General features: G+C 42.5%; 6 protein-coding genes, 1 non-coding gene and 1 pseudogene across 8 annotated transcripts; 2 read left to right on the top strand and 6 right to left on the bottom strand.

Moving 5' to 3' along the window:
* Nucleotides 1-12,949: 12,949 nt before the first annotated feature.
* LOC123445734 (ABC transporter G family member 45-like) lies at nucleotides 12,950-24,862 on the top strand. Its single transcript, XM_045122765.1, has 22 exons — nucleotides 12,950-13,173; nucleotides 13,331-13,451; nucleotides 16,980-17,068; nucleotides 17,236-17,320; nucleotides 17,411-17,570; nucleotides 17,776-17,852; nucleotides 17,926-17,976; nucleotides 18,045-18,135; nucleotides 19,586-19,887; nucleotides 20,117-20,706; nucleotides 20,805-20,965; nucleotides 21,075-21,178; nucleotides 21,269-21,428; nucleotides 21,513-21,676; nucleotides 21,763-22,095; nucleotides 22,176-22,466; nucleotides 22,875-22,958; nucleotides 23,028-23,161; nucleotides 23,257-23,484; nucleotides 23,605-23,776; nucleotides 23,874-24,128; nucleotides 24,399-24,862. Exons 1-22 carry the CDS (start codon nucleotides 13,046-13,048, stop codon nucleotides 24,666-24,668), a joined length of 4,050 nt encoding a protein of 1,349 aa, XP_044978700.1. The 5' UTR covers nucleotides 12,950-13,045; the 3' UTR covers nucleotides 24,669-24,862.
* A 4,563-nt stretch (nucleotides 24,863-29,425) lies between these two features.
* On the bottom strand, nucleotides 29,426-34,875 carry LOC123442307 (annotated as a pseudogene).
* A 5,258-nt stretch (nucleotides 34,876-40,133) lies between these two features.
* LOC123445733 (F-box/kelch-repeat protein At1g55270-like) lies at nucleotides 40,134-43,741 on the bottom strand. Its single transcript, XM_045122764.1, has 2 exons — nucleotides 43,503-43,741; nucleotides 40,134-41,842 (listed from the first exon to the last, which is right to left on the bottom strand). Exons 1-2 carry the CDS (start codon nucleotides 43,530-43,532, stop codon nucleotides 40,589-40,591), a joined length of 1,284 nt encoding a protein of 427 aa, XP_044978699.1. The 5' UTR covers nucleotides 43,533-43,741; the 3' UTR covers nucleotides 40,134-40,588.
* Nucleotides 43,742-45,904: 2,163 nt separating this feature from the next.
* On the bottom strand, nucleotides 45,905-47,463 carry LOC123441201 (soluble inorganic pyrophosphatase 4-like). Its single transcript, XM_045117702.1, has 4 exons — nucleotides 47,371-47,463; nucleotides 46,604-47,223; nucleotides 46,413-46,494; nucleotides 45,905-46,293 (listed from the first exon to the last, which is right to left on the bottom strand). Exons 2-4 carry the CDS (start codon nucleotides 47,169-47,171, stop codon nucleotides 46,251-46,253), a joined length of 693 nt encoding a protein of 230 aa, XP_044973637.1. The 5' UTR covers nucleotides 47,172-47,223; nucleotides 47,371-47,463; the 3' UTR covers nucleotides 45,905-46,250.
* Nucleotides 47,464-50,576: 3,113 nt separating this feature from the next.
* Nucleotides 50,577-50,650, top strand: TRNAI-AAU. Its single transcript has one exon. It is a non-coding gene; the product is annotated as a tRNA-Ile (tRNA).
* Nucleotides 50,651-53,285: 2,635 nt separating this feature from the next.
* On the bottom strand, nucleotides 53,286-54,527 carry LOC123445731. Its single transcript, XM_045122763.1, has 2 exons — nucleotides 54,376-54,527; nucleotides 53,286-54,273 (listed from the first exon to the last, which is right to left on the bottom strand). The coding sequence occupies exons 1-2, from the start codon at nucleotides 54,460-54,462 to the stop codon at nucleotides 54,136-54,138; spliced, it is 225 nt and encodes a 74-aa protein (XP_044978698.1). The 5' UTR covers nucleotides 54,463-54,527; the 3' UTR covers nucleotides 53,286-54,135.
* Nucleotides 54,528-62,629: 8,102 nt separating this feature from the next.
* Nucleotides 62,630-66,013, bottom strand: LOC123445730 (28 kDa ribonucleoprotein, chloroplastic-like). Its single transcript, XM_045122762.1, has 5 exons — nucleotides 65,683-66,013; nucleotides 65,064-65,132; nucleotides 64,884-64,990; nucleotides 64,665-64,716; nucleotides 62,630-62,849 (listed from the first exon to the last, which is right to left on the bottom strand). Exons 1-5 carry the CDS (start codon nucleotides 65,786-65,788, stop codon nucleotides 62,836-62,838), a joined length of 348 nt encoding a protein of 115 aa, XP_044978697.1. The 5' UTR covers nucleotides 65,789-66,013; the 3' UTR covers nucleotides 62,630-62,835.
* A 97-nt stretch (nucleotides 66,014-66,110) lies between these two features.
* On the bottom strand, nucleotides 66,111-68,441 carry LOC123445729 (histone H2A.1-like). Of its 2 annotated transcripts, XM_045122761.1 has the most exons (5): nucleotides 68,165-68,441; nucleotides 67,864-68,075; nucleotides 66,652-66,728; nucleotides 66,463-66,569; nucleotides 66,111-66,330 (listed from the first exon to the last, which is right to left on the bottom strand). In XM_045122761.1, the coding sequence occupies exons 1-5, from the start codon at nucleotides 68,339-68,341 to the stop codon at nucleotides 66,244-66,246; spliced, it is 660 nt and encodes a 219-aa protein (XP_044978696.1). In that variant the 5' UTR covers nucleotides 68,342-68,441; the 3' UTR covers nucleotides 66,111-66,243. The 2 variants fall into 2 exon arrangements, with proteins under 2 accessions (XP_044978696.1, XP_044978695.1); XM_045122760.1 differs by lacking the exons at nucleotides 66,111-66,330; nucleotides 66,463-66,569; nucleotides 66,652-66,728 and having other exon boundaries at nucleotides 67,504-68,075; nucleotides 68,165-68,437.
* Nucleotides 68,442-70,367: the final 1,926 nt, after the last annotated feature.

Genomic DNA, 70,367 nt, shown 5'->3' with positions numbered 1-70,367 from the left:
CTGTGATGGAAGGGTCGTGAAGTATTTTGCAAATGCTATTTGCTTCTCGGTGTATTCCGGGCGGGGCTCGGGTTCCTTCTTTTTCATCTGCGCATCATGATGTTCCTTTGCTATCCTGGCGTTTTCCTCGGGGGTACGATCATAAGGTCTGATAGGAAGATTAGCATGAGGTACCTTTGGGAGGGGCGACCGTTTGCGCTTTGGGGGGCTCCGTCGCTTAGAAATCGTCGGCGGAGCGTTCTTGCTGGCACGCTTTCGCTTAGTATCCGGAGCGGGCCGCGGCGGAGACGGACGACCCAAGTTCGGCGGCGGTGATCGAGATGGACTCGTGTTGTGCTGGCCGACGTCATGTGGAGGGCTTGGAGGTAATGGAGGTGTAGGTGACCTGCGACGACTCGGAGGCGGTGTTGTCCTTGGGGCCGAGCCTCGAAGCTTGATGTAGTTCTTGTCCCATAGGATGACTCCACCTAGTACTTCTCCGAGTGTCCTCTCATCTTCGGGCCACCTATGTCGAGCTCCATATCATGAAACCCCGCCATGATTTCATCCACCCCGACTTTAGCAAAGCCAGTTGGAATCTCACGGCCATGCCAGCGTGCATCAGGGCCAGAAGGTAAAGCTTGTCCGACGGCCACCTTCATGGATATGTTCTTGAATTTCTGATGGAGTTCACATGATGTTGGCTCCTTGATTCCATCCACGGGGTAGCCGGGACCGCCCTCTATCATTCTTCGTTCATCGTCGGGCGGGGCCTCAGATTCAGCCACGCTGCTTTTCCGCTTAGATGGGGCGCCGGTAATATCAAATGCAGGATCTTCCTGGCGCGCTACTCCTCTAAGCTCATCAATCTGCTTCTGTTGCTCGTTAATCCTGGCAAGCAACTGGTTGAACTTGTCATTCTCCTCATCCTGCTGCCGCTTCTTTGCTCTCTCTCGGCTTCTGTAAGTGTCTTGGTCTCTGGCAAACCCAAGCCACCACGGGTAAGAAGGACCGAAGCCTCGCGTTCGTCCTCCATGTTCGTCATTGCCGAGGACTAGTGTGAGCAAATCTTTCTCTCTATCTGTAGTGAACTTTCTTTTCCCTCCTTAATCTCTTTCACTATCCTTTTCCAATTCTCCCTGGATATCCTAAGACCGTCACTGCAGATGAGGTCCCCTGTTTCTTCGTCGTACGAACCACCATGCGCAAGGAACCAATTTCTTGCTCTCAATTCCCACTCATCACGGAGTGGTTCAGGTACGATGCCTTTAGCTAGCAGATCTTGCTCTTTCTTATCCCACTTTGGGATGGCAGTCTCATAGCCCCCTGGCCCCAGCTTGTGGTGATATTTTTCTTGTCGGCATTTATCTTGTTCTTTTCTGATAATGCCTGGGCATCTTCTGACTCCTTGTACTCTTGAAATGCCTTCCAGTGATTCGCCTGCTTGGCTAGATACCCCTCGAATACTGGCACTTTCTTTGTCTTCAGATAGTTTTTCCATAGCTTCTTCTTCCAGCTACGGAACAGTTCGACCATCTTCTTTAGAGTCCACTGCTTGACTTTGGCCCTCAGTTTTTCTGCGGCGTCTTCATTCTCACATTCTGGCAGGTTGAAATGTGACATGAGATCATTCCAAAGATTATCTTTGTACCTTTCGGTGACATAGTCACTATCGGCTGCCCCTTTGCGCTTGTTCCACTCCCGAACGCTGATCGGGGCGTGATCCCTAACGAGAACTCCGCATTGCTTCTTGAATGTGTCAGCAGCTTGGGTTCGCCCGTAGGCAATATCACCTCAAAGGTGTAATGCGTCCGTGCATCCAACTTTCTAGTCGGGCCTCGTTTCGTAGCTTTGCTCGATGTGGAGGCCTAAGAGGGAGAAACATTCGTCAAAGGAATGTATATGTATACAATATAGAGCTATCTCCAATATTTTTCACATATTACAAGTGATTGTCGAACTTCATATGTATACCTCGCCGGACTTTATTATTTCTTCACCGGCTTCTCCATCAGTGGAGCTATCACCTTCTCCATCATTGAACCTGTCTCCTGCCCCATCGGCTTCATCTTCGTGTCGGTCGACCTCCATTCCATATCCGGAGGGGTTTAGATATGACGACGGAGATTCAGCTGGTTCAACGTCGGGGCCGTCTTTGATTATATCTTCGAGAAGTTCTTCCTCTTCGAGGTTCCTGATATGTGGATCCATAGTTCTGCAAAAAACGGACATTTGATTAACTAATAAACTAGATTTCTGCATAGTATTCAAAGTAGGAGTACTTTTCCAATTTGAGCATTCAATAAGCAAAACCAAATCGTAAAATAAAGTAGTATTCAAATTAGCATGCATTCAATTATAAGCAAATACATCATCTCTTTTGTCCGTACATCGTCGAATATTATCACTAATACTCCTCGAATACTATCATACATATAGCATCACTGATACATCTAGAACCGTAGCGCCCGACGGGTTTCGGCGCGGGCGGTGGACACCCAAAGAGAAGGAACCATCACAGGATCATAGCTCCAGTGAGATCTCCGAAGAACCTGCCAGGTATGCTCGAACCTGCCCTCCAACGCAACCATGTAGCGACGGACGTGCTCATCCTCCTCGCTGACACGGTGACGTACCACCTCCGCGGTGTCCAGAAGCCTCGGCACCCTCACTGGCCCACGCGACCACCACCAAACAAGGATCGGGTCAACGACGGACTGGCTCCTCACCAACCTACGCCCCCCGAAAGGTAGCACCTCCCAATACCAGCCGGGCGGAGCCCAGTCCCGGACAGGGCCCCTCTGATCAAGTAGGTGTCCTCCGCCGAGTCGATGACGAGGATGCGGGATAGGCATCATAAAATGAACTAAAAAAATAAACTATTTGTATTAATTTTCTTGCTAAAAATAAACTATTAACACTTAAGCATATACAATAGCAAAATTAAACTATTAACACTTAAGCAAATACAATAGCAAAATTAAGCAATAATCTAAGAAACACTATTAACCCTTAAGCATATACACTATACAATAGAAAAATTAAATGACAAAAAAATATATTTCTTCTTCTTGTAACCCTAAACTATTTTTTCCTCTTCTTCTATTTCTCCTCTTCTTCTACTTCTTCTTCTACTTCTACTTCTCCTCTTCTTCTACTACTTCTCCTCTTCTCTTCTTCTACTTCTCCTCTCCTCCTCTTCTAATTTTTTCTCTTCTTCTACTTCTCCTCTTCTTCTATTTTTCCTCTTCTTCTCCTCTCCTCCTCTTCTTATTCTCCTTTTTCTTCTTTTCTTCTCCTCCTCTTCTTATTTTCCTTTTCCTAATCTTATTTTCTTATTTTTGTTCATATTTCTTCTTCTTGTAACCCTAACCTAATTCTAAATATTACTAACCCTAATAATCTAGCACAAACCTAATAACAATAGGAATTAAATGACAAAAAAATCTTTTTCTTTTTCTTCTTTTCTTCCCTTTTTCTTCTTTTCTTCTTTTCTTCTCCTTTTTCTTCCTTTCTTCTCCTTTTTCTTCTTTTCTTCTCTTTTTTCTTCCTTTCTTCTCCTTTTTCTTCCTTTCTTCCCTTTTTCTTCTTTTCTTCTCCTTTTTCTTCTTTTCTTCTCCTTTTTCTTCTTTTCTTCTCCTTTTTCTTCCTTTCTTCTTCTTTTTCTTCTTTTCTTTTACTGGCCGGAGTGTTGGGGAGGAGGGGGCGGGGGGCTTACCGGCCGGAGGTGTCGACGGCGTGCGGGGAGGAGGACGGCGGCGCGCGGCGAGGAGGGCGGCGCGCGGCGAGGAGGATGACGGCGACGGCAGGCGGCGGCGAGGAGGACGGCGGCAGCCTAACGACGTCGTCGAGGTCGTCGGTGTGCCGCGCGGGGCAGGAGAACGAGAGGAAGAAGAAGATAAATGGATGATTTGGGTTGGAATTTTTCTAAGTCCCGCTTATATAGGTGGATCTTTAGTCCCGGGTCGTGGCTCCAGCCGGGACTAAAGACCCCCTTTAGTCCCGGTTGGGGCCACGACCCGGGACTAAAGGCCCTTTTTCGGGCAGATTAGAAGGCGGGAAGCAGGGGCCTTTAGTCCCGGTTGGAGCCACGCACCGGGACTAAAGCCCCTCCTCTGCAGGCGGCAGGCGAGGGGCTTTAGTCCCGGGTCGTGGCTCCACCCGGGACTAAAGCCCCTCCTCGCCTGCACGATAAGTTTAGTCCCACCTCGCCCAGCGAGGGGGACTAACACTTGTTTATAAGCCCCGTCGCAGCTACTCCATCGAGCTCCTCTCTAAAGCAAGCTTACGAGCCTAAATTGACTTTAAAAATTGAAACTATATTTAAAATTGTGGAGAAACTTAAATTCTCATATAGTTTCAATTTTTTTCTATTTTCAATTAAAAACTATGTTTTATTAAAATTCTTTTTGCATATTTGAGAATTTGACAAAACTATGATAATGAAAAGTGTTTGAAATTGAATAAATAATTCAAAACTATTTTCTATTTTCAAAACTAATTATTTTGACTATCCAAACTATTAACTATTTTGTTATTTTCAATTAAAAACTATGTTTACTAAAAAAATTTTAGCATATTTGAGAATTTGACAAAATTATGATAATGAAAAGTGTTTGAAATTGAATAAATAATGCAAAACTATTTTTTATTTTCAAAAGTAATTATTTTGACTATCCAAACTATTAACTTTTTTTTTGAGCTAGTTGACCCTGAAATTGAAAAGCACTACAAATGAACTCTGAAAATGTTGAAAGTTGGCATGCTATCATCATTTCACCCACATAGCATGTGTTAAAAAGTTGAGAGGGCTACGACAAAAACTGGATGCACTTCGTGTACAAAACGGACAATCTCTCTCGAAGTATGAGGGTTTCGAACGAGAACTCATCTCTTACAAAGGGATTTCATTTTTTTGAACTTATTTGAACTCCATACTTTTTGTGTGTTCAAAATGCACCATTCAAAGGCACATCACAAAATTTCAACAATTTCTGACTTCATTTGGTATTCTTCGTGCATTTACTTTTTTTTTTGAGCTAGTTGACCCTGAAATTGAAAAGCACTACAAATGAACTCTGAAAATGTTGAAAGTTGGAATGCTATCATCATTTCACCCACATAGCATGTGTTAAAAAGTTGAGAGGGCTACGACAAAAACTGGATGCACTTCGTGTACAAAACGGACAATCTCTCTCGAAGTATCAGGGTTTCGAACGAGAACTCATCTCTTACAAAGGGATTTCATTTTTTTGAACTTATTTGAACTCCATACTTTTTGTGTGTTCGAAATGCACCATTCAAAGGCACATTACAAAATTTCAACAATTTCTGACTTCATTTGGTATTCTTCGTGCATTTACTTATTTTTTTTGAGCTAGTTGACCCTGAAATTGAAAAGCACTCTACCTGTCCATGGGGTTGGAAAAGCGACTCTGCGTGTGTGAAAGTGACTCTGCGTGTGTGAAAATTTTGGGGTGATGGTTGAGCCGGTTGTGGTAGAGACGTCTCTACATGTCCATGAGGCGGATTTTGTGCAACGCATGGCGTGTGTGGACTGGCAAACAAACGAGTCAGCGTTAGGTTTTGCGGCAACCGAGACAGATGCCTCCTATGGTGAACTGCCTCATGAGTGTTCTATTGAAGCCCTAGCCGCCAGGCGTCCGTCCTGAAACGATCCAACTCATCTTGGATTTGAGCCTCTAACTCTGCCATCCTAGTGTTCTCGGCATCAATCTTCCGCTGAAACTTGAGCATCTACGCGTGAAGTTTTTCTAGTTCCACGTTATGCTCCTCCTAGTTTTCCACACTGACGGGGCCCTCAAAAAGTTTGGCCATCTCAGCCACGAGATCACTCATGCCCTGAGTTTCCCAACCCGCCGGCGCCGTTGGTGGCTCCTTGTGCAGATGGACCTGGAGCCGACGCGACTCTAGCCATGTAGATCGTGACTTGACGAGGCGGTTCATCCGACTCCCTAGCTTGTCCTTCTTTCAGAAGGTCCCTAGGTCCATCACTAAGAGGCAAGATAGATCCAGTGTCTCTAATGAATGACTCACCATCATGGTTGTTGAGGATACCCTTGCTGCCTACCAACTCATCCGGAAGGCTTAGCCCCTGGGTGAATTCGATGAAAACGTGTCGACGACCGGCTTAACATCGATTGTTTTGCGCACATCGAGCCGGCTCGACGATGGTAGTGTAGATGTCCGACTCGGGCGCCAACGTGTAGATCTGGCTAAAGGGGACCTGTTGGCTAGACTTGGCTAATACGGACTCAAAGTCCCGGTCTGGATTGTTGGTGTAGCCATAGCTACAATGATTATTGATCATCATAGCAACCACATACCTCCCAAACCCTGTGCGGGTTCCCTCTGAGGACTCAATTCAACCTTGTGATAACCCCGTGGTGGGCGCCAATTATCGTGGTTTTGTCACGGCACATGTCGTCGTGAACGGACTTAGTGATGAGGCCATCGTCGCGGTGTGGCGACTCAAAGAGGTTAATCGGGAGCGAGAGGTGGATTTACCCAGGTCGTGGCTCCACCCGGGACTAAAGCCCCTCCTCGCCTGCACGATAAGTTTAGTCCCACCTCGCCCAGCGAGGGGGACTAACACTTGTTTATAAGCCCCGTCGCAGCTACTCCATCGAGCTCCTCTCTAAAGCAAGCTTACGAGCCTAAATTGACTTTAAAAATTGAAACTATATTTAAAATTGTGGAGAAACTTAAATTCTCATATAGTTTCAATTTTTTTCTATTTTCAATTAAAAACTATGTTTTATTAAAATTCTTTTTGCATATTTGAGAATTTGACAAAACTATGATAATGAAAAGTGTTTGAAATTGAATAAATAATTCAAAACTATTTTCTATTTTCAAAACTAATTATTTTGACTATCCAAACTATTAACTATTTTGTTATTTTCAATTAAAAACTATGTTTACTAAAATTTTTTTTGCATATTTGAGAATTTGACAAAATTATGATAATGAAAAGTGTTTGAAATTGAATAAATAATGCAAAACTATTTTCTATTTTCAAAAGTAATTATTTTGACTATCCAAACTATTAACTTTTTTTTTGAGCTAGTTGACCCTGAAATTGAAAAGCACTACAAATGAACTCTGAAAATGTTGAAAGTTGGCATGCTATCATCATTTCACCCACATAGCATGTGTTAAAAAGTTGAGAGGGCTACGACAAAAACTGGATGCACTTCGTGTACAAAACGGACAATTTCTCTCGAAGTATCAGGGTTTCGAACGAGAACTCATCTCTTACAAAGGGATTTCATTTTTTTGAACTTATTTGAACTTCATACTTTTTGTGTGATCAAAATGCACCATTCAAAGGCACATCACAAAATTTCAACAATTTCTGACTTCATTTGGTATTCTTCGTGCATTTACTTATTTTTTTTGAGCTAGTTGACCCTGAAATTGAAAAGCACTACAAATGAACTCTGAAAATGTTGAAAGTTGGCATGCTATCATCATTTCACCCACATAACATGTGTTAAAAAGTTGAGAGGGCTACGACAAAAACTGGATGCACTTCGTGTACAAAACGGACAATTTCTCTCGAAGTATGAGGGTTTCGAACGAGAACTCATCTCTTACAAAGGAATTTCATTTTTTTGAACTTATTTGAACTCCATACTTTTTGTGTGTTCAAAATGCACCATTCAAAGGCACATCATAAAATTTCAACAATTTCTGACTTCATTTGGTATTCTTCGTGCATTTACTTTTTTTTTTGAGCTAGTTGACCCTGAAATTGAAAAGCACTACAAATGAACTCTGAAAATGTTGAAAGTTGGCATGCTATCATCATTTCACCCACATAGCATGTGTTAAAAAGTTGAGAGGGCTACGACAAAAACTGGATGCACTTCGTGTACAAAACGGACAATCTCTCTCGAAGTATCAGGGTTTCGAACAAGAACTCATCTCTTACAAAGGTTTATTAAAATTCTTTTTGCGTATTTGAGAATTTGACAAAACTATGAAAATGAAAAGTGTTTGAAATTTAGTACATTCCATACATGCATTACATAAAAGGTTTAATACATTATTACATTATTCCTATCTATTATTTCTGTTTTCTTCTGGGTCGTAGCCATGGAGAATATTCATCATTCAGTAGGATGCTTGGGTCAGTTTTCACTTTGAAGGGCGGAATTTCATGAAACTTATTATAATCTTCTGACATGTATGTCTTGTCAACTACTCCCACAATGTTTCTTTTCCCTGAAAGAACTATGCGGCGTTTTGGCTCATCGGACGATATCTTCTTTTGCTGATTTCTTTTTCTCGTTTTTGTAGACATGTCCTTCACATAGAAAACCTGAGCGACATCATTGGCTAGGACAAATGGTTCGTCCATGTACGCAAGATTGTTGAGATCCACTGTTGTCATGTCGTACTTTTGGTCTACAACTACCCCGCCTCCTGTCAGCTTCACCCATTTGCACCGAAACAAATGGATCTTAAAAGTAGGTCCATAGTCAAGTTCTCATATCTCCTCTATGTACCCGTAATATGTTTCCAAACAGTGCTCATTCTCGTCTGTTGCATCAAAGCGGACACCACTATTTTGGTTGGTGCTCTTTTTATCTTGGGAAACCGTGTAAAATGTATTCCCATTTATCTCATACCCTTGGAAAGTACATATAGTCGAAGATGGTGGCCTGGCCAAACAGTACAGCTGATCTCCAACGGTGTTGTCATTCATGAGATGTGTTTGCAACCAACTGCCGAAAGTCTTCTCGTGTTCCCCTTTAATCCAAGAGTCAGCCTTCCCAGGATTTTCGGAGCATAGAATATTCTTGTTTCTCACGATATACGGAGCCACCACGGTGGAATTGTGTAGAACTGTGTAGTGTGCTTGAGAGAAAGAATGCCCGTCCATACATACTTTTGCTTTCCTTCCTAGTGTGCCTTTTCCTGTGAGCCTACCCTCATACCGAGATTCAGGAACACCAATCGGCTTAAGGTCAGGAAGAAAGTCCACACAAAACTCAATGACCTCCTCTGTTCCATAGCCCTTGGAGATGCTTCCTTCTAGCCTAGCGCGGTTACGAACATATTTCTTTAAGACTCCCATGAACCTCTCGAAGGGGAACATATTGTGTAGAAACACAGGACCGAGAATTATAATCTCTTCGACTAGGTGAACTAGGAGGTGTGTCATTATATTGAAGAAGGATGGCGGGAACAACAACTCAAAGCTGACCAGACATTGGACCACATCAATCTGTAACCCTGATAGACTTTCTCGATCGATTACCTTCTGAGAAATTGCATTGAGGAATGCACATACCTTCACAATTGCCAGGCGAACATTTTCCGGTAGAATTCCCCTCAATGCAACCGGAAGCAATTGCGTCATAAGCACGTGGCAGTCATGAGACTTTAGGTTTTGGAATTTTTTGTCTTTCATATTTATGATTCCCTTTATATTCGACGAGAAGCCAGTCGGGACCTTGATACTGAAAAGGACTTCAAAGAAGATTTCCTTCTCTTCCTTAGTAAGAGCGTAGCTGGCACGCCCTTGAAACTGTCATGGATGCATGCCATCTCTTCCTTTATGACGTTCCTGGTCCTCCCGTGCTTTCGGTGTATCTTTTGACTTCCCATACAAGCCCAGGAAGCCTAGAATATTCACGCAGAGATTCTTCGTCAGGTGCATCACGTCGATTGCCGAGCGGACCTCATGGACTTCCCAGTAGGGTAGCTCCCAAAATATAGATTTCTTCTTCCACATGGGTAAGCGCTTATCAGGGCCGTTAGGAACAGGTTGGCTGCCAGGACCCTTTACGAAGATTACTTTTAAATCTTTGACCATATCAAATACTTCAGCACCAGTACGGATGACAGGCTTCCCCCGGAGTTCTGCCTTGCCATTGAAATGCTTGCCTTTTTCCTTTAAGGGATGCTTGGGCGGAAGAAAACAACGATTGTACGGGTACACATTCTTCCTACATTTGTCCAGATATATACTTTCTGTCTGATCCAAACAGTGCGTGCATGCATTGTGTCCCTTGTTTGACTGTCCTGAAATGTTACTAAGAGCAGGCCAATCATTGATGGTTACGAAAAGCAACGCTCGAATGTCAAATTCCTCTTGTTTGTGCTCGTCCCACACACGTACGCCTGGTTCGGCCCACAGCTGTAAAAGTTCATCAACTAATGGCCTTAGGTACACATCAATATCGTTGCCGGGTTGCTTTGGACCTTGGATAAGCACTGGCATCATAATGAACTTCCGCTTCATGCACAACCAAGGAGGAAGGTTGTAGATACATAGAGTAACGGGTCAGGTGATGTGACTGCAACTCTGCTCCCCAAAAGGATTCATGCCATCTGTACTCAGACCTAACCATAAGTTCCTTGCGTCAGCTGCAAATCTCGGGAACTCTCTCTCGATTTTTCTCCACTGCCGACCATCAGCAGTGTGCCTCAACTTATCGTCTTTCATACGATCTTCCATGTGCCATCGCAACAACTTCGCATGATCTTTATTTCTGAACAGACGTTTCAACCGTGGTATTATAGGAGCATACCACATCACCTTGGCAGGAACCCTCTTCCTGGGTGGCTCGCCCTCAATATCACCAGGGTCATCTTTTCTGATCTTATACCGCAATGCAGTGCATACCGGGCATTTATTCATATTCTCGTACTTCTCACCGCGGTAGAGGATGCAGTCATTAGGGCATGCATGTATCTTCTGCACGTCTAATCCTAGAGGGCAAACAAGCTTCTTTGCTTCGTACGTGTTGGCGGGCAATTCGTTCTTTTTTGGAAGCATCTTCTTCATCAGTACCAACAACTTTTCGAATGACGAGTCAGTCACACCGGTCTGTGCCTTCCACTTCAGCAATTCCAGTGTGCTACCCAGCTTCTTCTGGCCATCTTCACAAGTTGGGTACAACAATTTGTTGTGGTCCTGTAACATCTGCTCGAACTGCAACCTCTCCTTTTCTGTGTCGCAACCTCGTCGTGCATCAGAAATGACCCGGCCAAGATCATCAGCGGGCTCATCTGGTTCCCTTTCTTCATCCTGATCTTCTTCTTCATTGTCTTCCATTGCGGTATCAGCATACTCAGGGAACATAGATCGGTAGTTGTCATCATCGTTCTCTTCTTCTTCTTCATCGTCGTCTTCCATCATAACCCCTCTTTCTCCGTGCTTGGTCCAAACATTATAGCCCGACATAAAACCGGACCGAAGCAAGTGGCTCTGAATGACTCTTGAGGAAGTGTAATCCTTCTCATTCCGACATTCAACACATGGACAAAACATAAAGCCACCACCATGCTTGTTCGCATCGGCTGCATCTCGAAAAGAATGCACGCCTTCTCTGTAAGCGGCTGTGCGTCGATCACCGTACATCCATGGATGGCTCATCTGTGTTATACGACAGTATATCAAATACAATCACGATCCTAAAAATTAGTACCGCACGGTCTAAACGAGGAAATATAGTTGCTAACCTTTTAGAATAAGTAGAAATAAAGAGGAAGAGGTTTAAGCGTGGCTCAGGCATCTCATATCGTAGTTGTGTTCGGTGAACTGAAGCGGCATCGCTCTAACACACATTTCAACAAACACCTCTAGTGCATCAAAAAAAAGTGGAGAGCTAGCACACACCCACAATCCTCCATCCAAGAAAAATGCAAGGAAGAGGGGAGAGGGGGGCTGTGCTATATATAGGCAGAGGACTTTAGTCCCGGTTTGAGACACAAACCGGGACTAAAGATGGCGCACATGCGGGCTGCCCACCGCGTAGCCCTTTAGTCCCGGTTTGGGACACGAATCGCGACTAAAGGCTCCTTACGGGCCGGGACTAAAGCCTCGAGGAAGGCATTGAGAATTGGGGCGACGTGGCCGGGCCTTTAGTCCCGGTCCAGAGGCACGCCGGGACTAAAGGGTCCCGGCCAAAGGCCCGTTTTCCACTAGTGACCTATAGCTGGAGATGCTCTAATTAAAATCGCCCCCAATAGAGACCATGTGATTTGGCCAAGCGCGAACCTTGCCCTAGCTAGCATCGAAAGTAGCACATAGCTTACCTGTCGCATGCGTGATGATCCGATCCGATTTATCTTTTTCTACGGTTGACTTGAAATATTTGTTAACAAAAATGGTGTGGTATGTGTGTGACATAGTTAATACCACAACTTGTCTAGGTTCAAGTTTTGAAATGATGATTTGTATACAAGTTGCCATGTTCCGTTCCGTTTGACTTAAAATATTCGTTATCCAATATGAGCGTGGAATGGGCGGATCCGGAGGAGGTTGATGGTAGAGACACCGGATTGAGAATTAAGTAGACAGCTAGGAACTTAGTTGCGTAGTACCTAAGTGGAGCAGATCCTCGATCCCGTTCCTGCTGCTGGAGATGATCATGTGCTTCGGCCAAGCGTGAACCTTGGCCTAGCTCGATCGGGTTAACACAATTACTCAATGAGAGTACGTAGTGAAGCAACCAAATCAGATACCGTCCTTGTCAATTACGTACTTAACTAGCTTGGGTCAAAGTTTGATCATACACTCCTACTTAACTTAGTAAAATATTAATGCATCTATAAAAATAATAATTAATAATATTGTTGGATTTGTATGTAAGTAAAGGACGTACTAGTAAATCAGGACGTACTACCTGTTACCTCTTCGGATGGCCTATCTATATCTATATCTAATTAAGGACGTAGCTAGGAGTACTAGCCAAGGATGAAAACCAAACCATGCAATGCATGTGCATGGGTTAACCATATGCTGGATCGATATATATGATCCTACTTGGTGTTGGTGATGGCATCGCATCGCGTGCGGCGTGGCACGATCGTGTGGAGAAATAAAGAAAGAAACCACATGATCAGGGACGTGTTAACGTTGCCCCAACCCAAGACTTGTATAATTAATCCAGACGCGTGCGTTTCGCTGATCCCATGGCGATACGCCAGTGAGGTTCTCGTTTGACTCCATGTACAATTAATCCAGGCGAGGACATACAAGAACACACCAAGCGCACCGATCGAAAATTAAGCAAGCTCGCCGGAAATGCCGACTACTCCTACCCCTACCGAGCACAGCTGTGAGGCTCAACCCGGGCTGCGGCCGCCGCCGCCGCCGCTGAGCCATGAGGACAACCGCCGCTTCCTGCAGATGCTCCGCCAGAACAAGGAAAGGTATATGCATATCTCTTGACTTGAGCAATGAGCATATCAATATATACTACTAGCAACTCAAAAAAAAACTCTCTATACTATGAGCATATACTTGTGTTTTACTAGCTAGCTAGTGTACTTACTTACTATAGTTGTGCTCTCGATGGCATGCATGCAGTCTTGGAGTCGCCGGGCCCAAGGTGGAGGTGCGATTCCAGGACCTTGCCGTGGAGGCCCAGGTGCGCATCGGCCGCCGGGAGCTGCCGACGCTGCTCAACTGCGCTGTCAACGCCGTCCAGGTACGTACGCTGGATACTACTCCCTCCCTCCAGACGTCTCTTAATTAGAAGATCGGATACATACGGATGTACTCCTATCTAGTAAGTAACACATAAGACAACTAATGAATTTGAGACGCGGATAATATCTTGTTTCGCTTGTATCACCGCCATGCATCTATCGCCTTGCTTGCCCTGCTACCGCGTCTTCTCAAACTGTAGACATGACCGGCCTGTTAAGATCTGAATTGCCAATCACGATCTTCAAAGTGGTGCATTGTTGGCGGGTAAGGGCGAATAGAATCAGGGGGAGCTTCTCTCCCATCTCTTTCTTTCAGGCTTCTTTGAAAATTTACAAGAAATGGTTGTTTCCAAGGAATCCTGCACAAAAAAGTTGGTTTTGACTAATATATATACTCACCTACTGTAGAAGTTTCTTGTAGAGATATATGCTTATTACTAGCAATGAGCGCGACTGGTTGGGTGTAAGCACCACGGACGTCTCCAGAAATTTGACGTCCCCGGCAAAAATCAAAATAGGCCCCTAAATGTCATAAAGTTTATTTAAATGAAGAACTAATATAACTAATGTATACTCTTGCTCAACTATATATATAACTGAAGATATGTGTTATTCGGCACGATATTTAGGAAATATATCAAATACTAATGCTAAAATGGTAATCATACTCATAAACCAATAAACGAACCTCGTGTTCTACCGAAAAGAAACATTTGTATAATATTTATTGAAATTAAATCTTTCATCATTTCTTCATAATTAAACTTCTCAAAGACATCATTTTCAAGTTCTATTGTCGTCAAACCATAAATTATAATGTTAAATTTTTGGTACAATAATTGGCTAGCATGATTATATCTATTTCAATGGTCACATCTTTTGGAAGGAACATACAAACTGGTTTTTGTAACGTGTTGATACAAAAATATTGTGCTTATTTTTATTCCTTTCTAAAAAGTACTTCTATGAAAAGATACCATTCCACAAAGATTAAGAGGCGTGTATTCCCCAAAGAGGCACCCTTTCGCCAAGGGACATCTTTTAGCCAAAATACATGAGCACTCGTAAGCTCTAATTGTAAAGATCTAACAGACTTTACCAATCCTCGATATAATCTAATGTATGCTCCTTTTAGAGTGATGTGGCTTAACGTACACTGCATTTGGAGTTAATTTTAGAATAAAGAGTGTGATTAAGGAGCACTTCTTCAAAACATTTACAATATCAACAGAACACTTAGATTTCTTAAGTGAGTCCTCAAGCCAAATTACATCACCACAGACCACTTACATTTACAATATCAACAGAACACTTAGATTTCTTATGTTTATGTTTTCCACTTATAAGTGCATCTTCAATATTAACACAAGCAACCATCAAACTTGTTATACAAGGATCACAACCTATCTAAAGTAAACAAGAAACCAAATGTTTTTCGTACCTCTGATATATTCATTAGTCCCTCCGACACAGTTTAGAAGGCGTGCATGAGCGGTCTCTCGGACCAATGTAAATCTTGATTGACTCTAATTTTCTTTGCAGGTGCTCACACAATAACCACACATGACGCCTAATTATTTGAGACGATAATGCACAGTAACTCACACAACCACTAAACAAGGAGTCATCATGCATGGAGTCTTTCCATCTCGCATAGATACACGCCCAGCGTTTCCACTATGCATGCAGCCTACTAGTACTCCTAATTAACCAAGCAGTAAATGTCATGTGCCTTAATCCTCTTCTATTCTGAAAATGCATGCAAATTGAATTGTGCCTTCTAAACTGTGAGGGAGGGAGTAGTAAGTCAAATGATATCTTGATCAAAAGAATGTATACAATAATTGACCCTAAATGTTTCCCCTAGAGATCATCATGTTCGTCCTCATTAAATTGACTTCTTTTATATTATGATTGGTGCGGAACTCTAGACGAATATCAATCTCCATTCAATGATTTCAAACCAGATTGTACGTCCTCATTAACACATAAGTACTTTGCTTCTTTTACCTTTTCAATGATTTCAAACCAGATTGTAGCAGTGATAAATTTAACTCGTTCTAGATAGAAGGACCAAGACAACGGTCACGAAATTTATCATTGCTGATGCAGCCAACATGCTCTTTGATAACTGGCTCAAAATCAGTTAACATTTGAATTAGTCCTATTACTCCCACAAAATGCCATATTATGTTGAGCAAGAAATTTTACATTTGAAAGATCCATGAACAACACTTTTCTCCAATTCCCCCTTTCTTCCCCTAGCAACTTTATTAATTGTTTGATTCTTTTGAAACATAAGGTGCAAGTCACACCATGTAATCATATTTGTGACTATGTTTTCTACTAGTTTCGTGCTCTTTTAGTTTACTACACGATGAATCCTTTATAAAACTCTAATATGCTAACTACCTTCTCATGACCCCCTATTTTGATAATATTCATAAAATAATTACTTTTTCAATATCTTTGTGTGTGCAAGCCATCATGTGTCACACTTTTATCCATTAGAGAGAAGTCTAGTCTATGGTAGGTAGAAAACCTTCTAGACAATTTATTTCCAGGACCATGCTCAATAAGCAAGTTTCTCTTAGGAACCATTCTGCATGGAAATAACTATCATTCAGTACCAATTTCATCTGAAGTTCTTGGTCAAATATATAATGCTTAAAAGGATTACCGGTGTTATTAGAAATATTAGAATTATTACGTTCATCAACAATATTAACAAATATGACCTTCATTGGCACTACTAGCATCATCACCTCAATTAGCAATATTAATACCCCCACCCCCCCCCCCCCTTAATGATAATGTTACCATCATCAACTTCATCACTTTTTGCATCATGTGTGTCAACCTTTGCAACTTCATCACCATGAACGACATAAACATTAACATGTGGCATTTCATTTTCATAATCATCTTGTGAGTACCGCACAACAAATCAATAAAAAGTACCTCTTTGTGACTGAGTTGTTGCTTCTAGTGTCTCTTCTTATACTTCACAACACTAAATCATATTTCCTTATTCTAGTAGACATGATGAAGATGATATCAAGAAGCCCCTTCACTACGCTCCCCCTCGACTTTCTATTCACCTAGATGAAGCGGCGAGACCCCTCACACTTGCTTGACTTAGGAACGCCTTTTTCAACCTTGCATGGGTGGTTGGGACACCACCCTCTCCAACACCCATCTCATTGTTTTATGGGATGTTGATGCATGCTAGAGGCAAAACCTGACATTGTTTGCAGCTTGTACGTCAAACCACTTGAGAAAGCCTATCCTTGTTACAAATAGAGGTGGAGTTAGGTCTCAATACGGGCCATGTTGCTTCCGTGAAAGGCTGTTCTTGTGGAAAATAAGTTGTTAGAGGTGTGCCAACCACACATGCTATTATTCCTCTAGCCTATATTTGAAGTTATTCCTTGTGCACTAGGGCCCATGATGATTGGCTATTATGTACTAACATGAGCAAACTGGGTGTCCATGGTTCAAATATATTTTGCTTACTATTTGCGTAGGATATGGCATCCTTTTTTCACATGTGTTCTAGAAGGAAAAGATCAATCAAAATCATAAAAGAAGCAAGCGGCACAATTCGACCATCGAGGTATATATGCATACTTTTTACTAGAGTAATATTATGTAACAAGACACTTTGTATCTCAAACTAATTGTTTGAAGGAATGCCATCTTCACATAGTAACACAACTGAAAGTGTATGACTTTTAACTTACTTACCTAAGCTCTTGAAAATTGTAATACAAACATAACCAGGATGACACTTCTTCTCGGAGCGCCCGGTTCTGGGAAAACAACATTTTTGAAGGCATTGACAGGAAAGTTGGATTCATCTCTAAAGGTAGGTTGGGTTATGTATAAACCAACAAAAGCACCTACATACAAGGACTAATGGAAAATGCATTTATCTTGATGTAAAATATCTTACTAGCGCAAAGGAAAGATCTTGTACAACGAAGAAGAATTGAATTCCTCAACACCTCAACACACGAATGCTTACATTAGCCAGTATGATCTTCACCATGCTGAGATGACTGTCAGAGAGATAATTGATTTCTCGTCCAATATGTTGGGAACCATTAATGACTTTGGTGAGTTACTATCCCAAGTATGGTGTGCTATTCATATTACAGGTCTTAGACATACTAAATTATATGCTTATAAAGGAGATTAAGTTTGTAACAAAATGCATAAACTAGAACTCAAAAATTTACCACGTAGATGATAAAGTTATCCTTTATTTTCCACGTTGAATAGTAACCAATAAGATTCCTGTATTTGGAATGATAAATGTAGAGATGATGGCACAATCAGTAAGAAGAAAGCAAGGTGACATCAATGAAGTGGACCAAAATCTTGACTCATTTATTAAGGTGGTTACTTCGATTTTTCTCAAATTTTTAAATACATTTCATATCCCAACCACTTAAGATATGTTATCTACAGGCTACCGCATTTGGAGTAGGAAGTAACCTTACAACAAACTATATTATCAAGGTACTAGTAACTTTTCAATCTACTCTTATTTATCTTGACATAATAATCACAAGACTTGTGTGATGTAGATACTTGGTTTGTCTGAGTGTGCTGATATCCTAGTGGGGGATGAGATGAGAAGAGGCATATCGGGAGGACAAAAGAAAAGAGTAACAATTGGTTAGCATTTTATCCTTTGTGCCACGTATATCTTGTTCCTATTTGTTGATTGTTTTGCCATTCTTGAAATTTATTGCCAATTGACCACGGTAGCTTGATCTTTATGGAGAAAACTAATTTTATGATCCCTTAACTTATCTACTTGTGGATTTTTTCACTTTGCACACTGAACTTGCCAAAACTAGACAATTATGAAAACAATTGGTACCTCGACTGGGACAAAGTTTTTCCATGCAGACCCAACGGGGTATTGAACAATTGTCTCTCATCTTGTTATCCTTTAGTTTCTATATTCTCCCTAGTTATTTTGAGCGTTTTAGACCTTTTGGCATCAACTTCGACCATTTGACAAAATTTCCACTGATATCGAGATTCTAGAATAATTTTGAAACTCTTTTAAAATGAAATGGCTATAAGGTAGGTGGTCGTATCCACACTCACCTGCCCATTACTAACTCACTCTCGGACCCAACTAGGTGACCACCATCTTTTCCATCGCGTTTTGCGTTATTATCACATGCATACCACTATGGGGGCCCACCACGTCTTTCTTTTGTGTGAATTTTATGATTTTCATAAAATTTGAAATTATTATGTTCGATTTTTTTTTTGAAGTTTTGAAGTTTTTTCAAAGTTTCAAAAAGGTAATAAATGGGGTCCAAAAATGAAGGTCTCTTATGAGGGAAATGGTTAGTTTTGAAACAAAAAATGGGACATGTGTTAAAAAACCGCTAGTAATTTTCTTAGCAGGTGACCGCCAAAAAGTTGTGCCCCTTTTGAACTACGATTTTTTCTATTTATATGTGCCGAGAGGAAGTGGCATTAACACTTACCAATATTGTGCATCTCATATTATGGCCCATATTCATCCCTTCTCACATGGTACACTAGGGGGTGGGGGTTGCGCGGGCAACCAAATCCCCAAGGTGGACCACCGACCTATTACACTAAAAGAATTCATACCACTACCAAACAGAGTGAAATTAGAAACATGTATGCCAAGAAGATCAAGACCAGATATATGGGGTGTTGGTCGATGTCCACTTTAATATGAGATCAAGACCATATAGTGGTGAAATTTGAGTGTTCTAGATATATCGTATTATAGTTGGACATCTACCTTGACATCTACCTTGACCTCATATATCGTATTAAAGTCGATGAACCTTTTTCTCATATCTGATGGAATCAGGAATCACGTAGACTACTACATGGTGGTCAAAAAGTGCACTGGATTCATAACATACATTTGCATGTAATGAAGTACACGTTAATAATACAAACTAACTTGTTCTGCAAAACAGTATGCTAGCTAATCAACTATGTAGAACAAAAGCATATTACATGGTGACAATGCCAATGCCATCAAATACAATACCAATGTCCTAATTAAGCACTTATTTTCAGTGTATTAGTGTCATTTTATTTCATGGTGAATTCCTTGATGCAGGAGAGATGCTAGTTGGTCTAGCAAGATGCTTCTTTATGGACGATATTTCAACTGGTCTTGATAGCACAACAACATATGAGATAGTAAAAGTTATACAACAAATGGCTCATTTAATGGATCTCACGGTGGTTATTTCCTTGCTTCAACCACCTCCCGAGACATTGCAATTATTTGATGACATAATCCTTTTATGTGAGGGTCAAATTGTATATCATGGTCCTCGAGAAAATGCTACCGATTTCTTTGAGTTCATGGGATTCAGATGCCCCAATAGGAAAGACATAGCTGATTTCCTTCAAGAGGTACTACATTACAATTTCATGAAGGAATTACTAGATAAACAATAGTACTTATTTAACTTTTAGTACCAAACTACTATTTGAAAAACTTTGGGGCAACTTACATTAAAGTCATAGACTATGGCATGCATTCAATCACAATTCTCTCCATGAAATTTATTATTATATTGTGTACTTGTGCATAATAACATATATGGTAATAAACTAACAAAATCTTTTTCCATTTGTCTAGGTAACCTCAAAGATGGACCAAAAGCAATATTGGATTGGTGAGGAACATATGTATCACTACCATCCAATTGAAAAATTTACAGAATCCTTCTATTCGTCATATCTCCCTCGACTTGTACAAGACAAAATATTTGTGCCAAACAATAGAGTAGAGAGGGAGGATGCAAAAACTAGCTCAAGTCTCTCCAAATGGAATATTTTCAAGGCATGCTTTTCAAGAGAATTACTTCTTCTGAAAAGAAACTCTCCACTACATATATTCACGACCATACAGATAACAATCCTTGCTTTGGTGGTATCAACCCTTTTTCTTCGAACAAATATGAACCACAAATCTATTAGTGATGCCAATAAGTATATCGGAGCTCTCTTTTTGGCTGTTATGATAGTAAACTTCAATGGAATGGCTGAAATTGCAGTAACAATAAAGCGACTTCCCACTTTCTACAAGCAAAGAGACTTGCTAGCGTTGCCAGGATGGGCAATCCTTACTCCGGTTTTTCTTCTTAGTATCCCAATATCTTTCGTACAAACAAGTCTTTGGACCATATTAACCTACTATGTGATTGGCTATGCACCTTCCTTTATCAGGTACATCTCCGCTTAGTCAATTCAATATCTAGGTTATCATGGTAGCTTAATTAGGTTGTAGTGATAGAAAATAATTTACTTAATTATTATTTTTACAGATTCACGAAGCATTTCTTGGTTCTTTTTTCCATGCATCAAATGTCAATGAGCATGTGTCGCTTATTAGCTGCGGTAGCAAGGACACTTGTAATGGCCAACGTGCTTGCCACCACATCTCTCGTAGCAATCTTCATATTTGGAGGCATCGTCATTGCAAAAGGTTGTATGTGATTTAGCTTAGTTTTAAAAGATGTATGACAAATCTATAACACAAGACATGTGTTCACACTAAGATTCTATGACACTCAACAACTTTTTGCATTGAACAGATGATCTTCAACAATGGTTACAATGGGGATATTGGGCATCCCCATTCACCTATGCACAAAGTGCAATCTCCCTAAATGAGTTCCTTGATGAAAGATGGGCAATAGTAAGCAATCATTAAACTAATATTTTGGATACAATGTATAACATATATATGACATATATATGACCTATCAATAATATCCTCTTATGATAGGAATTTCATTACGAAAATGTTAATACCGTTGGTGATGCTATCCTCAAGATCAGGGGGTTGCTCACAGAGTGGCACTGGTATTGGATTTGTGTCACTATATTATTTGGATTCTCATTGGCCTTCAATATACTCAGTATCTTTGCACTCGAGTTCATGAACCGTACGTATATCAAGAAATATAAAAAACAAAAGTGTTGAAAAATAATTACAATTGGTGTTTATCATGTTTGTTTACGATTTGCAGCGCCACACAAGCATCAAGTTAACAAAAGAGACATGCAGGTAATAACAGAGTTCACGAATAAGATAGTGGGAATTGGCAGTGCGTCAATTCCACCAGGTGTTCTTCCATTTCGGCCTCTTTCCTTTGTATTTGATCATATCAACTATTTTGTCGAAATGCCTAAGGTATACTCTTAAACACAAATTACCTTACTAAATAGTAGCATCCATCTAGTCACATGTTCACTATAGGAATACATATCTTATTCTAGGAGATGATGAAGTATGGAGTAACCGATAAAAGGCTTCAGTTACTACAAGATGTTAGTGGTGCTTTCAGACCAGGGGTTCTAACAGCTTTGATGGGAATCACTGGTGCTGGAAAGACAACATTGCTCGACGTTTTGGCTGGAAGAAAAACTGAAGGATATATTGAAGGTACAATCACAATAGAAGGATATGCAAAGAAGCAGGAGACATTTTCAAGGATCTCCGGCTATTGTGAACAAAGTGATATCCACTCACCTAATCTCACTGTATATGAGTCGCTACAATTTTCTGCATGGCTTCGCTTGCCTTCAGAAGTTAAATCATGCCAAAGAGATGTATGTTTGATTGTTAACACCATTGGAAGTTTAATTTATAACACAATATATCCTAATACATTCCTTTAAATATGTTACAGATGTTTATAAATGAAGTCATGGACCTAGTTGAGTTAACAGGATTGAAGAATGCCATGGTGGGTCTGGCGGGAGCAACTGGCCTGTCGGCTGAACAACGAAAAAGGCTAACAATGGCTGTGGAGCTTGTTGCTAGCCCTTCCATTATATTTATGGATGAGCCAACCACTGGATTGGATGCTCGTGCTGCAGCAATTGTCATGAGGACAATAAGAAAGACAGTAGACACTGGAAGAACAATTGTTTGCACAATTCATCAGCCAAGCATTGGAATATTTGAAGCTTTTGATGAGGTATGAGTAAGTCATATTATTAAATATCTGAAAAATATTTCTCCGAAATACAAGCAAGAATTGAATAGTTTGGTTTTGAGATCAATGATGGGAAAGAGCATCAAACTAAGAATACACATAACCAAAAACTATCATTTTTCACAATGAATGAAAGGGCAATATATAGAAACATAACTACCCTATCAATTACAAAGAATGAAACCCAACAAGTTTTTTTGCGAAAGTGAAGCATTCAATGTAATTGGCCCGCCCATTTCCTTTTATATATGTGTTAATAGTAGCATACATGTACTTGCTAATGGCAAACAAGTGTCCTTTTACATGTATTTTTAAATGGAGCCTTCAATAAGATTATGAGTAAGTACTAGTATTAACTTCCTCACCTCAATTAAATTTGACAAATTGTAGCTTCTACTCATGAAACGAGGTGGTCAGACCATATATAGTGGTTCACTAGGTCGACTTTCTAGCAACATGTCAAACTATTTTGAGGTAAGATTGGCCAATTGTGATTCTTCATTCTTGATGGAGAAAAAAACTATTAAAAGTTTGTTTACACAGGATATCCCCGGTGTTCCTAGAATAAAAGATGGACAAAACCCAGCATCATGGTTGTTGGATGTCACTTCACACACAACAGAATACAAAATTGGAGTGGACTATGCAGAAATTTATCGAAACTCCTCCCTATACAGGTACACATGATGTAATCATAATGCTACATCCACTCGAATGTAAGTTGGATTGAATCATAAGAAAAGTATAAATATGATTAATACTTACCTTATAGGGAGAACATGCTTCTTATTGAAGAGCTTGGAAAACCAGCGCCAAACATAGAAGATCTACATTTCCCTCCAAAATATTGGGTAAACTTTAGGGCACAATGCATTGCTTGCCTATGGAAACAAAGATGTGCATACTGGAAAAACCCGGAGCATAATGTTGTTCGGTTCCTAAACACATTCGTTCTATCAATTATGTTTGGAATTGTATTCTGGCAAACTGGATCAACCATGTAAGTATGAATGAAAATAACTCTTTTTTTGCGGGAAGAATGAAAAAATCTCTAAGGATTTTTTTATGAATAATATACCATACCTCTAGTATGTCATAACTTGCTTCACCTATGGAACAGTAAACGACAACAAGATATATTCAATATACTAGGGCTCATATACGGATCATCATTGTTTCTGGGATTCAACAATTGTTGTATCTTACAACCGGTTGTGGCAACAGAGAGGGTTGTTCTCTACCGAGAAAAGGCAGCAGGCACATACTCTACCTCGGCCTATGCCATAGCTCAAGTAATATTACTTGTCTACTCTAAAATTAAGTTAAGAATCTAAACCTACAATGCTTGGCAATGTTTTTTCAACTACAATGTTAAACTTCTATCTGCAGGTGGCAATTGAATTGCCTTACATGCTTGTCCAATCCTTCATATTCGCGACAATCGTATACACAATGATTGGATTCCAAATGGCCGCCAATAAGTTCTTTTGGTTTCTACTTTACATGGTGTTAAGCTACATGTACTACACACTCTTCGGGATGATGACGGTGGCGCTAACACCAAACATTGAGATAGCTTCAGGATTGTCCTTCCTTATCTTCATCTTTTGGAACATATTCTCTGGCTTCATCATCGGAAGAGAGGTATGGCTCTCACTCTACCAAGTATTAACCCCTATAACTACAATACAGATTTAAGAGAACATGGCAAATTAGGGTCATGGAATCCCCAACTAACCCCTCAATAGATTGCATATTCCATACCAACTTCATATTAATATAATACCCTTACGAACTAATGTTGCATATTTAAATTAGATATTTTCCTTCAAAGAAATAAATAAACAAAAAATGGAGGATAGATTGTGCATGATTAACCTGATGAACAAAAATATTGTGGCAATGTGGACGCAGATGATCCCAGTCTGGTGGAGGTGGGTATACTGGGCAAACCCCGCAGCATGGACGGTGTACGGACTCATGTTCTCCCAGCTTGGTGACCGGACGGAGCCAATTCTTGTACCTGGACAACCAAACCAAACAGTGCGAGAGTTCCTCGAGGGCTACCTTGGACTTGAGGACCACTACTTCAACCTTGTCACGTACCTGCACTTGATCATCATCATGTTGTTTGCCGTTATCTTCTTTATCTCCCTAAAGTATCTCAATTTCCAACGGAGATAACATGAATCAATTAAGTGATGTCATGCGAACTACAATTACACCAAGAGGCAAACCCACTTAATTGTATAGATCTAAGAAAATACAATCACCCTTTTTTTGAACATCGAACAATCACCCAATTGTAAGCACAATATCACATGGATTGTGATTCAAGAGAAAATGTGTAAGAAATCATATGATTTGTGTGAGAAGTTGTACATTACATGTGCCAAATTTATTGAAAATTTCAGCCTTGTATTAAGTCAAAACTCTTTTCGGTCATCTGAAAAGAACATGCCAACATCTACGAAATCATATTAGTTTCATCACATTCATCATAGAATAAATTTCTAGTATGAATAATTGATGTGTAGACATTAGCCCATATTTTCTATAGCTTTTGTTGTAATATATAATTTTTTTTGTAAATTTCATGTTCTTATGTTTTGATGGATTTTTTTATATAGAGAAGTTTGACTTAGGATCAATCGTAGTGGTGATGTAGAGCAAAGTTTATGTTTAGGTCAGTCGAAGATATATGTCACAGTTGTTGCAAAACTTGTTGTGAAACGTAGTCATCCGATCACACTTGACATTGTATCTATCACACATGCCAAACATGTGATTCAGAAAAACACATAAACACATAGCACAATGTCATGAGCATAATAACAATAATTAGCACCAGGTGCAGCGAGGGAAACTCAGCTTATTTCTGTTTATTATATATATTTTTGGGTGTACAAGATTTGGCTCATTGCCTCTGTCTCTGGTCCAGCAACATAGGAAAGCAACGATAAATCCGAGCATACGAAACCATTACTTCATTGCAGTCCACGCCATGGCCACATAGCTAGGAATAGTGGAGTACTACTCATCTTCTTCCTGAAGTATCCAAGAGCATTCAGCTAGGTTACAGCCACACTCCCAACTTGAGTTTCATCCCATTCCAGTGTTAGAAACATAATACAGCCCCACGTTCGGATGATGGATAATCTACATGAGCGAGTCTCACGGCGCCCACGCCCATGCTCTCTCGCACGATGGCTTCGCCCTCGCTTCCACGCGCGGCGTGATCGCCATGTTCTGTTGTAACAATAACTCTCTCTCCTCCCTCTGTACCTCTCGTGTGTATAAACACGCCCCATGTACATCAGTTCAACATAGACCGAGTTTATCCATCTTACTTCCAGGCCATGGCCAACTGCTGTCTTCTTGAGCTAACAAGCCCCTACCCGATTGAGACCATGTCAGAGTGCCACAACTTTGTGGAGACTATATATATAGATATAGGTACTCACTGCTCGAGGACATGAGCAGTGCTGACAATTTCCTTACCTGATAGGAGGCACATTCATTTCATCGTCGGTGGCTACGACTGAAACATCAGGATCTACCTTGATGGTGACGGGTGGAAGGAGGAGGACGCGCTTCTCTAGTGAAGCAACTGATGTGAGGGTGGGTGAAGTTCAGTTTGAGTTTAACAGAGACCACCATCAAGTGCATCAAGATGGATGACATGCATGGAGCCTTGTGTCTTCGGGGCACTTGTTCACCTCATATACTTACGTACACAGATTCTATGCCGAGCGACTGACTGTGATCTGGATCACAATGTTGGTCTCCACAGATAGGTACAGACTCACTCGACGGGCTAATTAAAGGCCATTTGCAAAGGGAAGCGGCTATATAATATTGTTCAACGTAAATAAGCTTATGTTGCTACAGTATTACGGTATGTATCTTTAAATATACTATTCTGAAGGTCTTTGGTTGGTGGTCCGTGGAGTGAGTGGCTGCATCTTGTTAGACGGTTGATAGACATACATGCCATATAATGTTCATTGGAAGTTGAACATGAATGGCATCTTCTCAGTAAAATCTATGTATTTAGATCTCATAGATTTGATGCCTATACCCAAGTCAAATCATATTTGAAAGGTTAAGGTCCCGTTAAGAATAAAGGTCTTCATGTGGTTTGTCCACAAAGAAATTATTCTAACGAAGGACAATTTGACAAAACGTAATTGGGCGGGTAGTCAAAGATGCATCTTTTGCGATCACAACGAAACTATCAAACACCTCTTTCTTGATTGTTCGATGGCTAGGATGCTATGGCGCTCACTTCATATAGCCTTTAATATCAGCCCTCCTAATACTATACACACGTTATTCGGGACGTGGTTAAATGGGGTAGAGATAAACACTGGAAAGAACATACGGTTGGGAGTATGTGCATTACTTTGGGATATATGGAACAATAGGAATGATTTGGTGTTTAACAGACACGGTTCTATAAATTTTTTGCAGGTTATCTACAGGGCCACTGCCATGATCCGTATGTAATCGTTACTCACTCCTACATAAGTCAGGGAGCCTTTGGTTATTGGATGTACCCGTTGGATGGTGGTAACTCAGGATATCTACAACCGGTTTGGATGGCGGTCCAGTAATAGGATAGATAGTTAGTGATCTATGCCTATTTCAGCCCGTTATGGCATTTTTGGTGTTTACCTTTTCAATACTTTGTTCCAGCTTGTGATGTATTGCGGACCTGTTTATATATTATTTTTTTAATAAATGGCTGCATGCATTTATTGATGCAGAGGCCGAGGGTATTCCTCTCTTTTTTTAAATATATGCTCGCGCCGCCGTGTGTCTGGCGTGTCGATTTCAGAACTGAACATGACGTTTGCGCTCCTAAAACACTGAGAAACTTGTGAGAATGTTTGTGCTCTTTCTAAACGTTCTGGGAGTGTTTGTGCTCTCTTTCTTTCATTTCCGTTGCATTGTTTTCATTCTCCCTTAGTTTTGGTAGCGAAGTTTCCTGTAGAACCAAATGGCAATGACATGGATATATATATGTTTTGACATTCTGAGTAATTTTTTAAATAGACGAACATTTATTTGGAATTACCTTACATTTTATAAAAATTCAAATAATTATGATCAAAATTTAAGAATTACAAACTTTTTTAAATTTAAAGACCTGAACATTTTTTGAAAAAGAAAGAAGAAACGTTATAGGAAAAACCAAAAAATGAAAAGAAGAAAAACAAACTTTGGAAGAAAGACCGTCTCGCAAAGTGTTCATAAAATGTTTTTAAAATTCCCAGCCCGTTGTTTACTTAAAAAGCATCAGGCTTCACATTGTACTCCCTCCGTTATTATCTATGAAGTCCCACTGGCTCTGCACATATGTTATTATCTACTCATCCCGTTTCTAAATATAAGTTTTTTAAAGATTTCATTACGGACTACATACAGAGCAAAATGAATGAATCTGTACTTTAAAATATATTTATATACATCCGTATATAGTTCATAGTGAAATCTTTATAAAGGCTTATATTTAAGAACGGATGGAGTAGGAGGTTACGTGTTCCATCCAAAGTTTTTATTTTGAGGAGACTTCGATTCGCAGCTAATGTGATCCCTTTTCGTTATTTTTCATCGCCTACCACCGCAAATGGGCTGTCCAAGTGAGCCGCCTTTGCGAGCGTACAGTACGACGTATACATTACATTCAAATGGGAAAGGTCCATATTACCTTTTATACGTTTTGTATCGGATTAGATAATTAATCTAACCTGGGAATATATAACATAATATCCTATATAGAGTTGTTTCTTCTCTTTTGTTTCCATATTTTCTCATTTTCTATTGAATCGGATTATAAAATCCTTGCTTAAAGTGGAAACCTAGATAAAAGATGTGTTCTTGCCCCGACTGCGACGCCAAGGTCCCTGCCGATCTCCTCGTCGCCCTTTCCTTGGATAACATCCTCCCATTGATCCCCTGCCCATACTGAGGCGCTAGGGTCGTCACATGGATTTCACCGATGCTAGGAACTTCTGCGCCCATCCTAATCAAAAAAATGAGAAATGATTACACGAGGTCTATGCATCAGAAATAAATATTTTCTTCCATAGAACTAATCGCAGCATACAACATGCTTTTTGTTAGTTTTATAATCATTGTACTTATCCTCTGAATAACAATAATCCTCTTCTGAGCACGGGCTCAGCTGCTCCCACTCACAAAAAAATAAAAAAAAATACTAAAAAATTCCAAAAATTCCAAAAACAAATTGTGTGGTAGACAATTTGATGCGTGAGGTCTGCTCCAAATTTCATCTCATTAGAACATCTGAGAAGCTCTCAGCAAAAAAGACAAATTGGATCATAAAAATTGTGAACAGACAACCTTTTTCACATATCCAGATTTTGTCTTTCTTGCTGAGAGTTGCTCAGATGTTCAAATAAGATAAAATTTAGAGCGGACCTCATGCATCAAATTGTATACCACACACAAAAAATTGGAATGTTTTGAATTTTTCTAGTATTTATTTTGATTTTTTTTGTGAGTGGGGGTGCAGATGAGCCCGGGTGCAAAAACGCCATGCCCTCTAAATAACTCTTATTATATTTCGAAGCATCAATCATGACACGGGAAATGTGAAAACATATGAACCTACAATGCATTGCAACTCTGCAAGATGAGTTCTTATAGCACATCATCCTACGTACTCTCAGCCATCCACCCAAAAAAAAAACATAGAGCCGAACCATTTTTCGTGACATGTTCTCAAATAGCAGAAGGGCGACATGTCACACCTCAAGGGATGGATTTTGCTTTTCGCAAATTGAAGGGATGGGCTTAAATGTACTTTTATAAGAAGGACGATACATTATAACTTGCAAGAGACCGCTTACATCATTGACTTCAAAGTAGACATACATAATACAAACTTACAAGCACCCTTACAATGTCATCAGTTAGGTACTAACGAGAAGTCGCCTCTTGTAACTAACCATTACCCTTCCTTTAGGCCCTGGTATGAATTTATCAATTACTTCCTTTGGGAAAGGAGAAATCATTTTGAGCTCAAAGTTCTTCAGCAAAAAGCTCCATATCACTTTAATTTGCATGTAAGAATATTCCTCCCCGAAGCAAGCATGCCTCCCACCGCCAAATGATGTGAATGCGAACTTGCCGCCAGCTTTGTCCTCCTCTCTCCGAGGACCAAAACGGTATGGGTCATATACATGAGGGTCTTTATAAATAGAGTTAATTCCATTTTTTACCCCCTCTTTTGTCCTTTTTGACAGGGATTGCCCCATATAAGAAAAGTTCATCCATCTTACCCCATTTAAACTAAATTTGTGCCAGAGTTTTTCCTATTTTAATTATTTTACACATTCTATCAATTTTATATTTTTTTTGCCGTCGTTTTCCTCCCCGCTCGATTGCACACCCGGTTCTTTCTTCGGTTCTTCTTTACACATGCCCCATCCTTATCTGTCACCGGCTCCTCCAGCTTGTCGTTACTCCATCTTACACCTAGTTCTTTCTCCCGAACCACCTTTATGAATTGGGTATTATTTGCAAAGGTTATCTCAAACAAAACAAATGTCTACTTGTATTGCATCTCATTTCAACGTCTTATATCAAGTTGCAAGCGCCTTTGCAAGTAGCAGCACCTAGTGTTGCACATAGTATGCATCAACGGCTAGTACCAAGCACAAAAGAAGCAATATGGCATACGAAGCAGACCAACTAGCAGTAGCACACGGGCAACAGACCAACAATAGCTAGCCTGCACCTATAGCAAATCGCATGGCAAGCAGCAGTGTGATAGCCTGGCTTATTAGGGATGATAGACTACTCATATCAATAAGGAATTCCTTCTTTTCCGGGAGCCCATTCGAACAGAACTTGCAGGTTAAGCGTGTCCAGCTTGGAGTAGTTCTAGGATGGGTGACCAACCCAAAAGTTGATCCCGGGTGTGCATGAGTGAGGGAAAAGTTCGAACAGAACACCCAGGTTAAGCGTGCTCAGCTTGGAGTAGTTCTAGGATGGTTGACCGACCGGGAAGTTGATCCCTGGTGCGCATGAGTGAGGGCAAAGTTCAAACAGAACACCCAGGTTAAGCGTGCTTAGCTTGGAGTAGTTCTAGGATGGTTGACCGACCGGGAAGTTGATCTCGGGTGCGCATGAGTGAGGGCAAAGTTCGAACAGAACACCCAGGTTAAGCGTGCTCAGCTTGGAGTAGTTCTAGGATGGGTGACCGACCGGAAAGTTGATCCCGAATGCGCATGAGTGAGGGCAAAGTGCGTAGAAAAGACTAATATTGATATGTGCGGGAAGTTGACCCCGGGGTGCGCATGAGTGAGGACAAAATACGCAGAAAAGACTAGTATTGATATGTGGGACCAGACTAAATTCCGCCAGAAATAACGACCGCCGGCGGGTGTGTCCGGGGCGTTATAAGTAGCTACCATAAGTTGCGAGTGTGGCGAGGCGGCGGCGCTAGAATAGGAGAAGGACGCCGAACATGTCACACACACACGTGTCCATGAGGCTCCGCTCACGAGCAAGTTACCGGCGCAAATGGATAAACTAGAATGGGCAAGGAGTCAATGGAATTGATCAATTTGATGGTGTTGGGGAACGTCGCATGGGAAACAAAAAAATTCCTACGCGCACGAGGACCTATCATGGTGATGTCCATCTACGAGAGGGGATATTCGATCTACGTACCCTTGTAGATCGCACAGCAGAAGCGTTAAGAAACGCGGTTGATGTAGTGGAACGTCCTCACGTCCCTCGATCCGCCCCGCGATCCGTCCCACGATCTAGTGCCGAACGGACGGCACCTCCGCGTTCAGCACACGTACAGCTCGACGATGATCTCGGCCTTCTTGATTCAGCGAGAGAGACGGAGAGGTAGATGAGTTCTCCGGCAGCGTGACGGCGCTCCGGAGGTTGGTGGTGATCTTATCTCGGCAGGGCTCCGCCCGAGCTCCGCAGAAACGCGATTTAGAGGAAAAACCGTGGAGATATGTGGTCGGGCTGCCGTGGCAAAGTTGTCTCAAATCAGCCCTAAAACCTCCGTATATATAGGGGGAAGAGGGGGCGCCTTGCCTTGGGGTCCAAGGACCCCCAAGGGGTTCGGCCGAGCCAAGGGGGGGAGTCCTCCCCTTCCAAACCGAATCCAACTAGGTTTGGAAGGAGGAGTCCTTCCCCCTTTTCCCACCTCCTCTCTTTTTTTTCTCTTTGATTTTCTTCCTATGGCGCATAGGGCCTTCTTGGGATGTCCCACCAGCCCACTAAGGGCTGGTGCGCCACCCCCAAGGCCTATGGGCTTCCCCGGGGTGGATTCCCCCCCCCCCCCCCCGGTGAACACCCGGAACCCATTCGTCATTCCCGGTACATTCCCGGTAACTCCGAAACCTTCCGGTAATCAAATGAGGTCATCCTATATATCAATCTTCGTTTCCGGACCATTCCGGAAACCCTCGTGACGTCCGTGATCTCCTCCGGGACTCCGAACAACATCCGGGAACCAACCATATAACTCAAATACGCATAAAACAACGTCGAACCTTAAGTGTGCAGACCCTGCGGGTTCAAGAACTATGCAGACATGACCCGAGTGACTCCTCGGTCAATATCCAATAGCGGGACCTGGATGCCCATATTGAATCCCACATATTCTACGAAGATCTTATCGTTTGAACCTCAGTGCCAAGGATTCATATAATCCCGTATGTCATTCCCTTTGTCCTTCGGTATGTTACTTGCTCGAGATTCGATCGTCAGTATCCGCATACCTATTTCAATCTCGTTTACCGGCAAGTCTCTTTACTCGTTCCGTAATACAAGATCCCGCAACTTACACTAAGTCACATTGCTTGCAAGGCTTGTGTGTGATGTTGTATTACCGAGTGGGCCCCGAGATACCTCTCCGTCATACGGAGTGACAAATACCAATCTTGATCCATACTAACTCAACGAACACCTTCGGAGATACCTGTAGAGCATCTTTATAGTCACCCAGTTGCGTTGCGACGTTTGATACACACAAAGCATTCCTCCGGTGTCAGTGAGTTATATGATCTCATGGTCATAGGAACAAATACTTGACACGCAGAAAACAGTAGCAACAAAATGACACGATCAACATGCTACGTCTATTAGTTTGGGTCTAGTCCATCACATGATTCTCCTAATGATGTGATCCCGTTATCAAGTGACAACACTTGCCTATGGTCAGAAAACCTTGACCATCTTTGATCAACGAGCTAGTCAACTAGAGGCTTACTAGGGACAGTGTTTTGTCTATGTATCCACACATGCACTGTGTTTCCCATCAATGCAATTATAGCATGGATAATAAACGATTATCATGAACAAAGAAATATCATAATAACTAATTTATTATTGCCTCTAGGGCATATTTCCAACAGATGGATCCTAAACGAGGAGCAGCATAGATTAAAGTGTATTTACCTCCAGCGCATGGAGTCGAACCTTAGCGAACCGGATGTGCGGTCGAGGAAGGGAATAAAATTGGCTATACACAAAGAAAAATACCTACAAATCATATATGAATCAATGACAGAATGTGCAAAAATCTAAAGAAGGGTAAAATCTGGCATCTATTTTGGTTAAATGGGGTAATTAAGATGTATGAATTTCGCTTAAATGGGGTAATCCCTGTCAAAAAGGACGAAAGGAGGGGTGAAAAATGGAATTAACATCCTATAATTATGTGCTAAGCTGGTTGCCAACCACTATAGAGGTAGCCATCGTATGCCCTTCCGGAATTTCATAGTTGTAGCCTTCTCTAGTTTGTACAATGAAGTTCTTCTTCACATTGCGCATTACCATTGCTGATGCAGGAATTCTTATCGGCTCTTTGATGCAGGAATGTAAGGTTCCCATCTCTAACAAGATGTTGTAATCTATGTGTTGTCCATGTTTTCCAATAATTCTTTTGTTGCTCTTCTATAGAGGCTGCAAAGTAGTACTTTTCATGGCTTATTAGACAAGCTCCCGACCAGGAGGCAGCGCTTGTGCTCGCGTGTTGCCCAGCAAACAACAAGCTAATGAGTAGCCCAAGTAATATCACTCTCAGTCATACAACGGCCATTCTTCATGCATTTTGAGTCTATAAGTTTTTGTAGCACATCATCCTCAACTTGGCCTGAGATATTACGTGATCTCACTATCTCATGAAATATATGTCCCAGCTTAGTACGCGCCTTGTCGCGTTGCCGGTGGGCCGGAACTTGGAAATATGGGGAAAAAGGCTGATGAAGTGCAATGCCAATTTTATCGAGATCATTGATAGAATTTCCTATACGCCGCTCAATGCGGCAAGTAGTCGTCGCTTCACACAGAGGTGCGACCGAGCGCACCGGGTTTGCGCCAGCCCGTTAAAACTTTCAACGATCCTGGTTTTGAGAACCTTCTAGAAGTTTTGAGCCGGTTTTTTCGGTTTTGGGAACATTCTAAAAGATTCCCTTAATCTTTTTTTTTCTTTTTTTCTTATTCTTTTTTGTTTCTTTTTTTTCTGTTTCCGTTTTAAAAATGTTCTGTATTTTCAAAAAATGTTTCGAAATTTTAAAAAATGTTCCGGATTTTGAAACGATGTTTTGGCATTTGCAAAAATGTTTTGGAATTTTAAAAACTGTTTCCGAATTTGAAAAAATGTTTTGGAATTTTAAAAATGTTCTGGAATTTGAAAAAATGTTCTAGAATTTGAAAAATGTTCCGGAATTTGATAAAATGCTCCGGAATTTGAAAAAATGTTCCAGAATTTGGAAATTTTCTGGAATTTGAAAAAAGTTTCGGAATTTTAAAAAATGTTCCAGAATTTCCAAGATATTACGGAATTTGAAAAAATGCTCCCAAATTTGAGAAAATGTTCCAGAATTTGAAAAATGTTCCAGAATTTGAAAAATGTTCCGGAATTTCAAAGATATTCCGAAATTTGAAAAAAAGTTCCGGAATTTGAAAAACGATTTTATACATATTTTATAAAAAAATTCCTGTTTTTAGTTCTGTGAAAAAATACCAAAAATATTAGAATACCAAATATTTGTTCGCGTCTTCTGAAAAATGTTATAAAGTTCAAAACTTGAAATTTGAAATGTTTGCATTTATAAAAACATAAAATGTTCCCAATTTCAAACTGTGTTCACAAATTTAAACAGAAAAGAAAAGGAAAAAATATAAGAAAAAACAAACAAAATAAATAAATAAAGAGAGAAGGAATATAATAAAAGAAAAAAATTGGGCCGGCCTGTTCTAGGTGCCCCCTGTGCGGCGGAGGGCTCCCTACCGCAATGAGCGACAGGTAGGAGCTCCCATCATTGATGAGCACATAAACTTCTTGGTACATCTTCTCACGGACCTTCTTCCAAGCAAGCAACGGCATGAGTACCTCTCTTCCAAGATGAACGTCATGAAAAATGAGCCACTCATTAGTTGATATAAGAAATAATATCGCAAAGTCTTATCTTCTTCCTATTTATTTATTTAGGCACTTGTTTTTATGTTCAAATCATAAGCACATTATGGATCTAAGATTTTGTTCTTGAAATAATTTGATAATATGACTGCATGCATCGATTGATGCAGAGGCCGGTGGCCGTGTTCCTCCACTAGTAGAAAACAGGGTTTTGGTCCTCGCCTGATAAGAGCATTAGTCCCGGTTAACTTACGAACGGGACTAATGCGTGCATCAGTCCCGGTACGAGCGGCCAAGACACTGGTCGGGCCTCTGCGGGCATCAGTCCCGGTACTTCTAGGACCTTTAGTCCCGGTTCGTGTCACAAACCGGGGTTAAAGGACCTGGCTCCTGGTGCAACCCCTTTAGTCCATGTTCTTGTGTGGAACCGAGACTAAATGGCAATCTTCAGTCCCGGTTCTAGACACCAACCTGGACTAAAAGGTTGCATATATATATATATATATATATATATATATATATATATATATATATATATATATATGCTCGTCCATGCCCGCTCGCTCCTCTCATTTTTGGTCGACCAGCGTGTGGAGGTGTGTGATACTCTAGTTCTCATCTCCTATGCACATGAGGTGTTTGATGAAATGCCCGAGCCACATCAAATTAACTTTTTAGTTTGCACATGTGTAGGGTGCCGTCCCGTTCCCGTGCACGTCGTCCTCTCCCCCGTCCATTATTGCCCGTTGCCGATCTAGTCGCCTGCACCACTGTGGTGATCCTCTTATTCTTAATTATCTTTTTTAGAGAAAAAAATCTCACTTGTATAATTTATATAGCTACTTGTATATTTTTTTACTTTTATTATTGTTTGTTATTACATAGTACCATGGTTTTGGTATCCGCACCCGTGGGCTCTCGTCCGGTCTATGATTCAGATATGGTATATTATCTTTTATAACTATTTATTTCATTTAGTGTTTATGAAAATTATGCCGACCAACTTGACATAGATGTCTTTATCTACAAGGTGAACCAAAAATTCCAACCGAGCCTCTTACCGAGAGGTTAAATCTAGTTGAAAAAGAATACAATTATTTGAAAGAAAAATTGAAAAGAGTTGAAGAAGTGATGATGAAATTGGAGTTGCATTATGACGATGTCGTCGATCTAAACAAGATCCACATGAATGCAATGCGCTTGAAGATTAAAAAGACAAAAAAATATGTCATTGATAACGGGGCTTGGTATCATTATGTTGCTGAATCAATTATTACCTTAGTTGCAATTTTGGTCGCATTTGTTGTTGCATTTAAATGTTTCACATAGTTGTATGTTAGTTTCAATGTATGTTTTAATTAGATGCTCTAAGGAGCTGTATGTTGTTCTATGAGGACTATATGTATGGAATTTACGTATTTATTTTTTCAATAATAACATTTGATGATGAACTTGTATTAATTTGGTCACTTTTCTCCATTCATGATGTTCTATAATTTTTTCATATACTTAATTAAATAAATGAGTTTTCGTCTGAAGCCCTGATACTTCAAAAGAGTTTTCGTCCAAGACCCTGATACTTCGAAAAAGATTGTCAAGTTTGTACACGAAGTGCATCCTGTTTTTGTCATAACCCTCTCAATTTTTTATCACATGTTGTGTCGATGAAATTATGATACCATGCCAGGTTTCAACCTTTCCAGAGTTCATTTATAGTGATTTTCAATTTCAGGACCATTTAGCTCAAAAAACGATTAAATGCATAAACAATAGCAAATGAAGTCAGAAAAGGGTTGAAAATTGATGATGTGGATTTGAATGCTGCATATGGACCTCACAAATAGTCTAGAGTTAAACTATCTTGAAAAAATGAAATCATTTGTAATAGATGAGTTTTCTTCCGAAACCGTGATACTTCGAAAGAGATTGTTCAGTTTGTACACGAAGTGCATCCAGTTTTTATCATAATCCTCTCAACTTTTTAGCACATGTTGTGTGGGTAAATACCATGCCAAATTTCAACCTTTCGAGAGTTCATTTATAATGCTTTTCAATTTCAGGGTCATTTAGCTCAAAAATGATTAAATGCATAAGAAATATCAAATGAAGTCAGAAAATGATTGAAAATTGATGATGTGGCTTTGAATGGTGCATATTGACCTCATAAATAGTGTGGAGTTAACCTATGTTGAAAAAAATGAAATCTCTTTATCATAGATGAGTTTTCGTCCGAAACCGGGATACTTTGAAAGAGATTGTCCAGTTTGTACACGAAATGCATCCAATTTTTGCCATAACCCTCTCAACTTTTTAGCACATGCTGTGTGGTGTGAAATTTTGATACCATGCCAAGTTTCAACCTTTTTAGAGTTCATTTCTAGTGATTTTCAATTTGAGGGTCATTTAGCTCAAAACATTTGTTAAATGCATGAAAAATAGCGAATGAAGTCACAAAAGGGTTAATAATTAATGATGTGGCTTTAAATGGTGCATATTGACCTCACAAATAGTCTGGAGTTAAACTATGTTCAAAAAAATGAAATCCTTTTCTAATAGATGAGTTTTCGTCCGAAATCCTGACACTTCGAAAGAGATTGACCAGTTTGTACACGAAGTGCATCCAGTTTTTTTATAGCCCTCTCAACTCTTTAGCACATGCTGTGTGGGTGAAATTATGATACCATGCCAAGTTTTAACTTTTTCAGAGTTCATTTGTAGTCGTTTACAATTTCAGGGTCATTTAGCTCAAAAATGATTAAATGCATGAAAAATAGCAAATGAAGTCAGAAAAGGTTAAAAATTGAAGATATGGCTTTAAATGGTGCATATTGACCTCAATAATAGTTTGGAGTTAAACTATGTTAAAAAATGAAATCACTTTGTAATATATGAGTTTTCTTTCGAAACCCTCATACTTCAAAAGAGATTGTCCAGTTTGTACACGAAATGCATCCAGTTTTTCCATAACCATCTCAAATTTTTAGCATATGATGTCTGGGTGAAATTATGATACCATGCCAAGTTTTAACCTCTTCATAGTCCATTTGTAGTGCATTTGAGTTTGAGAGTCATTTAGCTTAAAATGATTAAATGCATGAAAAAAATAGCAAATTAAGTCGGAAAAGGGTTGATAATTGATTATGTGACTTTGAATGATGCATATTAACCTCACAAATAGTGTGGATTTAAACTATGTTGAAAAAAGTGAAATCCCTTTATAATACATGAGTTTTCGTCTGAAACCGAGATACTTTGAAAGAAATTGTTCAGTTTGTACACGAAGTGCATCCAGTTTTTGCCATAACCCTCTCAACTTTTTAGCACATGCTGTGTGGATGAAATTATGATACGATGCCAAGTTTCAACCTTTTGAGAGTTCATTTATAGTGCTTTTCAATTTTAGGGTCATTTAGCTCAAAAATGATTAAATGCATGAAAAATAAGAAATGAAGTCAGAAAAGGGTTGAAAATTAATGATGTGGGTTTGAATGGTGCATATTAAGCTCACAAATAGTCTGGAATTAAACTATGCTCAAAAAATGAAATCCCTTTGTAATAGATGAGTTTTCATCCGAAACCCTGATTCTTCGAAAGAGATTGTCCAGTTTGTAAACGAAGTGCATCTAGTTTTTACCTTAACTCTCTCAATTTTTTAGCACATGTTGTGTGGGTGAAATTTTGATACCATGCCAAGTTTCAACCTTTTTAGAGTTTATTTGTAGTCCTTTTCAATTTCAGGTTCATTTAGCTAAAAATGATTAAATGCATGATAATAAATTACGGGGAGCGGCATGTCGGGGCAGAGGGGCACGACCCGGCGAGGGCGTCAATGGCAAGGTCCGGCAGCTTGGCAGCGTCGAGGTGGTCGTCGACGCTGTCGGTGGAGAGGACGATCGAAGAAACTATATCGGTGAGGAGGAGTGCCGGCGGCCTGGTGGGTTATATTCCCAGGCATTTAGTCCCAGTTGTGGTTGCAACCGGGACTAAAGGTGACATTTAGTACCAGTTGAAGCCTCCAACCGAGACACTAAAGGCTTGGGCTTCTGCCCTTTCGGCTGGCGAAATTTTTGCCTTTGCTCCTAGTTAGTGGCTCCAACCGGGACTAACCCTTTAGTCCCGGTTGGAGCCACCAACCGAGACACGGCCGAGGTGGGATGGAAGTTTAGTGCCACCTCATCGAGCGAAGGCTGCTCGCACCGATTTATAAGCCCCGTTGCGGCTACCGTCCTGAGGTTCTCTCTAATGGAGGCAGTAAATGCCTAATCTTCAGCCCTGTCCAGTTGGGCCTACTTGTCCTACGGGCCGGCAACCTAGCCCATGTTTGGTTGGATTTATAATCGTATGCAGGCCGTGGTGGCCTAGTAGACGGGCTTTTCTTTAAAAATATTTATGTTATATTTTTGCTATTATAGTTTTTAACATAAAAATTTATGAAAATTCTTTTTGTTATTCAAGTTTTTAACAAAAAAAATTTGATAATTTTAGTTTTAAATTTTATATAATTTTAAGTTAATATTATTTTGATCATAACTAGAGGTTTGTAAAAGTTTTTAGCTAAATGATCCTGAAATTAAAAAGCACTACAAATGAAGAATATTATAAAATACTTTTTGTTAACCGAATAATGTTATATTTTCGTTTCTGTTAAGTAATTAGTTTAACCTAATACCTTTTGTTAACCTAATTTGTCACATCTCTGATCAAGTCATGCCCTGCTATGGTCTGCTCTTGACCACAGGTGCAGACAGGGGTGTACAAATGGAAGATGAGATATGTCCCCGGGTATCAACATAGAAAATGCTATCAGCCGCTCATCATCGTCACTATCTTCATTATCATCTTTTTCATCGGTCGTCAAACAAACATCACCACATATTTCATCTCTTTCGGCCTTTGAATTTCATCAATGGCAGGCAATGTTTTCCAAGTTCTGCAAATTTGGTGAATTACTTCATCACCATCTTCATCAGCGGTACAACAAACTTACAAGACATCCATTTGTCAGCCATATGATGTTAGTAATTAGGATCAGCAAGCAGATAACTATGAGATCGCACGAAGTATCTCGGATAATCTTTTTCACCCACATTACACATCGACTTGTCAGATGTGAAATGCTGCCAGGCAGCAAGGATGATTCCAAAGCATAATAAGCATGAGATTGATCTAGGTCGTGCATTGGTTTGTGCCCAACTCATTCAAACAAAACTTGCTGCTAGGGTTGGTTTTGACACAAACCAAAGACACTTGTATTCCATTTCTTACATAAGTCTAGCCTGTTGCTACATCGCATATTTCGGCATGCCTAATCTGCCAAAAAGCAAGAAAAACACATCTATGGACATGAGGATCAAGTGAAATCTTCTGCTGCCTATCGCCAGCAACATCGGCCAACCAAAATTGGTGCTACGGAAGGTTCCTGCTCATCTCACAATGAAGACTCGTCGGCGCCGGTCTCCTCTTTCATAAACATCATCAACTTTGTCAAAATCTCAGAGAATTTGTAGGAATGCAACCAGTAGATATTAAATGTGGCAGCATGGTGTGTTTTCCCTACAAGCAATGCTGCGGTACTCCACATTCCAGGTTCTAGCCAAGGGGTTCTTTCAAAATCTGAGCATCTTTCCCGCAAAAAAAATAAGTACATTTGAACATGTTTCCACTAAACAGGCAGATACATTCAAACTTGGAGGACTTGACAATGTATGATGTGGGCCTTCAGATTACGACCTGCAATTGCTGACCACAAGTTTGCCATCAAAGACCTGTGCTGGTGGCCCTTCCGGGCAAAAGTCTCCCACAAGCGGGCACTCTCAAACTCAATAACTGTTGTCGGGTCACAGACATCAACAAGGATCATGCCCATGTTATTACGGATAACACAGATCTTACCATTTAGTGAGACCAAAGCCACGGCTTCAAAAGCTCGTGAACTGCCCAGATGGCGTCTGCTGTCCATGAATCTTGTCCACAATCCTATATCCCCGTCATAAACTCTTAGCTTGCAGGCATCCCGGCAATCTGCTGAATAAAGACGGCCATTAAAGGGAATGGTTGGATTCCGCAAGCCTGCAACCAGTGCATTACCAGTGGTTGACCACGTGTTGGATGTTGGCAGATAGACCTCGCTCACAACCTGGCGGTGAGAATCAAGTCCTTTTAGGAACCATTTGCCATCATATACAACTCCAGTGAACGGCACCATTCCTGTGTTCATTTCACTGATGCAAGACCATCTATTCCTGTTCGGATTGTAAACCTCAGCAGATCTTAGAGTTCTCTGTATCCCTTCACACTCCCCACCGGCAACATAGAGGCAGTTGTTTATGACACAAGAGCCAAATAAGTGCCGCTTCCGTAGCATATCTGGAGCCCGGTACCACTTGTTTGTCCGAGTATTGTAAAACACGACATGCCTCATAGACCCTCGTACTGGGTCTTTGCCTCCAAATAAGTACAAATAGCAGCCACTGAGAACAGCGCAACCAAAGCCCACAGCTTCTGAATACTCTGGTGGAACTGGAGGAAGCGACCTCCAGAGCTGGTGCACTGGATCAAAGGCATGCCAAGATAGTTTCTGATCACGATCCCTTTTGAAGACGTAAACCCATTCTTCTGCCATGCCAAATTTCTTCCGCAGCGAGTAATAGTAATTCCCAGATAAAAGTCGGCTCCATTTTCTACAGACCAAACGAAGATTAGGGTGCTCGGCTCGAGAAACCCGCATCAGACATGAAATAGCCAGGTCATCAGGAAGGCCAGGCAGAAGCGGCGCCTGAGTTCGGCACCTCTCCTTGCGTGAGCTCCTTGTTTTGCGCTTGTTCGGTTTGACATCAGGTTGCATGCACAGCCTAGCACCAGGGACAAACTTTCTAGCATTGACGACAGTTTTAAGGCCTCCATCTACCCGGCAGTAACAAGAGACAGACTCTCCCTGCAAATACATTGACCAATCATATAAGATAAGACGCTTTTATTCCTCTGAATGTGGAACGACAAACAAAAACCAAAGGGAAATAATCATCCTTTTAGCTATGTATTATCATTTATCATGGACACAAACACAACTTGTCCACCCACTAGCAAAATATAGTGCAAATAACACTTTGCCATGTTTGAACTCATCACTAATTGTTCTGTATCATATCAAACAGAGGGGACAGATCGCTCAACTGTATTCAAATAAAATAGGTGATAACTTATGGATATAAGATCAAGTGGTTGTGCCTTGGCTTAGAAGTTAGAACCCAGGATTATTCTTGTTGCATTGAAATCCACATTAGAAAAGAAAAAAGATAGAAACATGGTAGAATAAGGAAGTACTGGATTAAATTAGTACAGAAGCGTTTAGCAGCTAAACATAAAACAGATTGGTTTTGGCTTTGGTTTTTTATACTAATTCCTAACTGACAAAGGAACATTCGTTAAGTTCCTTCAGCTACACCCTACACGTATAAATGCATCAGATGATCCTTGCTATATAACATTCCATGCGAAGAAGACCATGGAGAAAAAAGATGGAATTATCACAAATATGTACTGCTCATACGAAATGTCCATGTAATGGTGTTTCTAACCAAAGAATTACAACTTGCACAGTACCTCTAAAATAGAAGCAACGCTAACATGTTCTTAAAATAATTTCATGGATATAAAGGATCGGTCACTTCAACGTTAACTTGAACATGAACTACAGAAACAGCCGGAAGCACCCAGATGGTCAGATCCAAACTCAAATCACAAAAATGAAAATGATTTTGACCACACCCTTGGAACTTGGAAGATAATGACGTTGTGCCAAAATAATCCTCGGTCAATTGCAAGATTTGTAAGTTTGAACCCAAAGCATGAAGCACCGACTCCAGAGCGCTAACCCTAACTCAATGTGCATATGGATTCTCAAGCAACCCTGTTTCTGACCGAGAAAATAGCACTCACACATCAACTCTTAAGCTAAAACCACTAAACTGTAACCCAAATGATTTCCGGAAACCGCAAGAAAAGGATACTCACTTTATAACAAATGTGTAATGCTCATATTAAATTTCCGCGTAATATTGTTTGTAACCAAAAAAGTAGCACTTGCACAAATAACATGCCACTAAAATGATTTCATGGAAATAAAGAAACGATTACAAGCTTCTGCATTGACAGTGCAACTAACAAACGTGATCAGCATCAGCAATTAAGCACGACTGCCATTACAAAATATCCAAGAATTCCAGCCTAGCCTGAACTACTACTCTCATTATCCTTAAGGTTGGACTACTATGTACTCCGTATATGATAATCATGTACAGTACTAACGTCATCATTTGACCATCTCTGCCGACCCGGCGGTCCTCCTTAGCCATGGATATGATTCTTGTACAGTAGTTGAACCTGAGGATATGATGATTTTATAATCCCGGTTGTGCTGATGCTCCAAATCTCAGGCCTCCGGCCAGCAGGCCAGGAGAAAAGGCAAAAAAAACTAGAGACGCCGCGCCCCGTTCATAACAGATCGAAGCCAGCGTTCGCCGGATCCGGCGGAAGCACCGGCGAGCGAGCGAGAAAGACATATAGAAGTAGAAGTGGTCCGGTGGAAATCTCACCTCTTGCTCGGCGAGCCGGCGGCGCTGCATGGGCTGCTCGATCTCCGCGTTCAGCCCCCCTCCCGCAGCAGCTGCTGTCCACGCTCGTAGGATCCTCCTCGCCGGCGTCGCCTCTGCCTCCGCCGACTGTAGGAGAAAACAATTAGGGCCCTGAGGTCGAGCTCGTCGCCGGCGGATAAGGGGGAAAGGAGAGTTTTTTTTTTTTTTTTCTTTGAAAACAGGGGGTGGGTGGGGGAAGAGAGAGTGAGGAGGAAAGAACGGACGTGGACAGGGAAAGCCCATCCGCCACATGGGCCCAATCCGTCCACACGGCACCACTAAAATATGAGTTCCCCTTAAAAAAACTAAAAAACATAGATTTTGCACAAAAAAAACTAAAAAATATATTCTTCCCCTGAAAGAACTAGAAAATGGATCCTGGAAAAACTCAACATTGTATGGGAAAACCTTGCGTTCAGCTGGTGGATCGCTCTCGTGCGATCCCCACCTCCTGCGTTTGTGTTTTTCGTTTTTTTATTTTTTCTAGAACATTATGTGTATTGCAGATTGCCTTCCGCAACAACACTTACATGAAAAAAATGAAGACGGAAAAAATGCAAATATTTTCTGTAACATCATTGTGTTGCAAAAAGAAATCCACAACAATACCTATGCTGTATAAATAGTTAAAAAAATGCAACATCACCTATGTTGTAAAAGGTTTCTGCAGCATAAGCTTTATTGCAAGAAGTTCTGCAACACAACATTTGTTGCAATAATATGGACAGTGTTGGATGTTGGATCTAACGGCCGTCGAGGCGGAAAGATCCGCCGCCCGATGCATAGCGTATCCCATGTTATATACACCTCACAATAACACGATCACACTAATGTTACTCGCTCCATTTACTTTTATATGTCGTTTCAGACAACTGAAATTGAATTGTTATATACACTGTCTGAAATGACTACAACGTCTTACCAGTGAACGTAGAGAGTATAACATAAATGATACTCCCGACTATCTAAAATAAGTGTCACGGTTTTGAACTGGATTTAGTGCAAAACTACCATACTCTTATGGATCGGAGGTAATACTACATACCTTAAGATGATTCTTCCACAAGCCATCATCGATTGCGATAGTTCTTTTCTCGTGTATGGTTGTGTATGGCACACCATGTTAGTTATCATGTGATGGATGACAATTCACCCGAAAAAGAGGAAGATCTGAAAAGTCGCAAGGTCTATCAAAATCTCAATGGTGGGTCAAATGCTAAGATGGCAACTCGTAATGATGACTTAGACAACAGTAGTAATGTCCTCGTAGTATCGGACAGACGCTCAACTCAAAGAGAAGCATGAATGTTGGATTCGGCTGCTCTTTTTATGCGACATCCAGCTGGGAGTGATTCTCTTCATACAAGTCCGATGAGTTTGGTTTAGTCTATGTGGGCGATGACACAGGTTATCATGTTGCGGGAGTGGGTGACATCAAATCAAGATGTTTAATGGAGTTGAGTGGATGCTTCGGAGGGTCGAGCATGCGTTGAAGCTAAGAAGGAATCTAATTCGGCTTAGAGTTCTTCATCATGGTGGTACGGTTTTCCGTGATGATCAGGATAAGAAGATCATAAAATCATGGGAAATGAGGTGACCGTGATGATGGAAGAGGACAGCTTTGCATCTTTACAAATTGCAAGGGAGTAGCATCGTAGGTGGAGTCAAGGAGACTTGAGTTGTGGGAGTAGCAGCAAGGTCCCATGGAGGTGGCGGTTTGAAGAAGACTCGTTGAGTAGCTCTCGGTAAGGCTCGAAGAAGACAACCCAAGTCTAGATTACATGAAAGTTTGACGGGTTAACAAATTCAAGGGGATGGAGAATATTCGTTAAGGTGAAGTTTGTTGAGTTTGTGTTGAATATTGTGTACGAGTCGGGTTACGTTAGGACTTGGCGTTGTAGTGTTTTGATTGCTTGTTACTTGATGGATCAACCGTGTATCTAGGATTAGTTCTACCATTATGCACCAGTGGTACTTCCATGTGATAGTGATTTTGACCATAACTGGTTTTTTTAGCCTTAAATAGTGGTTGGTTACCAATGTTCGTAAATAATGGATTCCATGGGAACTCTACTTGTTACTCAGTAAATTTGACTGGGTGGAATATTATCTGCTGAAATGAACCTTCTTCCATGATTGTGAAATCTGTTTGTTTAGTCCATATAAGTACCGAATGGGCATCCGTTTTGAGACACCGAACTTGCAATTAACCGTGCAGGCAGCGACTAATTCATCTTTGTGATGCGCTGCTTCCAAACTTCAAGTAGTTCCACCACGTGACACATGTGGTAAGCAATCCAAACAAATCAAAAAGACTTGAAAGTAGTTCATCCCAAACTATCTCTGTCATGGAGAGGACCCGCTTTTGTTGATTATTTTTGTTGAAAGTGACATATCTTGCAGTTAGAAATCATATTACATAAGGTAGCTGGAAAAAGAATGTCTTCCTTTTATCACCTGCCTTAATCAAGTCTTAAGATGCGTACTTGATATAATGTAGGTATTTACTCCCTCCGTTCTAAAATAAGTGTCTCAAGCTTGATACAATTTTATACTAGAGATAGCACAAAGTTGAGACAATTATATTTTAGGACCGAGGGAATATATAACACAAAACAAGAATGTAAAGTATGTATTGTTTATGAGGCACAATTTCTTCATCAACATCGATCCTCGAGCAAGTGGTAACTGGCACCGCCGGCAGATGTACTACCTTCTCAGGCCCTCGCAAATGTAGGTGGCATAGAGATCCCTGAAGAGGAAAGAAAAAAATCATGCAGCATCATCATCAGTTGAATGCATATATCACTTTGAAATTTGAATGGATGGCTAATTTGCGAGAATCGAAAACCGGGGAAGGAGAGAACTGACATGGAGTGCTGGATGGCCTCGTATGCGTCCTCCGACGGCAGGAAGTCGTTGACGGCCACCTCCTTGTTCTCGTTCTTCTTGTCTGAATATAATCCCCAAATCAATCAATCAGAGGAACACATTCAGGAACAGGAGAAAGCACATTCTCTTGTGTGAATCAATGAGAGTTGAGATCGGCAAGGACGACTTACAGTCCTCGAAGAAGCGTCTGATCTCTGCGAGGCGGTGGGGCGGGAGCTCCTTGATGTCGTTGAAGTGGCGGTACTCGGGGTCGTCGGCGCAGACGGCGATGATCTTGTCGTCGGCCTCGCCCTGGTCAATCATGGGCATGAGCCCGATGGCCTTTGCCCTGAGGAAGCACCCGGGAACGACGGGCTCCTGCATGATGACGAGGACGTCGATGGGGTCGGAGTCGTCGCAGAGGGTGCGCGGGATGAAGCCGTAGTTGTGCGGGTAGACGACGGAGGAGTAGAGCACACGGTCCACCTTGATGAGCCCAGTCTTCTTGTCCAGCTCGTACTTGACCTTGCTCCCCTTGGGGATCTCGATCACGCAGTTGAAGATGGTCGGCGCCTCGGGGCCGATCTCAAGGTCGTGCCACGGGTGGGCGGCCACCGACCGGCGAGAGATCGACGACAGGATGCGCTCGTTCAGCGCCGGGGCCTTGCTGGTGGTCTTCGGGGCCGCCGTTGTCCCGTTGCCGTTGCCGTTGCCGTTGGTGGATGGCTCCTTGGCGGCGACTTCCAGCGGGGGCGCCATGGATGAGATGTTGAGGAACGGCAAGCTGTGTGTCGGTTAGAGAAGATGGATGCTGAAAATAAAGTGTAGCACGATGAGGGATCGACATGAGCCAGATCAAGATATGGACATTTTGCTAGGCGCATCAGGTGATTGGGGGACCGGCCGAAATCATCAGCTAGGGGCAGACGAACAAAGGCAACGAAACGAACGTACGTACCTCAGGGAGGCTTGGGGCTGAATGGAAGGAAGAATGCTTATCTGCTGTGGTGTTGGCATGACACTCTGCGTCCCTTCTTATAGCCTCCTCGACTTGGGCTGCCTGCCGATGCAGGGCAGAGGAAGAAGAAGAAGGGAAGATCGGTGGTGCTGACTTGGCCTTTCCTTTCCTGCGAGATAAGTTGACGGCGTCAATTAAAATCTGTGTGACTGTGTATGACGTGCCTCCACGTGGGGTCAGGCAGGCATGTACATGTTGCCACCGTCATGGCCAGGCCACGTCAACGCCAACACCAACACCGTGATGGCCAGCCTCTATCCTTTCCTCCTCCTGTGTAGACGAGGCGAGAGGAGATCACAAGTGGACTGCCTGTGCACGTGCGATCAACGCACGTACATTCATGTGGTTTGCATCACTAACGGACCTCGTATAATCGTTAGAACTGTAAAATTTCGATGATTATATGAGTTTAGTTTTTTCTATGCTAGATTAGATATTGTAAACGTGGCCCGGTCCGTATTTTTCTTTTAGATGGCCCGTAAACGCGATCTCTCCGGGACGCTATATCTGCGGGTTCGACCGCTTGATACGGGTCCAAATCCAATCCCTCCGCTGTCGTAAAAAATTCTCACACCTCACCTCCTGCGCCTCAGATCCGCCGCCGCACACCTCCATTCCGCCGTCTAGCCGGTCCAATCCACAGCCCAAAATGGCCAACTCCAGTGGCTGTGGCAACGAGGGCTCGTCATGTCAGATCCAACGTCGCGTCGAAGCGAGCCGCCCGCCGGTCCACGCAGTGGGGCCTGACACCGTCGTCGTCGATCCTCCATAATGAGACGGAGAAGTACGACCGTGCAGGCGGCCGCTTCTTCTCCGGCGGCTGCTCCGAGACGTCGAGCTCGCACTCGCGCTCCTCACTCTTCCTGGAGAAGAGGGAGCTAGAGAAGCTCCCACTGGTGAAGATGGAGCCGGAGGCCAGAACGACGTGTCGGGGGCATCGTCGGACCGAAGGACTCCCCCCCCCCCCCCCCGACGAAGGCGGACATCCTTTTGCCCGCGCTGCTAGCACGCAATGCGCGGGAGACGGAAGAGGACCGGCAGCATCGCCGGAGGGACGAGGAGATTGACACCGTGCTCTACGAGTAGGGTGTCGCGTCGGCCCTCGCCTTCGACGACAAGGTGGAGGAGTGGCGCTGCGAAGCCACTGCGCAGGAGCGCATCTATGTCGAGCTCTCCTCCTCCGACGATGACGACTGAGCGCTGCCGCATCTACTACCGCACGAGCTCCGATGAGCTCAATTTTACGTAGTGCGGTAGGGTAGTTAATTAGTAGCTCCGCTGAGCTTGGTTTGAAGAATCCGGCTTTACAGACTCAACCGACGACACCGACACCCTAGCTCCGTTATTATTCTACCACCGGTGGCATCCATCTCCATTCGGATCTTCCTCAGGCATGCATGCTGCCCTCTGTCTATCTGTCTTTCTTTTTCCTGCCTGTTGGTTCGTTCTTTCCTTGGGCATGGAGTAAAATAGAATAGATGCATAGCTTAGCATCCACAGCTAGATCGCTCCCATTTTCAAGTACTTCTTCCATTCGAAATTACTTGTTATAAAAAATTATAAATGTGTCAACTAAAATATGTCTAGAATCATCTATTTCTATAACAAATAATTTCGAACGGAGGGAGTATACTATAATTATGCAGACGTACAAATCAAATCTGTTGATATATTCTTTCGCATATGCCACACAAGCTTAATTATTAAAACATGTATATGATTCAATGAAATCCCTTTCCATCGTATAATTACTACTTCCTCCGTTTCAAAATATAAGACCTTTTAAAGATTCTACTAGGAGGCTACATACAAAGCAAAATGAGTGAATCTATACTCTAAAATATGTCTATGTACATCCGTATGTAGTTTGTAGTGTAATCTCTAAAAGTTCTTATATTTAGGAACGGAGAGAGTATAAGTCTTTTAAGAGATTTCACTAGGTGACTACATACGAAGCAAAATGAATGAAGCTACACTCTAAAGTATGTCTATATACATCTGTATGTAGTCCTCTAGTAGAATCCCTAGAAAGACTTATATTTAGGAACGGAGGGAGTAGATTCGAACTGTCCTCCTGCATGGCTGTATCTGTTGTTAAGAGAGTTGTGTGTGTGAGTGTCGACGCAATATATATCCAGCAAAATATTGCCTCCAGCTCGAACGTACATATATAGCACATGATCTTTTTAAGTTATCATTTAAACTGATTCTCCTGAGCAATTGATGTACTACAAGGAGTGACGGTGACCTGCCGCTTTCAAGTTTGTTAAGCAAAAAAGTTGCGCGTCTTGCTAGTCTGTTAGAGATGCATGGACATTTTTTTTTTAATTAAAGCACTGTAGGCACAGTTTAATTAAATAATACTACCAGTATTCTAGTAGTATAGTCGGTGCAGGCAGGCAGGGGACACGCGCTCCTCATGGTTGACACTCAACCTCGGCATGGAAAAGATGATCAACTAGGAGCGATTGATTAATTCAATTTCGTGGTAGTAATAGTAGACGTACGTAGTTTTATGTTAATTGCGATTGCATGCGGTTGAGGTGTCTCGATCGACCGGGAGATGGAATTGAACCATCTTATCTACTCTAGCTACCTGTACGTTATGGCCAAGCAAGCTAAACTGCTGATTGAGCAACGGCTGGTGGCGACGATGATACATGGATATCCATCCATCCTTGCATCTGAAACCATCTTTGCTTACGTACATGCATGCACGCAGGCCGCCGACAGCTTCAGCAAATTCAGTAAAAGCAACCTTGAATTTGGCTTTCTTGCCCGGCCGGTAAACATGCACCTAACCAGTGACGGTGCCAGGATCAGAAGCCTGCGATGTTATTTTAAATCAATAATGTCAAATACATGTGTTTTTACTGAATTTCTAAAAAAATACTTGTGCACAAAGAATTCGCTAAAAACATGTGTGGCCCATTGACCACACTCCTCTCAATGTGGCTTCGCCACTCCATCAACGACATCGATCACACGACATGGATGCAGGTTGAAACAGGTAAGATGGATTGAAACCACCTGTATTCAAAATGCAATACACCCCAACACTTCAGCAGTATGAGGAATCTTAAGATCACAAAGTTTGATTTACTGTTATAGAATATGTAGGCTCTAAAAAGCTCTAGTGCAGAAGAGGCCTATTAGCTCAGCTGGTTAGAGCGTCGTGCTAATAACGCGAAGGTCACAGGTTCGAGACCTGTATGGGCCACTTTTAATTCTTTTTTTTATTTTTTCTACGCGATGGAAAAACATGCGGAAAAAAAATATAAAATGGCTTCGAACCGGAGACCTTCAGTGTGTTAGACTGACGTGATAACCAACTACACCACGAAACCATCTGGTGCAACTTCACTTTCAACTTCTTTTAAGTACACGCGCTTAGTACAGCAATCTCTACCAGCTGGTCAGGCAGGGGATGTTCGAAAATTCAGTATGCCGTTGTCGCGGGCTCAATCCGCATTATACTTTGGTGTCACTCATTCCGGTCGGAAGATGGAATCCAGCAATCGCTTGCCTATCTAATCTACCTACGCAGTGGCTGTCTGTTACGGGCAAGCAAGCTACCTAGTCAAGCAGCTGACATGGATATGCCATCAGATCAGAATATCCATTCCATTTTTCGATATATCGGCCCACAGACAGCTGCTCCCACCAAAAGAAAAAACGAAAGTAAATTCAGTCCAAGTAACCTTTATTTGCCCTGGTAAACATGCACCAGCAGGCAGTCCATTCAGACATTGAGTAGGATCAGGACTGAGAAGCAGATACTGACTGAGATTCAGTAAGCCCAAGCAAAGCTTTGGATGATTAATCAGGTCTGCAAAACCAAACAGGAACCGCAAATCGTCAATCATCTGCTTTTATTTGGTAGCTACTTAACATGATAAAAAAAAAAACAGAACCCAACAGATGTTATGCGCTGTTATGCATCAACAGAAAACACCCGCGATTCTTCTCAAATTATAACAAACAGATGACGATGATATTAGGCTGCACTGCAACCCATCATTCAGGGAGTCAGGCAAGGCTGAATCTGAGAGAGAGGCTACCGCTGAACTGACTGTCATGTAGCGAGGCCAAGCAAAACAATCAGTACGGGTCCATGAATGCCATGAGGAAAAAGGAATTTGCTTCAAAAAAGGCAAAACACACAAGTATCTACTGCAGACCCACTGATCGATCCGGTACTCACCACTAGAAAGGCAATAAAAGGTAATAACAATTTCTTCGACAGGTGACAGATCAAATTGCAACTCATTCAGTGAGCGGAGAGCATAACTCAAACACACAGCCCTTTTTTTCCCAGTTCACCAATTTAAATAAACTCAGTTATAGATGCTCCATCCACCAGTGGAAGAAAAGAGGGTGATCCAGCATCCATCAGTCTTTTAAGCAAGACTCCCTCTTCCTGAATTTCTTCTTCTTCTTCTTCTGCAGTGCTGTTGCTAGTACGCAGAATCAGTTGCTTCATGAATGGACAAAGAAGCATGGAAGAAACTGAACCTCGCGGCATTGACCCAACATGGTTCTCACGGATTAAGCCAGCGCTTACCGGAGCACTGAAGAACCTGACAGACATGGATTTAACAAATTAAGCCACTGCTGGACAATTGCTGCCGTTGGCACATCTCCAGCAAAGAAAGGAAGGAAGAAAAATGACCTTCAGTGCCGATTGCACATATGAGAGAGGAAGCAAAACTTGAGCACAAGAATCTGAAAGCAGTTAGATAGCTTGTCTTATTTCGTCCATCATTTTTTCTCTTTCGAAATGCAGTAATGTCAGCAGCTAGCTCTCCTGCTACCATGCTCAATCTGTATAGGCTTAGAGTAGCCGCACTGCAGAGATACAGATTGATCCGGTAACAAAAAATCACAGATTCTTCTTGCTCATCACAAGAGAAACACTGGCCACGTTTTTCTTCTGAAATGCTGAACAGGTAATGGTCTGTTTTGGGTTTGCCCTTACAATTCAGACAAGAAAACAAAAGAGATGCTGCAATCCATCATGATGGTTAGCTAATGTTGACATGATAATATAAGCTTTAATGAGCCGGCAATCTCCTACCACCAGCAACAGGTACTACAACATCCAATCATTATTTATGCGAGAAAAGCTTGCACTTCATCATTATTTATGTGAGCAAAGCTTGATTTATTGGGAACCTCTGTTTTCTCTTCTCTAAATTTGATTTATTCATTAGTTCGGTTCAGCGTGAAGAGACGCTTAGCTTAGTATTACAAGCTACTAGCTCATTCCTTCTCATATGTAATATGCACATACCCATTGGGTCTAATGATATACACATTTATCATGTGCATATGTACCAATCCAATCGAAATCGAACAACATATGCCAGTATATCGATGGATGGTGACCTGGCATAGATCTATATATATCTTACTTTCTCTTCCCCTTTCTAGCTAGGTGCTGCCTGCAACTCAACCAACAGCTGGGAGGAAAGGATTCCATTGTCATCTCTCACCTTGCAACAAGGTAACTTCGGAAAGCTAATGACTGATCCCGTGAATGAACCACACGAGTTTCTCTTCTTAGGCTGTGTTCGGCAACCATCCACTCCATCACCCCGGAGCGGAGCGCGCGGAGCACCCTTTTAGTCGCTCGCCAAAATACAATTGCATGCCGCTCCGCTCCGCAGCGGAGTTATAGAGTGGAGGGATTCCGAACAGCCTCTTACCCAGCACAAGAATACACACCCCGGATTTTCTTCTGAAATGCTCAGCAGATGATGGTCAGCTCCGAATTCACATAAGGAAACTAAACAGAAATAGCAATTCATTCGGTGAGTGGGGACAGGATTGAGAAGCTGCTGCTGAGCGGGATGTACTAAGCCCAAGCAAAGCAGCTTTGGGATGATGATAATTCAATGTTCATAGAATAGGCAAAGCCCTAATTAGTTGTGATGAACAGCAGCAGTCTAACCAAACAAGCTTATCTATGTGAGCAAGCCTGGTAGTGCTAAGTGATCGATCGGTCTAGGAAAGCGGGGCAAACTAAAAGGGGGGTTTGAGATAACTGGTTCTGACTTGTCACTATAAAACACTCCCATATCTATAATGGTTGGTCTGTTTTTGGGATCAGAGTCAAAAAAAAAAAAGTCAACCAGAAATTGCCGTTCAGTGATAAGAAAAGCCGATCGGAAATTGCAGTTCGGCCTGAGAGTGAGTGAGTGAGTGGGGCAGCACTGAAGTCCCAATCAAAGCTCTGGGACGGTGAATCCGGCCGTGACTGAAACAAACACTCCCAGATTTATAACAAAGCTGTAAAGAGAAGATCAAATTATTTGTTTTGGGTGTTCAGATAAGAAAAAACAAACAGAAACCGCATTCCATCATTCAGTTAGTCAGGCAGGGCTGAGAGTACCCTAAGTTTTGACTTGTGATGTAGTCAGGCTGAGGCCAAGCAGAGCAGCTTTGGGATGATGATAATTTGATGCTGACAAGATTAAGAAAAGCACTAATTAGCCGCGATGAACACCGGCCACCTCCTACCTCCGGAGAGACAGCAGGTACTTTAACAAGCAAACATTATTTATGTGAGCAAGCTTGCACTGCCAAGAAGTATTACTAAATTACAGAGACAGAGCTAGACGCCCCCATGGTGATTGATCCGTCAAGGAAAACAGGGCAAAATAAAAGAAGGATCCCGTACTCGTCCATCTACCTAGTAGCTACCTATCTGATCTCGGCGTCGGCGGTGAGCTCCCCCTGCTCGCCGGCCGGCTGCTCTGTGACCTTGTTGGGGGCTTCGCCTTCGGGGTCACCGAACTTGTCCTTGAAGGCGTCCTGCCGCTTCAACCACATCATGTGCCCCTGCAAACAGTGCCATTTCCACTGCCGCGGTTAAAGATCCCGACTTTTTTGGTTGATTTCTGGACTGGAGCAAAGGGGGAGGGGGGCATGAGGTGACGGAACCTGTAGCGCCGCCGCCCACGCGATGAGGAAGGAGGCCGCCCAGAACCGCTTCTCCTTCACCAGCTTCGACAGATCCACCCCCGCCATGGCTGACCCTCTCTCGCCTCCCACCTCCAGTTACCTTTTTTTTTTCGAGACAGAACACACCTTCAGCTATCGCCGCTCCTACTATTCTTCTGGCTACGCGTTTTCTGCCGGCCCAATTAGCGTAGATCCACATCCGGTTTCAATCTCAGTTTCGTTTTTTGTTTTTAAATGTATTTTTATCTGATTAAAAAAAATCATGGAACTCATAATTTCTTCAAAAAAATAAAAACATATCATAAACTTCAAAATATCTTCACCAACTTTCATTGAATTCAAAAATTATTTATCTAATTCACAAATTGTAAACCCAATTCAAAATTAGCTATGGAGAACATTTCTTACAAATTTGCGAACATTTTTGAAGTCATAAACATTCCTTTTCAATTAAGTATCTCTTCTATGAATCATGAGAAAATTTATTAAAATCATGAACAGTTTTTCAATCCGCAATCATTTTTCAAATCACTAACATTTTTTGGGATTTGCAAACATTTATTCGAAACCCATAGATTGTTTTCGAATCCTCGATCATTTTTTAATTCACAAAAAACTTTCAAATTTGAGAAAAAACAATTCAATCTTACAAAGATTTTTCCAATTCTAGAACGTTTTTTTAATTCTTGATGGTTTTAAAATTCGATTTTATTTGAAATGTTGAACATTTTCTAATGAAGGAAAAACACAACCATAAAACAGAAAGAAAAAAAACACAGGGTCACCCCGCCCTTACATGGGCCGGCCTAAAGTCGCGACGTCCTCGAATCATGCACCAACCGACTAGGGTGGGGGTACCACACTATGGCTGAAATGTGGTCCTGTTCTTGGAGCGGCAACTGCTTAGAGACGTAATGTGGTCCTATTTATTGAGCGCTAGCGGGCTAGGGTGGGACCGCCGTAACGGAGTCATGTGCATCACGAGGCAAAGCGACTGAGATAGAGGTACCGCACATGACAACAATGGGGTAATGTACATTGAGAGGCCACCGGCTAGGGCCGGGTGTATTGTATACATGAAAAGGGCTTTTCACGCAACCAGTTGTGTCTCAACTCTATGTATCACGCGAGATGGCGTAACAAACATGCACGCGGGACCCCCCCCCCCTCCCAGCCGCGCCCGGTTGGCTCGTGGGCCCCTCGTGAGGCCTCCAGCCTTTTTTTATGCTCGTTGGTTTTGGTCCAGAAATAATGACCACAAAGTTTTAAGGCATTTGGACTTGGTTTGGTGTGGAAAATCTGAAAAGTGAAAAACACGCAGAAAACAACAATTGGTGCTGGGCATTGGGTCAATAGGTTAATGCTTAAAAGTAATATAAATTAGTAAATAAATACCCCAAAGGTATTCTAGAATGATAATATATCAGTATGGAACAATTAAAAATTATGGATACGTTGGAGACGTATCAGCTAAGCAACTCGAAGGGCAAGCTTGTGTCCTATGGAGGTCGGCTAGTGCTGATAAACTCAATGCTCATGAGTGTGCCGATGTTCCTTCTATCCTTCTTTGAAGTATCGGTAGGGGTACGAAAAAGATTAGACTTCTATAGATATCGCTTCTTCTCGCAAGGTGATGAGGTTAACACAAAATGCATATTGGCCAGATGGCATATTATTTGCAGACCCAATGACCAAGGTGGGTTAGGGATCAAGAATTTAGAAGTTAAGAATACATGCTTGCTTAGCAAATAGCCATACAGGTTATTTGTCGAGACTAAAGGTACATGGGTATAAATTTTGCGGAATAAGTACCTACAATCTAAGACATTGGCATAGGTTTTCGCTAGCCCTGATGACTCGCCATTTTGGAAGGGGCTAATGAGGATGAAAGTACCCTTTTTCCAGAGGGTGTAAATTATTGTTGGCAACAGAAACACAACTAGATTCTAGGAGGATGCATGGCTAGGGGAGACCTCCTTGGACTTGCAATACCTTTCTCTTTATAATATTGTACAACGTAAGAAGATTATGTCGTTACAGTATTACAATTGGTCCCTCTTGTTATCCAATTCAAGAGGTCTCTGATGGGGGAACGCTCGAATTCCTGGCTGCACTTGGTCCGCGGGTTGATGGATGTTCAACTTTCTGATCTGGTTGACACCATCCAATGGAAATTATCTACGAATGGTACTCTTTCGGTGAAATCTATGTATTTGAATTTAATTAATTCTGGGTCAATCCCGAGGTCATTACATATATGGGAGATTAAAGTTTCTCTTAGAATTAAAAAATTCACGTGGTTTGTCTACAAGGAAGTGATATTGACCAAGGATAGTTTGGTAAAGAAAAGACGGGTAGGCAGTTTCCGATGTTGCTCCTGTGATGAGGACGATACTAGTCGACAACTCTTTCTCGATTGTCTGTTCACAAAACTACTATAACGTACATTACATATAGCCTTCAACGTTAGTCCTACAATGAGCATTAAAATGTTATTTGGGATGTGGCTCAATGAAGTAGAATCAACTATTGTGAAACATATTGGGACAGGGATATGTGCACTATTTTGGGCTATATGAAATACTAGAAATGATTTGATATTTAATGAAAAAACTCTACTAACTTTTTACGGGTTATCTATAGAGTCAGTGCTTGAATCCGTATGTGGTCTTCACTCACGCATGTGGACTTCAGAAAGATTTTGGTTATTGGGTACAACCGTTAGGAGACGGTAGCACAGGATATCTTTGTTGAAATATATTGCACGGGTACAACCGTTGGGTACAACCGTTGGACTTTTGGATGAGTTAGTTGGAGCATGAATTCAATATGAAACAATATGATGAGGAGAGACCTACATTTTTTACAAGGGTATTTGAGACAGAAATGGTAATCCCAACAAGGCCTTAAGTATACTTTTTTTTTGCAGATGGCCTTAAAGTGTAAAAAGGTATTATGTAAAAACATCCGATCTATTCATCTTCAAACATGGTAGTACAACGAATACCAGAAGTAATTAAAATTACATCCAGATTTATAGACCATCCAGCGACGACTACAAGCATTGAAGAGAGCCGAGGCGTGCCACCGTCATTGTCCCTCCCTCACCGTAGCCAGAGAAACATTGTTGTTGTACAGAGTCGGAAAGTCGTCGTGCTAAGGCCCCATAGAACCAGCGCACAGAACAACAACCGTCGCCGATGAAGAGTAACGTAGACCAATAGGATCCAACCTGAAAACGCACAAACGTAGACGAACGACAAACATATTCGAACAAATTCACCAAAGACAGATCCATCAGAGACATACCTTCATACGCCCTCCGACGATGCAAGATGCATCACCGAAACGGAGGCTGACGAAAAGAACCTTATTCCATCTTTAAGGAACCGCCATCGTCTCGCCTTTTGAAACAAAGCACAAACACTAAGATGGCGCCCACTGCCCCCGCTGCCGCGCCGACGGCGCCGCCTGCCGTCCATGGCTCTCCGCCATGCATGCTCTCCCATGGCCCCCAAACGCGCCGGCTGCCGTGGATGGCCTGCTCCAACAAGTTCCTCTACACCGGCCACACGCACCGCCTCCCCGACAACGCCACCTGCGTCGGCTCCACCGACGACTGGCTCGCCCTCGCCCTCGGCCATCAACACACCACCCACAAGAGCACAAAGCGCCGTGTCGTGCACAGCTATATATGTCTTGCACAACCCCTTCTCAAACACGTCCCTTCCGCTGCCCGAGCTCGACGCCGTGCTCGTCCACGACATGTCTCTCGTATGCAAGTTCCTCATGCGATCCACCGTCGACGACTTGATCGCCGTCATCACCAACAACACCAAGCATCCGCTCGTCGTGTTCCGGCAAGGGAAGGGCGTGTGGTCGCCCAAGCCACGGCCGGCATCTCCATATGTCTAGCTGCCTTGTTGACATCGCGTTTCTTGGTGATAAACTGTATGCCATCACCACGGCCGAGGATCTCATCCCTCTTGACCTTGCATTATATTGGATGGACACGGAAGGCCCAAGGTTGTTATGGGAGCACCTCTCATCAAGAAATCGCCCTGCTTTGATTATCATGAATCACTTGTGATGACGATCGTGACCAGAAGAATGAAGAGGACGAACAAGTGGAAGAGGAAGCACAAAACGGCAATGAAGAGAAGGAAGAGGGAAAACACAATGGCTTGACGACATATACCAATATAAATTGCTCTGTGGTATTTGATCGTGACGCTGGACATGGTAATATCACCATGATTAGCCGGCACCTCGGATGGGAAGCTGCTCATGGTAAAGCATCGTCAACACCTCCGTCCACAAGGTTCGTGGGCCACTCTTAAAGTGGATGTTTTCGAAGCAGATTTTAGCACACACGCATGGGTGCCACAGACCCAAGGGCTAGGCGGCGGTCGGGCACTCTTCGTTAGCATGGACTTCTCCAAGTCTGTCCCGGCACCTTATGAGGAGGTGGAGGAAGATGCTATTTATTTCATGGACACGGGCGACGTGTTTAACATCAAGTCCGGTACTTCTAACCCGTCAAAGATTTGTGATGATTTTGGAAAAACATGGCTCTTCCCCAGCGACGGTGCTTTCGTTCCAATGTAAGATTATATATATTTCAGAGATAATATGTTATCTTGTATTTCCTCTCATAATTAATGTATCGTGAAAGAAAAAATTACGTCCAAACATATAAACAAACACATGAACGACGACATGTATATAGGATTTTAAATATGTATAAGCGAATGTGCAGAGCGCTGAGCGCACACAGAAAAATCGTCCATGGCGTAACAGCAAGCCCAAGGTATTACGGGTGGTCCCTAGATTCTTTTCCCTAGGGGACTGAAGAGTTCACCTCTAACTCGGACGTCCTTAAAGCCCGCCACATCCCACTATCAGTTTGCTAGAAATAGGACGTCCTGATCATCAGAGGTTTTGGCTTAACATCCTGTTAAAACTGGATTCCTTGCAACAGAAATGGAAAACAACAAACTCGATCAACTTGCATCCACGTTATTTCTTGGGAAAATATTATGTTCTACCGGCCGATCGCGCGCGGCAGTCCGCCGGTTCCGTGGCCGTTTGATCGTGTGTTGATCAGATGGTGACAGCGTCCTCGCGTCTACCGAAGTCGTTTTCGTTTTTCTGCAACTCATCTGTTGTTTCAGGACAGACATTCCTGAGACTGGATAATAGTAGGGGTGTTTCAGGGCTCGTCTGGCTAGGAAGACGAACGACTGGATTTGGGTTTTTTCCTGCAACATCTTCATTGTTGCAAGAAAAAATTCTGCAACATTAGTTATGTTGCAGAACATTTTTCGTAACACCAACGTAAAGTTAAAAAAAAATCTGCAACATTAGCTTTGTTGCAGAAAAATCCTGCAATAATATCTATGTTGCAAAAGTTTCGCAACACGGCCCGTGTTGCAAACATCCGAACGCAACATTATGCTTGTTGCAAAAACTGTCAGCTCAATCTGTTGATGACCCTGTATTTAATCTTTGTGACAAAAAAAAGGTCTATAGCCAACTGCAGCTCTGTCGGGGCCGAAACAAAGCGGTTGTTTGTTGTTTCGGGAATTAATGTATCCAAGGAGGCGACCGAACTACGTGCCGGAAGTTAGATCGGATGGCTGTCGGTGACTGCACACGCAGGGATCCGACGGTCATCGTGGTGATAGATGTTTTATTAGCCATCTACCGGTGGATGCGTAGCGCTTTCCATATTTCTTTTACTACTTGAAAAAATTCTAACCCAACAATCTGACCTTCCTGTCTATAAATCAGGGCATCTCGGGAACAAACTTATAGTGCGTTCTCATGTTTGTGCAGTATTTAGCTGGGAGATATGGATGGCAGTTTTGCCCATGGGTATGGGCAACATTTTTCAGAATTACACGAATGTTATTTTGACATTCTAAAAATATTTTCTTAAAGCATGACAAACATATTTTTTGAAATGTGGGAACATTTTTTGAAATTTCATGAATTTTTTTTTTGTTTCTTGCATTGGGGCGGGGGTTTTCTGGTTTTTTTATTTTCTCGGTTTCCATTTTTCTGGGATTTTTTTTCTCAATAAAGCCCGTGTGTGTTCTGTGGAGCATGGGTGTGTTTATGTATTTTTGGACCTTGTCCTTCTTGATTTTCTTCATGGGGCGCCTTTTCTTGTTGAGTGCTTCATGACATGCTTGAATTTCTTCATTGGTGCGAGAAATGCTTGGATTTTTTCAGTCAATCATACAAAAAACAAAAAGGGGTTCCCAAGAATAAAAAATAAAAAACTTTGATGCGAAAAGGAGTCTAAACTTTCGAATTCAGTTACCACAATAAAGGAAAAAATGAAACAAAGTGGGGACAGAAGATTCTCAAATCATGATTGGTCCATCCTGTCCTCCCACGGATCATTCTGCCGAGCTAATCATAGCCACTAGAATCTTCCAGATCCAACGACAAAGACCAATGGTGAAACAGATCGCACCAGCCGAGCCGATCCTAGCCGCTTGCACCTTCGAGATCCGATGATGGAGAACGTTAGTCACACAGATCACACACCCTCCCATGGATCGTGTCCCTCCGAGTTGATTCATGTGGCTCGCCCTCCCAGATCCAATTGTGGCAACCGTACGTCATGTGAATCGCGCCCTTATTCGGAGAACCCCTCCCTCCCCCTATAGAAGTGATGCCCTCGCGTCCACATCCATTAGCATCGCCACCCACATTTCAAGAGATTCAAGTTCGCCGGAGAAGAATGGGATATGGTCGGGAGGAAGAGCGGCGAGCGAAAAAAGGCGGTGACCCGGTCCATGAATGTTGGACTCCTGTTTCCCGTCGGCGATAACCGACAAGTATAGGGGATCGCAACAGTCTTCGCGGATAGTGTTTCACCCTGATTTATTGATTCGACGCAAGGGGAGCCAAAGAATATTTATCGGCCTTAGCAGTTGAGTTGGCAATTCAACCACACCTCGGATATCTCTTTGCGGCAAAGATTTAGTAGTGCGGCAAGTAATAGTAGTAACAGTAACAGTGATAGTAATAATTTTGTAGCAGTTGTGACAGTAGCAACAGCAGTAGTAACTTAGCAAGATTCAGTATATGTAAAGTGTAGGCACATGGATCAGCGATGGATGGATATGGATAGCAATCATCATGTGACAGTTACACGCTAAAACGACATAGAACTAGCTCCAATTCATCAATATAATGTAGGCATGTATTCTATATATAGTCATACATGATTACGATAAAAACTTGCATGACATTTTTGTCCTACGCTCCCGTGACAGCGGGGTCCTAGATCTAGTACCATTAATACAATGGTGCTTTACACAACACCTTAGCCTGTTAAAAATGAAGTGTCTGCCAAAGCCCAGAAGCATACTACTCTCAGTTATTTCCTCATTTACCTATTAATGCCATCTACCAAATGTATGAGATTGTTCCCTTTTTGAAAACGTCCTGTATTCGAAATGGAACCCATGATCCATACTTCGGGTGTACGAATTTAAATAAGTCTAGCTCTTCTAATAATTCATTCAGAGTTCTGACCAGTTAAGTTAGCATGTGAGCTGGAGAGTGCTACTATATTAGGTTCAGCGATTTCTTTTTCTTTGGGAAAAATATAAAAGAATGGAAATAAGGAGGTGGCTGAGTCCCTGCCAAAAATGAAGGGCCTAGGAAAGTCGGATGCTGCTTGATGAATGTCGATCTGGTGGCTTGTCACTTGCTTGAGGGTGTGAACAAGTTCTGCATTATAGCTACACTGGTTGAGCTAAAACCTTGAAAGAAGTAGCCCAGATGAATAAGACATTCCTTTTCCAGCTCCCTTGTGCCATATGCTTGTCTCATTGAGCTAGATAAGATACGTTTCATACTGAATCATGTGTGCTTGAAGAAATGCAACTCTCACTTTGGTAAAATTTCCCAAATTAAGCTCAAATTTTACAACTGTCATTTAACTGTAATTATCAAAAGTAAGCTCTAGTTTACAGACCCATTGGCATTCTGGACAGTTACGACATGCCAGGCTTGCCGCAACATACGTAGTAATACCCTTCTAGATGGATAGCTATTTTTCCTGGGACTTGATGCCATACTCAAGTTTCAAGATCAGGGCATAAATTGTTTCCCGGACCAGCGCTAATGTGGACCTAAAATTAGAAAGAAAAAAAAAACAGTGAATTAACTTCGTGTCTTAGTCAAACATAATTAGCTAACCAATCAGGTATTCCTCTGGGTTTTCAGTTATCAACAAACAGAATGCTACAGGCAATGTCAAGCTAAAAAATCAGAAGACTGGTCTATTTGAAGTTGGTCACGAGACTAAGCTTGAAATATGTACTGGTGATCATGCAAAAGTACATGTCCAGGGCGCCATCTAACATTACAGATTCTGAACACAACAAACAAAGACCGGATAAGTACCCTGCTCATCTATAGCAGCAGTAAGATAAGGCAAGATTAGCCGGACATATCCAAGGGGTGGTTGGTCACCTCATCCCGGGGGTGGGGTTTCCCACCTCCAGTATGCAGACGACACTATGATCATGGTCTCGGGCTCGGACTCGGACATTGCTAATCTTAAGTTCCTTTTGCTCTGCTTCGAAGAAATGTCTGGACTTAAGATTAACTTTGATAAAGGTGAGGTGGTGGTCCTGGGCTACTCTGAGGCTGAGTAGCACAGGATTGCGGACAACCTTAACTGCAAATTGACTTCTTTCCCTATCTCGTATTTGGGAATGCCCCTGGCGGAGTCCAGGATTCTGGTTAGCGGGTTTGATCCGTTTGTGGGACGAGTAGCGTCCCGTGCGGAACCCTGGTGCGGCAGGTTCACATCTAAAGGTAGCAAATCCATTCTCATTAGCTCTAACCTCGCAAGCCTCCCCATGTATATGATGGGGATGTATATCCTGCCCGAAGGTGTGCACAGCGCCTTCGACAAGGAACTGGCTAGATTCTTTTGGCAGGCAGGGGATGGTAGGCCCAAGTATCACATGGTGAAATGGGCTGACATCTGCGTGCCAAAAGACCGAGGGGGCCTAGGCATTCCTGCGTCCTGCCGCATAAACGTGGCCCTGATGCTCCGATGGGTTTGGCGGATTCTGCAAGGAGATGGGGGTTTGTGGCTTCAATTGATTGAGGCCAAGTACCTTCGAGGCAGACCCCTCTTGGCATGCTCACTCGTGAATGGTTCGCGGTTCCGTAAGTCTATCCAGAGCGTTAAGCACGAGATTAGGTTGGGCTTGCAGATCTCGGTGGGCGACGGGTCTGGGACCCAGTTTTGATTAGATCCCTGGTTGGAGGAGAGCCTCTACGATTCCGTTTCCCGAGGCTCTTTGCTATCTGCGCCAACCCTGCTGTCCTTGTTTCCGCATCTGCTCTGGACGACGGATGACATGTTGCATTCCGCCGTCCCTTGACCCAGTTGAGGTCCAGGACTGGGAATTACTCTTGGCAATAATTCCCCTCCCGGCCTCGGCGGTTCGTGATAGTGTCTCTTGGAGTCTTTCTCCCTCAGGAGAATTCTCTGTTAGTTCGGCCTACCTGGCGCTGTGCGGGATGCCGGTCCTCCCGTGGTTATCCCCACTCTGGAAGGCCCCGCTGCCCTTGAAGATCAAGTTTTTTGTTTGGCAGCTTCTCCGAGACCGTTTACCTTCAGGGACCGAGGTGCTGAAACGCCATGGTCCGGGTAACGGCATATGTCCCCTGTGCCATGTCCCGGAGACTGGTTCTCACATACTGTTCTCATGCGTTGCGGCACAGGCACTATGGTGCTTTGTACGCGAGGCTCTGGTACCGGAGTGGGAAGCCTCTGACCTTGCAGATTTTCTGCAGGTGCGGGCCACCCAGGTCGGCCATAAACGCCGACTGTTTTGGATGGTCTTCGCGGCTATGATGTGGATCCTCTGGACTACTTGCAATAAAATGATGATTGAGAAGGTGTTTCAGCGGCATGCATCTAACTCGTTCTTCAAATTCCTTGCCTTCTTGCAGCATTGACATCCGCTCGTTAGGACTCGGGACCGGGGCCGGCTTCAGCACTACCTGGACGCGTTGATGGCGGCCGCCCGACGGCTCTCCTGTTCCCTGCTTGCTGCCTAGCTTTTCTCCGTGAGGGCATTTTTTGTTTCTTCTCTTCTATTGGGCTGGACTGTGTTGTTGCCCCAGCGGACTCTCTTTTTTATTTCTTTGTTCGGACATGTTGGTTGGATTCTGGTCGTGGTGCTTTATCTATAAAGCGGGGCGAAAGCCTGTTTCGAGTAGCAGATCATCCACTGTTTGCGAAATGCACCCGTATGTTCTTCCATCGAGCACCTTTAACAATCATCATGTGGGGAAAATGTGTCAACATAAGTAAAAGAACTGTACTGAGCGCTGCATGTTATCACAAGGAAAAGAACTGCACCGAGCACTGCATATTATCTTGCAGGAACTTGGCTGCTTCTGCTATACCTACAGAATCCATGAAGCACAATTCTTACCGCATCGCTCATCTTCTCCAATGTCGCAGCTACTTCTTTTTCCAAGGAGAACCTGACGAAACCATACCCTTTGGTTCGCCCCGTCACGGGATGGCATATCACTTTGACTGTCAGGCGAATTTATCAGTCAGAGGACAATCCCCTAAGCAGCAAAAAGATTCAGAACAGATAAATTTGTACCTTGGATAATATCGCCATGCTGAGAGAATACACCCTTGAGAGCAACTTCATTGGTGTCATAGGGCAGACCTGGAAAACTTAGTGGAGGAAACAGCAGGCCATCAGAACATCCTGAACCATTCATAAGTCAGCAAACTTCTTGCATTTTACATTTAGTAAAAAAAAAGGACAGTGTGTATTTCACAGGACAATGGTGCATTGTGGTAGTAAAATCAGCAAGCAGGATGACTGAGAAACTAGCATGAACTTACTAATAAATTAGCAAAACAGATAACTGATAGGAAGTCTGTCAGATCTCAAATGGTGAAGAGATTCAGGTTCAGGCATCAAACAATTGATAAGAAACTGAACGCAAGGCATCCTGATCCATAAGTCAGCAGAAATCTTGATTTGTTCACACGAATTGTTCGTAACATTTACAGTTAGTTAAAACTGGACAGAAGAGTGCATTGTTGCTGGAGGTATGGTTCACACATCAGCATGAACGTTCATCCACCTCTTCCTAAGTAGGTCAGCAAATTGCCATCAGATCTCAAACACAGGAGAGATTGGGGTCCAAGAACCAAACGAATTGAACAGAAACTGAACACTGGACGGGAGTGAGATGTACGAATCTTACCTCCGACGAACAGCCTGGAGCCTGAGGAGAAGACGGCGCTCCGATCCACTAGCTTGCCCACCGGAACCCTAGCATTGAGCACAGCCTTTCTTCCCCAGTTGAGCATCGCCTATGTTACGAACTCTAGAAATAATCCCGAAATCCTTTGGTCTCCCTGATCCCCTTACCCGCAGATCGGTTGACCCCCACAAAATTTCACGAACCGCACCCCACCAAACCAGGTTATTCCAAGAACGCCCCAAGAACACAAAACCAAGTGAAATTGTGCGAAGAAATGTACAGACGAACAAGGGGATCACGGCAAAAACCAGCACAATTTCGCAAGATTGACACGGAAAAAATAAAGTCGATGAATGAATTCCGTGTGTTAGTATAAGAGAATTAGCTGACTGATCACTTGATCAGGAATGCTACAGGCAATGTCAAGCTAAACAAATCTGAAGGCCGGTTTATTTAAAGCTGGTCATAAGACTGAACTTAAAATATATACTGGTGATCGCTCTGATATACAGAGTACATGTCCAGGGCTCCATCTAACATCACAGATTCAGGATAACCAAATTACTCATCTGCAGTACCAGCAGCAGAAACAGCAGCAGATCGTCCGACGTTTGCATAATCCACCCGTATGGTCTTTCCATCAAGCACCTGAAACAATCATCATGTGGCAAAAAATGTGTCAGCTTAAGAAAAAGAGCTGCACTGAGCGCTGCAAATTATCCTGCAAAAAGTTGGCTTGTTCTGCTGTACAAACAGATGAACGAAGCACATTTTATTTACCTCATCGTTCATCTTCTCCAATGCCGTGTCTGCTTCACTTTCTGAAGAGAACTTGACGAAGCCGTACCCTTTGGATCTCCCGGTCACAGGATGGCATATCACTTTCACTGCCAGGCACATCGATCAGCCCCTAATCGACGGAAATCACAGGTCACGCAGCAAAAAGATTCAGAACAGATAAATCTGTACCTTGGATGACATTGCCGTGCTGAGAGAACGCGTCTTTGAGAGCGACTTCATTGGTGTCATAGGACAGACCTGAAGAACTCAGTGGAAGAAACAGCAAGACATCAGAACAACCGGAACCATTCATTCTTGCATTGCTCAACGTCCACACAGATGACAGATCCTTCCTGGCATTTATATTTACTTAAAATTGGACAGAGTGAGCATTATCCTAGCAAAATCAGCAAGCAGGGTGATTGAGAAACAAGCACGGTCATAATAAACAGGCACACAGATCGGATATCGGACAGAAAATCAGGCATCAAACAGATTGGCCAGAAACATGAGTCAGCAGTATTGTTGCAATGTTCAACGTTTAGCAGATTGTTCCTAACATGTACATTTTGTTCAAATTGGACAAAGAGTTTGCACGACATCCACAAGTACAGTACTAGGTATGATTCACAGACAGGTATGATCTACCTAAATAGTTCAGCAAACACGGGAGAGATTGGGTCCAAGCACCAAACAAATGCACCAGAAAGAGAATTCAAGATGAGAATACCGGGTGAATTCATCAGATTTTACCTCCGACGAACAGCTTGGAGCCTGACGAGAAACCAGCGCTCCGATCCAGCAGCTTCCCCACAGGAACCCTAGAATTGAGCACAGCGTTTCTTCCCCAATTGAGCATCGCCGACGAACCCTAGAAATAAATCCCCAAATCCTTAGACGCCCAGATCAGTTGACCACCACGAAATTTCACGAATCGCACCCTACCGAATCTAGTTATTCCAAGAACGACCCCAAGTGAAAGTGTGCGAACAAATGTACAGAAGAATAAGGCTCGATTTCGCGAGATTGGCACGGAAAGGATTGGAATTGGCTAAACGATTAAGTTTCCAGATTCAGTTCAGCAGTGATTCAAGATCAATCGACGCTACAGACTACTACCAGTTCGGACTCCAGATCGAGCACTACATACAGGATCCCATGCGCTCTCTCTTTTCCTCGGACACGAAATTCCCCCAAAATCAGCAAGTGACGCGACAGGGCCCTGTCTACTCCTCGGCGGCGGCCTCGTCCTCAGCATCGGCGGCGGCCTTCTTGTCAGCAGCGGCAGCCTTCTTGTCGGCAGCGGCGGTCTTCTTGTCTGCGGCGGCCTTCTTGGGAGACTTCTTGGGGGACTTCTTGGTAGCGGCGGGGGCCTTCCTTTCGATCTTCTTCTTGGGCGACTTGGACTCCTTCTCGGCCTTCTCAGCCTTCTCGAGGGCCTTCTTGGGGAGCAGCACGGGGTTGATGTTGGGCAGCACGCCGCCGTGCGCGATGGTGACGCCGGCGAGCAGCCTCCCGAGCTCCTGGTCGTTGCGGATGGCGAGGAGCAGGTGGCGCGGCACGATCCGGCTCTTCTTGTTGTCCTTGGCGGCGTTCCCGGCGAGCTCCAGCACCTGCAATTCCAGAGGACAGAGACGAGAGATCAGCCACCCATCCGTCGAGCGCGATAAAGAAGAGAGCACGAGATCCGTTTGTTGGTTACCTCGGCGGCGAGGTACTCGAGGACGGCGGCGAGGTAGACGGGGGCGCCGGAGCCGACGCGCTGCGCGTAGCGGCCCTTCTTGAGGAAGCGCCCGATGCGGCCGACGGGGAACTGGAGGCCGGCCTTGACGGAGCGGGTCACCGCCTTCTTCCTCTCGCCGCCCTTCCTGCCGGCCATCGCTCCGACCCCTCCGGCGAACTGGAAGCTCTCGGAATGTGGTGGGCGGCGGCGGCGGTGGATGGGGTTGCTCCGCTCGGAACTTGTTGGAATTTGGTGGCATCTGCCGGCGGCGAAGGCGCCGGTTTTATAGGGGGTGGGGGCTCCGAGGGAGGGGCCGCAGCCCGGGTCACGTGCGCTCCGCGCCGTCGGATCTGGGAGGGCGGGCGGTCAGGATTGGTTCGTGGGGGCGCGATCCGTGGGAGAGGCTGATTAGCCAATCAGAGCGCAGCGATTTTTCCCTCCGTTTCTTTCCTTTTGCGTGGAAATGAATTCGAAATTTTGGGGGCAGCGGGAATAGGCTCTCTTTTCGCGCCCGGAAAGGGGGGATTTTCGTCCAATCCTCTCAAATCCCCTCAATCACCAAACTCTTACATACCCTCATTATTTGATACACATGGATTCATATAAAGGATTTACAATATTACTATAATATAATTAAAATTATATTTTTTATAACTTCAAAAGCTCACAGAATAAATGTACTTAGAACAAAGGTTCAACTAAATTACGCAAAACAACAAACAAGCTCATACAATCTCTTTGAAGTACTATCAACGGTTCAAATGAAAATGCATATAATCTGTTTCAAGTTCTATCAACAGTTCAAATGAAAATGGTACATGCATACGTACCACGGTCCAAATGAAAAACATGACACAAGCCATGGTCCAAATGAGAAATACAAGATGTTCAATCAACATAAGTGAACGTCCATCACAACATGAACACGTGTTTGATAGGCAAATGTTGCGTGACATGTTTGCGGGCGGCACGGTGTGAAGGGGACTTGTGGCAGCAAAGCATGGTCACCCGTCTTCCACAAGATCATGTCCCTATAAAAAATAGATGGATTGGTCCAAAGGTTAGATCTACTTGATGGTGCGAACATTAGATGGCTATTTCTGAATTAAAATGTAAAACCAGACAGATTCGAGAACAAAAGAAATGTGTGAAACTCAGTTCACACTTGTTGTATTATTAATACCTAGTGTGTTTGTGCTACCTTTGATACGTTTTAAAACTATCTTTTACCTTTGCTTTTAGTCTTGTTAGTTTGCTTTTTAGTTTTTGCTTTAGAGTCTTATACCAAAAACCACAAAAGAAAATAGTTTCTTTGTTCTTGCTTGTTGCTGCTGCTATGGGTTCCACTGAGAACACCAAGTTGTGTGACTTCACTAGTCACAATAACAATGACTTTATCTGCACTCCTATTGCTGCTCCTGCCACTGAAGCGACCTCCTATGAGATTAAACCTTCTTTACTGAACCTTGTTATGAAAGATCAATTATCCGGTGCTAGAGATGATGCTGCTTTGCACTTGAATAATTTTGTTGAGCTTTGTGATATGAAAACGTATAAAGAAGTAGATGGTGATATTGTTAAACTTAAGCTTTTTTCCTTTCTCCTTGAGAGGAGGAGCTAAAGTGTGGCTTCAATCTCTGCCTAGGAATAGCATAGATTATTGGGGTATGTGCAAAGATGCTTTTATTGGGAAGTATTACCCGCCTGCTAAGATTATCCAGTTAAGAAGTAACATTATGAATTTTAGGCAGCTGGATAATGAACATGTTGCCCAAGCTTGGGAACGTATGAAATCTCTTATTAGGAATTGCCCTACACATGGTTTGACTACTTGGATGGTTATCCAAACTTTCCATGCAGGATTGAACTTGACCTCGCGGAATCTGTTGGACTCGGACGCGAGAGGAACCTTTATGTCAACTACACTTGGTGCTGCCACGAAACTATTGGACGAGATGATGACAAATTATTCTCAACGACACACCAAGAGAGCTCCAACAGGTAGGAAGGTAAACTCTGTTGAGGAGATCTCCTCTCTTAATGATAAGGTTGACATGATCATGACTTTACTTACTAAGCAAGCTCCTATTGATCCTCATGATGTTCCTTCAAATTCTTTGGTTGCTCACGAAAGAGAGCAAGTTGATGTTAATTTTATCTCTAGGAACAACTTTAATAATAA

Source organism: Hordeum vulgare, chromosome 3H, assembly GCF_904849725.1.
Source record: "Hordeum vulgare subsp. vulgare chromosome 3H, MorexV3_pseudomolecules_assembly, whole genome shotgun sequence".
In the NCBI taxonomy this organism is placed as follows: Eukaryota; Viridiplantae; Streptophyta; class Magnoliopsida; order Poales; family Poaceae; genus Hordeum; species Hordeum vulgare.
This window is presented reverse-complemented; position numbering and strand designations above follow the sequence as displayed.

Coding starts and splice junctions, on each gene's coding strand:
- LOC123445734 (XM_045122765.1), top strand. CDS start 13,046: ATGCCGACTACTCCTACCCCTACCGAGCACAGCTGTGAGGCTCAACCC. Junction 17,853..17,925: donor ATCTTGACTCATTTATTAAG/GTGGTTACTTCG, acceptor TGTTATCTACAG/GCTACCGCATTTGGAGTAGG. Junction 20,707..20,804: donor TATGCACCTTCCTTTATCAG/GTACATCTCCGC, acceptor TTATTTTTACAG/ATTCACGAAGCATTTCTTGG.
- LOC123445733 (XM_045122764.1), bottom strand. CDS start 43,532: ATGCAGCGCCGCCGGCTCGCCGAGCAAGAG. Junction 41,843..43,502: donor GCCGGCTCGCCGAGCAAGAG/GTGAGATTTCCA, acceptor ATGTATTTGCAG/GGAGAGTCTGTCTCTTGTTA.
- LOC123441201 (XM_045117702.1), bottom strand. CDS start 47,171: ATGGCGCCCCCGCTGGAAGTCGCCGCCAAGGAGCCATCCACCAACGGC. Junction 46,495..46,603: donor CAGACGCTTCTTCGAGGACT/GTAAGTCGTCCT, acceptor GATTATATTCAG/ACAAGAAGAACGAGAACAAG. Junction 46,294..46,412: donor GAGGCCATCCAGCACTCCAT/GTCAGTTCTCTC, acceptor TTTCCTCTTCAG/GGATCTCTATGCCACCTACA.
- LOC123445731 (XM_045122763.1), bottom strand. CDS start 54,462: ATGGCGGGGGTGGATCTGTCGAAGCTGGTGAAGGAGAAGCGGTTCTGG. Junction 54,274..54,375: donor CGTGGGCGGCGGCGCTACAG/GTTCCGTCACCT, acceptor CACTGTTTGCAG/GGGCACATGATGTGGTTGAA.
- LOC123445730 (XM_045122762.1), bottom strand. CDS start 65,788: ATGCTCAACTGGGGAAGAAAGGCTGTGCTCAATGCTAGGGTTCCGGTG. Junction 64,991..65,063: donor GCATGGCGATATTATCCAAG/GTACAAATTTAT, acceptor TTCGCCTGACAG/TCAAAGTGATATGCCATCCC. Junction 64,717..64,883: donor TGGAGAAGATGAGCGATGCG/GTAAGAATTGTG, acceptor TGATTGTTAAAG/GTGCTCGATGGAAGAACATA.
- LOC123445729 (XM_045122761.1), bottom strand. CDS start 68,341: ATGGCCGGCAGGAAGGGCGGCGAGAGGAAGAAGGCGGTGACCCGCTCC. Junction 68,076..68,164: donor TCGAGTACCTCGCCGCCGAG/GTAACCAACAAA, acceptor CTGGAATTGCAG/GTGCTGGAGCTCGCCGGGAA. Junction 66,729..67,863: donor AAGGCCGAGAAGGAGTCCAA/GTCGCCCAAGAA, acceptor TCTTCCACTGAG/TTCTTCAGGTCTGTCCTATG.